This window comes from Hypomesus transpacificus, unplaced genomic scaffold (genome assembly GCF_021917145.1).
Source record: "Hypomesus transpacificus isolate Combined female unplaced genomic scaffold, fHypTra1 scaffold_479, whole genome shotgun sequence".
Classification (NCBI taxonomy): domain Eukaryota; kingdom Metazoa; phylum Chordata; class Actinopteri; order Osmeriformes; family Osmeridae; genus Hypomesus; species Hypomesus transpacificus.
In genome coordinates, this window is record NW_025813995.1 from 1 (window position 1) to 52,198 (window position 52,198).

Consider the following 52,198-nt stretch of genomic DNA (forward strand, 5'->3'; position numbering starts at 1 on the left):
TGAAATCTGGCACGGCTTTGTAGTCTTAAGCCCGGCGCGTCAGCCTGCCCCATCTACCACACAGAGGTCTGTTGTACGTCGAGGAGGGGCTTTTCGTCAACCCTGCGGAGCTACGCTGTCTACCGACGTCGACTGTAGTTCACTTCGAACGCATGAGAGTGCGAGAATACGATTCAACTCGTCCGTTAAACACCAGATATGTGGAGTATGTATATCATGTCGCGAGGTGTATTTGTCTGAGAGGCTTTTTTCCCCTGCTGGAACGTTCTGGAAGGGACGGTGCTCTTGCCCTGACGACGTGCAGGTGTCTGAAACGCAAACCAGAGAAGTGGGCCGGACCCATGCGTCATGGCTTTACCTGATTGGTGGGCGGTACCCTTTTGGCTGATCCCATTGGTGTAGAGGGAGGTGGAGCGGGAGAGGGGGGCGCAGCGGGTGGGGACGGGCACAAAAGTGGGGTCCAGGTCCAGGATCAGCTGGTTCAGCTGCTCGATGGACTCGTCCATGTCGCTCGCTAGCGACGCAAGCTCCTCCTCCTGGCACGGCTCCCCGGGTCCGCCCTCCGCGTGGTCAGGTGACCCTGGGGGCTCCGCCCCCCTTTGCACCGCGTCCCGGCTGCTGTTTCCTCTCTGGGGCGTGTGGGGCGGGGGCGGGGTTTCGATGGCGTTGCCCCGCCCCCCGTCCGCACCCCCCCGTCCCTCTGAAGAAGGGTAAGTGTGAGGGTGGGTGTCGACCATCTGTTGTCGGTGCACCCAAGTGTGGGTGGAGTATTCGCTCTGGACCAATCCCAGGGCGTAGGGCAGGCTCTCTGATGAGAGGGAGCCAATGCTGGCTGAGCTGTGTCTGTCCAGCGCGGGGCTAGCCTCCCCGCGGCGATCGTCGTCACCGTCGTCCAGGATGTCGGTCTCCCTCTCGTTCGCCGGCTGCTCCGCCCCTCCCGCGCCCTCCCCCCTCCCTCCGTCCCCTCCGTCTGAGGTGGGGAGTTCGGTCATGCCCTCCGGAGGAGGAGGAGGCCCAGCCTGCTCCAGACCCACCCCGAAAACCAGCCTCTCGGGCTGGGTGCGCTCGTCCTGAACGGGCCCTCTCCCGGAGCTCGCTGCCGCCGCCGCGCCGTTCGTCCACTGGGAGGCGACGGAGAACCCGGAGTCGCTGCTGGCGGACAGGCCCAGGTCACTGTGAACGGGGCTGGCGGCGGGCGCGGCTAGCGAAGCTACTTCCTCGCCGCTCCTCTTCCTCACTCTAGCGTAGAGGCTGCCATCGACAGAGACCTGGTCGTGAGCTGGGGAGGAAGAAGAGAGGAGGAAGAGCAGTGTTAGACCACAGAGACGAAAGGGTCCACTTCTCATGTCTGTGACTGGTCATACAAACGGACGGATGTTCCGTGTGAACTCTCCGCCTGTTCCGCCGTCTCCCTGACTCAGTTTGACACACACACACACACCTAACCGCTCGCCTTCGCTCCAGACATCTAGATAACACAGAGTCTCTTTGTGTAGGATGTGTGTGTCACGGAAGCAACACGTCTGTCAGCAGCCAGCCCTACCTGGGCACGCTCAGCGCTGATAGCACGGTCTTAGCGTGTCGTCAACAACCAGCCCAGCTTCACATGCAGGCAACACAGAAAGAAGGAACACACTGTCCGCACTCCTCACCTCAGCTATACACACATTCGACAAACAATAGAAAAGCAACCGTCGGGTCTGCTAGAGAATCAATCAACAACCAAAAACTGGAATTCGGAAAAACAGAAAAAAGGAGAAAGAGAGAGAGGGGTGATGATGTGTTCTGAGGGCTGGACAGGAAGACACAAGCTCAAACAAACACACACACACACACAAACACATTGACACACACTGACCTCCAAAGCTTAGCTTAATGTCAGGGGAAACGATTGCTATTGGTTCAGGCAGTGTGTCCCTGACAGTTTGGAACTGAAAAGTTGATAAGAAAAGAAACATGACCACATATTACCTTGAAATACAATAATAAATCTTTCAGAACTTGAGAATACATTTGTGTCGCTAAATGCACTGAAACCAACAGTACAGAGAATATGCTTTAGTCCAATGGATGCCTTACGCAAGTAGCTAGTGCGGTTACAGTTACAGTAACTTTAATGCAACGGTAACAGTGTACATACCTTTGTCGGGGAGCTGTCTAAGAGTAGCCTGTGGTGCCCAGAGACACAATGAAACCCAAATTCCAGACATGCATGGTAAAGTCTCTCAGCTGGTCTAACAGACCCTCACCATCACAGTCTAGCCTTTCCCTACGAGCACACACACTCACTCACACACACACACATATACACACATAGACACACACCCGCTCACACACACACATACACACTCACTCACACTCACACACATACACACACTCTCACACACATACACACACTCTCACACACACACACGAGGCCACAATGACAGTTGTGGTCTAACTTCCACAAGCTCTCCTGTCAACAAGACAACACTCGCCAATTCGAAAGCCTGCTAATGCGCCAGCACAGACACAAACTTCATTCTTTTCGACAACACCATAAACAAATGACCCTAACGCAAATCCTTTTCCGTGTGGATTAATCACAGTTAACCCTAACCCTGACATCAGAGCGCCCCTCAGGAACGAGGGATTGGAAAACAGAAAAAGAGAAAACAGATGGCCAAAAGGGGGAACGAGAGAACGCCTGAGCCAGTGGGGAGACAGGGAGCGAATTGAAAAGGAGATGATAAGAGTCCCGTGAAGGAGGGAGACCCGATTCAAAGAGAGGGATGAAGAGAAGCGGTCCAGACCAGGTTTTTCGCGTGGCGCTGCTCCTTCTCCTCGCGTCTCTCTCTCTCTGCTCTCTCTGGGAAAATCTGGGGTCGGAAAACGGGAGGTTTTCCCCCCTCCGAAGGTGCAAACGGCCTCGCGCGTCCCTCCGCGCGCTCTTCCTATCCCTCTCCCTTCCTCTTCCTGTCACCCCGACACTCTCTCTCTCTCTCTCTCTCTCTCTCTCTCTCTCTCTCTCTCTCTCTGTCTCCTTCCCCCTCACTCCTCCGCTCTCTCTATTTCTCCCCTTTTGCTGCTGCTGCTGCAAATCTCCGCCTTCCCCGTAGTTTCCAAAGACTGTTCTGCTCTCTCTCTCTCTCCCTCCCTCCTCACCTCCTCCTTCTCTCCCCCCTGTTCCTTCCTCTCTCTCTCTTTCCCCGCTCTCGCTCGGCAGCACCTCCGCAGGTACAGTGCCCTCCAAAAGTATTGGAACAGTGAGGCCAATTCCTTTATTTTTGCTGTAGACTGAAAACATTTGGGCTTGACATCAAACGATGAATGTGAAACCAGAGATCAACGTTTCAGCTTTTATTTCCAGGTATTTACATCAGGATCTGATGCACAAATTAGAAAATATCACCTTTTTGTTCGAACCCACCCATTTGTCACGTGAGCAAAAGTGTTGGAACATGTGACTGACAGGTGTGTTTTGTTGCCCAGGTGTGTCCTATTACATACATTATTCAATCAATAAATACCACTGAATGTCTACACTCAGGTTCAGATTGGGTAAGATAGGTTTTGTCTATGCAGACTGTATTCAGAGGTGAAAACAACATGAAAACCAGAGCGCTGTCTTTGGGTGAAAAACAAGCAATTGTGAGTCTTAGAGAAGATGGAAAATCAATCAGAGCCATTGCAGAAACATTGGCCATAGCCAGTACAACCATTTGGAATGTCCTGAAGAAGAAGAAAACTACTGGTGTACTAAGTAACAGACGTCGAACAGGTAGACCAAGGAAAACATCAGCAGTTGATGACAGAAACATTGTGAGAGCTGTAAAGAAATAACCTAAAACAACTGTTAGTGAGATCAGCAACAACCTCCAGATGGCAGGAGTGAAGGTATCACTATCTACTGTTCGCAGAAGACTTCATGAACAAAAGTACAAGGGCTACACCAGAAGATGCAAACCACTCATTAGCAAGAAGAATAGGAAGGCCAGGCTGGAATTTGCCAAAAAGTACAGAGATGAACCTCAAAAATTCTGGGACAAAGTTTTATGGACTGATGAGACAAAGATTAACTTTTACCAAAGTGATGGAAAGGCTAAAGTTTGGAGAAAGAAAGGAACTGCTCATGATCCCAAACACACAAGCTCATCTGTGAAACACGGTGGAGGTAATGTCATGGCTTAGGCTTGCATGGCTTCTTCTGGGACGGGCTCATTAATCTTCATTGAGGATGTAACACATGATGGCAGCAGCAAAATGAACTCGGAAGTCTACAGAAACATTTTGTCTGCCAATTTAAGGAAAGATGCAACCAAACTGATTGGCAGAGCCTTCATCATGCAGCAAGATAACGACCCAAAACACACTGCCAAAACAACAAAGGAGTTCATCAGGGGCAAGAAATGGAAGGTATTAGACTGGCCAAGTCAATCTCCAGACTTAAACCCTATAGAGCATGCATTTTACCTGCTTAAGAGGAGACTGAAGGGAGGAACCCCACAAAACAAACAACAACTGAAAGAGGCTGCAGTGAAAGCCTGGGAAAGCATCAAAAAGGAAGAATGCAAAAGTTTGGTGACGTCAATGGGTCACAGACTTGCTGCAGTTATTGAAAGCAAAGGATTTGCAACTAAATATTAAGTCTTATTCACTTAAATATGTTTTAAGTATATCTGTTCCAATACTTTTGATCACATGACAAATGGGTGGATTCAAACAAAATGTGATATTTTCTTAGTTGTGCATCAGATCCTGATGTAAATACCTGGAAATAAAAGCTGAAACGTTGATCTCTGGTCTCACGTTCATTATTTGATGTCAAGCCCAAATGTTTTCAGTCTACAGCAAAAATAAAGGAATTCGCCTCACTGTTCCAATACTTTTGGAGGGCACTGTATATGCCGTCGAAGCCCTCTCGTGCCGTTTTCCTCAGCCGAGAGGAGGATGGCTCCCTCTCTGTTTACAGCCACCGCGCACACTTTACCTGACGTGCGCACATCAGGCAAAGGAGACTACACACACACACACACGCACACATGTACAAACACACATACACACGGCCAGGGGACCTTGGGCTGCCCAAATAGGGCACGGGGAATGTAAACACGGGGGCGTGTTCCGCGAGAGAGCGGTGTGCGGGGGGAGGGAGATGGGGAGGGGGAGGAAGTGGGGTGGGTTGGGGTGGGGTGGGGGGGATGGTGGAGTTGAGTGGGCAGACAGACGGATGGCAAACTGCAACCTGAACCTGTGGCTGACACCGAGCCAAAGACAGAGAGAAAAAAAAGAAATGAGGGGAGAGACAGAGTGCGAGAGAGATAGCCAGAGAGAGAGAGAGAGGGAGAGAGAGAGAGAGAGAGAGAGAGAGAGAGTGAGAGAGAGAGAGAGAGAACCTGAAAATCCGGATCAAGGGGGGAGAGCTGGGAGGGGTCCAGGGGTTAAAACAGAACCATCTGTGGCTGAAAACAACATTCTTCTAAGAAGTCCTTCTCACCGGCTGGCACCCTTATTATGCTGGTGTTTATGTGTGTGTGTACGTGTGGGGGTGCGAGTGCATGAGTGCGAGTGTGTGTGTGAGTGCGTGGGTGCGTATGCATGTATGTGCGTAGCATGGTTGTTAGCGCAGTGCTTTTCCACATTCTGCTCCCAAAGCGGCCTGTCTAAATTACATGGCTGCCCTGAGCCGATTTAGCCTTGGTATGAAACAGCTGGATCTGGAACCTCAATCGCCAGTTATAGTGATTGTTTCAGCTGCCTGTGTGTGTGTGTGTGTGTGTGGGGGGGGGAGTGTAGTCGGACATTTGAACTGACAAAGAAATCCTTCTGAAAAAGACAAGCCAAACAGACTACTGTCCTGTCTCCGGTTGATGTTTCTGGGAAAGTTCTCTTCACGCCTCGTACCGGGAAAACCCAACCACGCCACGACTCCCATTCCCCCCGGATTCCAAAATCCCCGCTGGACGCGAACCTAATCTCAGATGCGATTTTTTTTTGCGAGGTTTGCCGGTTCAGGAAAGATGTGGGGGGGGGAGGGGAGTTGGGGGTTTGTAGAGGTCACGATATTATTCAAACAAAGGTTTCAAAAGGGTTTACCTAGTTCGGCGTGAGGTCAGCTTCTTTTTCTCCCGTCCGCCTAACCCGACGTTGACCTGTGAAAGCCTGTTCTAATAGAGGAGGCCGCAGGGGGGGGGGGGGTGTGTGGACGCACCCGGGTGAGGGAGGGGAGGAGGGAGAGCCGTCTCTGAACGGGAGCGGCTCAGCTCCGCGGCGACAGGCTCACCTGCTTCCCGGTTGGAGGCGTTCTCGAAGGAATCGCGTCGCACCACGGGGTCCAGGGTGTCGTAGTCGACGGTCACCGTGGGTTCGTTCTGCCATAGAACACTGCCTTCCGAAGACAACGACCGACGACCAGAGAAAGAGAGACACACACACACACAGGCAGAGAGAGAGAGAGAGAGAGACAGGCAGACAGAGAGAGAGAGAGAGAGAGAGAGAGAGAGAGAGAGAGAGAGAGAGAGAGAGAGAGAGAGACTAAGTCATGGGTTGGTTATACAACAGTCCTGCATTGTTGAGGGTAAAAACACACACACATGCGCATGCCTCCACACACGCATGCCTCCACACACGCATGCCTCCACACATCACAGTGACATCAGCTGATTAATTTTATTTTTTTATATGTTTACTGACTTACAACAGAACAACAAACAGGGGAGTGCAACATCGAGATGGATCATGACCTAACAAGTCAATATATCAAGTGTTAAAATCTCTAAAGTCAGTGCCTATGTGTAATTACCCCGGTAGGGTATACCACAAATATGAACCTTTTCGAGAACAAATTAATCGTTCTTTTTGAGGGGTTTTGACAACATGCCCAGCTTTCGTTCTGATCCAAATATGGTGTTACTCTAGTTTACAGTCTTAGACGTCTTCATCTGGATTGATTTGTGTGCCTGTTTGTGCATCCGTGACTATGGGTGTGTTTGTTGGCCAGTTGAATCTGGAACTGTGTTCGTTCCTGCTCTGTTTGTCCCCTCGAAACAGACATCTGCATTCCTGTGTGATGTGTGTTTGTGATAGGATCCTTTATTGTTTCCTGTCGAAAGGAGGGCGTGTTACGGAGGTGTGTGGCGTGGCTGACCGCCCCCTCCCCCTCGTCTCCTCCAACGCCCGGGGGTTCAGGACACTGGGCCTTCTACGCCCCCCTGTGGCCGGACCCAAAACGACTATTCTGAAGCAGCGGTCTAACGGTGTGTCTGGCTCACGTGTGATTCCCTGCTTTGCGGCTCGGGTCGAATGGAAAGACGGGAAATGTTCAAGGGTGTGTGCGTGTGTGTGTGGGGAGAGGGGGGGGGGGGGGGGGGGGGGGGTGGGGCGGTTAAGGTTAGAAAATTCAACCCAGGTGCCAGCCATGTGTACACGCATACATGTATGTGCGCGTGCGTGCGTGGTTGGGGCGGATGCAGTGGACGTTATGATGCGGTGCAACGGCCGGAATACCTGCCATCGTCTCCGGGCTCTCGGAGAACACCAATTCCACCTTGCCGTCCTCCGGAAACCTGGCGTCTGGATGCGTGAGGGGAGTGAAGGAGAGCAACGTGACATCGCCGGGCACAACGACACTACGCTAGGAGTGTCTCGGCACAATCTCTCCCTTGTGTACTTCACACCTGCTTTCACACCTCATTAGGGCGGCCAAGGTTAGTCTGTGACAATATTTACACGCGAGAGATAGGAGAGAGAGAGAGCTAGAGAGAGAGAGAGAGAGACGGAGAGAGAGAGCGCAGTCTAGGCCCGCCGACAACAACAGAGCAAACGATCCGAAGAGGGGAACTTTATGGGGCTCGGAGAACATATAAAAATGACGAGTCAATGACACGTTTCTGAAAAAGAAACGTCAGCTACCTCCACTGGCACAGTCGAGGTTCTCCTTGGGGAGGACGAGGGTGTGTCCGTGGAGAACGCCTGTGTGGAACTGGAGCCGGAAGACGACCTGACGGCTGGCCGTGTGAGAGGTTTTATGATAACAAACCACCTGATGCGAGGATAGATAAAACAGAACACAGTGTTACCTCAAGAAGGGCCCTACTCAATCACCTCGATTGACCCTTCCAAAACAGCCCTTCTCTATGCCGTGATACCAAAAAGAAGACAACATCGTCGTGGCATTGACCTGCACGCGGGTCTGCCGTGCTGTAAGTGCGTTTTTATACACCTTTGGATGGCAGGTTCATAGGTCTCGGGGGAGATCCAACGTGTGACCTGCTTCCACGCTGTCCATCTAGGCGCGTTTATGGCATATTCTGGAAGGGGGGTCGGGAATTCTGGGTAGGCGAGAAGGATGGGAGACGGTACCTACCATGATGTCACCTTTGAGCAGTTGGGCCGGCTGTAGCACAAAAGAGATCCTGTGTGCCTGAGGTCCTTGCACGTGACTGTGACACAGATAAACAGGCGGTCAACCAATGAGATCCCGTTTCACACGCCAGGTCCAAGCGGTCACATGACGTGATGTGGAGAACAGGAGTGAGCGCGATACGAGAGGTAAAGTTTCGTAAGAAAGAATCTCACTAGATTGCCGAGGTGCAAACTGCCTGCAGACTCTGGTACACTCTCAGGAAGAGTCGACATCCTGCAACACACACACACAAACACAGACACACATACTTTATCTTTAACCATGGGTTAAAGGGGGCTGGAGCCCCCCCAAAAGTTTTGTAAGCCCCCCGAATAAAAAAAAAATTACATATATAGAAGGTTGCCGGATCGATTCCCCACCGTGCCAAATGACGTTGTGTCCTTGGGCAAGGCACTTCACCCTACTTGCCTCGGGGGGAATGTCCCTGTACTTACTGTAAGTCGCTCTGGATAAGAGCGTCTGCTACATGACTAAATGTAAAATGTAAATATATTTTATATTTTAAATCTAAATGTGTTAATTTCTCTTACTAAAACCCACTAGAGGACACAATTTAAAAGGATATTTTAAAAAATTTCTTCTGGGGGGGAACAGGCCCCCAGACCCCCCTAGTTTTGCTGGGTCACAGGAAAAATTATAGGTTTTATATAGGGGCTTAGCCCCCCCAAAAGTGGGAACCTAGATTTGCCCCTGTCTTTAACCCCAGTCTCATACAACTGGGATCGATATGTAGCTAAATCTCCAATATCGTGAGGAGGACGATCTGGGTGTCGAGGTGTCTCACCTCCGGCTGGGCTCAGCCTGGGCACCCCATGGAGAACGACACAGAGGAGGAAGAGGGGGGAAGAGTTCATCTTCGTCACGCCCCTCAACAAACCACTCAGCATGCACACGTACCTGAGGGGGGGAGGGGAGAACGAAGGGGAGAGGAGAGGAATGATTCAGCCCGTGGAACAGACCCAATTCATTCTACACCACGAGCCTCCTGGAATTCATCGACGCTTACTTACAGTTAGAATGAGTGGAATGCCGATAACCAATCATATTTCATGCTTACCGTTTCTGGGAGGGAGTCATAAACAAGGATACTTTATTGTTGTAGAACCTCCTCATTGCGAAGTGGTCCAGACCTAGCTCTCCACTGAAACACACACACACACACAAACATAGATATTTAGACATCAAAGTTGTTCTGTAGCACTCTAACATTGTTAGTTTTAGACAGGGTACAAAACGTACTTTCCTTCGAAAACTGCCCCTAAGGATTTCCGTCCATATTTTTTGTAACAGTTTTTCCATTGGACTTGTTTCATATACAAATTGCATGACAGAGCAAGCTGTGGGCAGGTGAAAGTCACGCCAGATGTAGGTAATATGAAGACACCGTGGAGGTATTAAGTCTCTCTCTCTCTTTCAACACAGACACACACCTACTCTTTGCACACACACACACTGGGGTCAAACACAGGAGCTGACACCCGTGTCGGAAAGAACAGAACAATGTTATCAGCGTTTATCAATCGACAATTTCTCAACGCGGAGGGCACGACACACAGTCAGGAGGTAACCACGAGACAACGCACGTTTCTCTACACTCCAGCTCCATATCTTGACCCTTCCCATGATCCCTCACTGACAGGAGCCCCTTCGGATCTGTGGAGGACACATGATCAACTCTCCCCGGAGTCAATAGCAACAACACTGTCTGCTAGAGAAGACCGATAAGTAAAGATAAGATACATGCAGATCATCTGAACAACTACGGGCCCACATGCTATGGGCATAGCGTTGAGAAACCTCCCGTAGGTATTGAACTACAGTTTAAGGGGTCCTGTCCGAATGCTACTGCAGTTCAGCTCTAATTAGTTTCTTTGAGACTCAAGGTGTTAACCATTGAGTGAAGTTTTCAATGCAACCTGGTCCTAGCCTCAAAACTAAACACAAGTCCAGTTCAAAGTCTCCTTAGTCAACAGCCCTGCCCTTTGCAAAGCAGCAGTGATATCATATCACATTAAGGAGTCATATCAGATTCAATTCAATATGTGTATCTTCTGACAATGTTTTCTTGTAGAGCATTTCCAGTAAATTGATAACAGCTTCCCAATTCACATTCTTGAACGAAAAAGTCGATGTGAACCAGGAAAGCTAGCAATTGAACAGAAATGACTGCAAACGGTTCAGTGGGAAGGCTAACGTTAGCCTAGCTGGGCTAGGTCAGTTGTTTAGGTGTTCGATGTACATGTCTACATTAGTATAAACTGGGTTATGAACAGCATACGTCTCCATTAGCATCAACCGGGTTATGTACAGTAAAAGTTTACATTCGCGTGGACTGAGTCGGGTACTGTATTGTAATGACAATGTCAAGTACCTGGCAGATATATTGGTGAAATGGATATAAGACGCCACCACGACTCCAATCCTGTCTCTGCCTCCCTGTTGGTGGATTCAGACGGTTCAACCAGCAGACAAACAACACAGACCAGTTCCAACAATGAGTGGGAATGAGGACAGAGAAAAACGGAGGGATGAAAAGAATAAGGACAGAAAGAAAGAAAGAGGGAGAGAGAGAGAGAGAGAGAGAGAGAGAGAGAGAGAGAGAGAGAGAGAGAGAGAGAGAAAGAGAACAATACGAGGTGAGGTCCGTGAAAAGAAACGGCACCACCAAGGGATGGGCTCATAGAGGTGTGTAGAAAGAGGGAGGGGGGACGTTTGTTTTACCCTACAGTGTAGCACCAGCACGTGCTGAGGGTGTGTTTGGAGCCAGGTCTCCACGGTGGAGCACACGCTGCACATTTGATCCAGAGAAGGAGCCAGCAGATGGGGCCATCCCAGATTCAGTACCTGATGAAAACACACACGATGACCCAACTGACGCGGTCAATCACCTCGTCTCTCTTCCTCCGGCGGTGTCCTTTCCCGGCGCTCTGTCGCGACCAAAATGGAACCGCCGGCGCCGACGACTCAATCCGTCTGTTTGACCTCTTTTTTTTTTTTCAAAAGACATCCCTCGAGAGTCCTACAACGAGTGGCCACAACGACAGACCTACTGGCCTCGTCCCATACCACAGCGACGACACATCTACTTCTCGCAGAGTGTGTATGAGGATTACCTTGGGGTTCATTTGAGTGAGATGCTCATTCTTCTCGGAGAGGTTGATGACCTGAAGAATGGAGAACAACGTCAATATATAGGCTCCTTTCAGGCAGGGCCAGAAGGCAATGAGGAGGGAGTGGGGTGGTAGACTGGGGGGGAGCAGAATGGCCTTTCCCTCACCATGTAATTGTGTCCATGTTTAGACTTGAGCATGACAGTTATGTCACACAGGTTCTGTAGGTAGGTCTCCTCTGGACAGGCTTGGGGGAAGGATATAGCGATGATGCGCTCCGTGATGTAGGTCAGGTCGATTCCGTATCCCTCCGCCATGGCTGTCGGTCACATGGGTGTCTGCTGTGAGTGCGTGTGGGGATAAAGGGAGATAGAATATTGACTGAGAGGTCTGATAAAGAATGAGGAACTGTGTTTTTGTTTCCTACTGCTTATTCAGCAAAAGTAAGCTGTGACTGTATGGCTATAATTGTGACAGAAGAGGAATTTATTTTGTCCAGTCAGAGATATATTTTGGTTTGTGGGGACCAGGGTCATAGGTTTGTTTTCTAATGTGGGTGGGACAACTCTCAATAAAGTCTCAATAAATAGTGTGTGTGTGTGGGGGGGATTTTCAATCGTTTTCAAAAAGTAACGTTTCAAAAGTGTGTGGGGCATGCCTGTATAATGCATAACGTCTAATGTGACCTACAGTATGATCCTGATGGGGACATAAGATCTAGTTCCTCCTTAAGGTAGGTGAGTCATCAGGACATATTGCCTATGCCTAGAAAGTCCTCCCTCCCTCCCTCGCTCGCTCGCTCGCTCCCTCTCCCTCCTTCCCCACACCCAGCAACCTCTCTTATCTGCACAACACTGCAACTCTTCCTCACAACCTTCAGAAAGCAATTCGGTGTTTGTTCACGTACCACTTTTACGAGCCTACCTCTCTCTCTTCGTGTAACGTGGTCTCACTCGCGGACACCCAAGCTCGTGCAATGTGATTTCCTACAGTGGCTTTAGTTAATTTCTCATACCGCGCGTTTGTGAACAGACACGTGATCACATGTTACACGCGCAAGCAAACGTCTATGGGAGAGATGGTTCTAGAAGCCAACCCTGACCTTCACCCTCACCATGTGACCAGAGCAGAGTAAACACTGGCCACAATACAATTGGCCTAGACGTGAGGTGTAGCCGGAGCCAGCCAAAGAGCTCCACAGACCCACTCTTAAACATCCTGAACTGTCTGTAGCAAAGAGAGTGGGGTGGTGGGAAGTGGGCTGGAAGACAGGCGAGCAAGATGAACAGGCTGGTAGGCATTTTGAGGTCAAGGTTCTGGTGTTGGAGTGAGTCTGTAGAGGCCTTGGTTGGCTGGCTGGATGGGTGTTCCTCGTGCTAAGGTCAAATGGAAAACAGCCAGTTTGGGACGCCAGCTGTAAGATAAATAGCTTTTACGCACACAGCTACAAACGTGAGAGTGGCAGTTAGAAACAGCACACAGAATCAACAGCTACACCTGTCTTATCTCAAGCCATGCTTCACTAGACAGTCTGACAAATCATGGCAAACTTCAATACTGTAACCTTTTCGGAATTCTTTGAATGTTTTTTAGTTTTTTCTTTATCAATAATACCATACGTACTGCATGGGATCTTTGTGTGTAATGACTATAGATATGGCTGTTTCTGTCAATCCCACCGTTTTTATGGCGAAGACATTCGCTCATGTGCATGTCATGTGCATGTGCAATGTCATGTCAATGTAAAATGTCATTACAATGTTGTCTCTGCTTCTCTGAGCATCACACTGACTCTGCTGACCCTGTTCTCCTCTCACACATTTCAGTTACACATACATTAACGACAGCCCTGATTCACACAACGACTGGGTTACAAATGTCGCTGCAATCTGAATGGGTTGGTGGTCTTCTGATCTCTCTCTCTGTCTCTTAAACGCTGCCTTGCACTCTCTCTCTTTCATACACACACCAACATGATATAAGTGGTGCTTAGTGTACAGAAAAGGAAGTCCTTGAAGCGTACTAGCGAGCCACATCTAATTATGGGCTTTTACCTCACATTTAAAAGGAATGCATCCTAAAATGGATTAGACACCATTTCGCCTCATTCCTCCTTTTTAACTAATAGAGCTGTCGACTGTTTCCCCCATAGGAGTTGAGACAGAGCCAACAGAGAATTAGTGCCACGATAATCCCAAATGACCATGATGGACCCAATACCTATTTGCCTCAATAGCAAACCCACATGTCTGAACATCGAGATGCACAATCCACTGTGCCTGTCTCATTTCCAGGCAAAACAATCACCATCACGCTTTCCAGCATCTACTCCTTGTTTTCACCACTGCATAAGGGTCCAAAATCCATTTTCATTGCCATGATTTTCTTTCCACCAATTCTTTGCCTCCTTCCATTCACAGATTCCTCTCGAACACTTCTTTCTCACGTTTGTCAACTATGCCTGAAAGCTTCCCTTTAGGCCATACAAATGCATTCTGCGCACCTTTTCTTATTGGCCACAATGGGACTGGCTATGCACTCTATTGAACCTGACACAAAGTGGTAGTGAGTTGGCCAGCCAACACAACTGAGACGTCTGTCTAAAAAAACACTCAACCCTTTTATCCTGGAGTTCATTAACATTACTACCACTTCATTGGATGGGAATTAACACAAAAGAAGGATAGCACAACAGGCACAAGAGCACAAAAAACGCATGAGAACAAAAAAGGCTTACCTACAACTGAGCTTCAATGAACTGGGAACCTAACAGGCACTGTTTAGCGCAATGTAGCCTAGTTAAAGCAAGTAGGAATATGGTGTTGGGGGTGGAGACAACACAGAGAGAGAGAGGGAGACAGAGAGAGAGAGAGAGAGAGAGAGAGAGAGAGAGAGAGAGAGTGTAAGAGAGGGTGAAAGAGAGAGTGAAAGAGAGAGTGAAAGAGAGAGTGAAAGAGAGAGTGAAAGAGAGAGTGAAAGAGAGGGGTTGTCACTACTAGATCCATGCACTTTGTCCTTGTTGTAGTGTTATAGCCTTCCCTCTTTGGGAATAAGTGAGTGACTGAAGGATCTAGAATAGAGGGGTCGCTTCATAATTAACATTGGCCACCTTTGATGCACTTGTCATAAGGCACTGTAGTAGCAAACCGAAGTTCGGTATTTATATTAGGTTAACGAAAGCACATACCTTGTGGTCTTGCATTTGGCAAAAAATGTTATTTTATATTTCTTCCACTAGATGGCCCTAGGCGACCATTTTCTATGTGAGCAGAGTCCATGGAGCCAAAACACAGACTTTTCTAGCAGGAAGTAACTAAACATAACAAGATACACAAAGCTTCTTTTTTTTGGACTGGTTAATATTCCTGATCCTAGGATATATTCATAATACGCATTTGTCTCCGCGCGTAATAGGGAATGTGTGCTCTGCCTCATCTAAATATGCAATGAGATCGCCAACTCCACCTTTCTATTTGACTTAGTGATGATCACCACACCAGGCAGTCGCATTTCAATGGCAGTCAGTTGCGGCTACTGTAGCTTCCATAATGGCGCGCTGGTATCGATAGCATCCGCACAACTGACCGGCAAAAAGTCCCTATAACATATTGCCACGTCGGGCTGGCTAGCTTACCACGGTTAGCTGGCAACAAGAATTGGAAGAATGTAACACTAACTGGCTGAGGATTCGGCGTTAACTTTGTATCTGTACTTTGTATCTGTGGACTTATTAAGTGTGCGTGAACGTAGCTAGCCAGCTACTAGCCTGCGAAGCTATACCGGGTTTCACCTGCCTCCGGGCTACAGTAGCTAGCTCTCCGGTAGTGGTGGGACGGAAAGTGCGCGGTCGATGGCAGTTGCTGGAAACAGGATGGAAGAGATGGATGCGCTTTCAACAACATCTCTAGGAGTATCTGACTCCGATCTTTGCGGTGAATGCGTTAAGCCGAGTGGAACACCACCGTTTCAATTCGCCGCTGCTAAAACAAGAACTACGACGGCGGGGGAAGATAATGGCGTGGGCGGAGAGTCGAAACTCTTGGGGAAAGGATTTGCCGCCACCTCCCTACTTCACATTGCGATAAGAAACGGGATATACCTAAACCAAGTCGCTAACGCCACTGGAAGTTCCGCTCATATCAACATGATCACAGGGAAATCACCCAATATTTACAACCTCGTTTCTGACAGTACCAACAGCAGCGTGAACTCTTTATTGGCAAGAAGACGACGACACAAGAGGAATCTTTCGGTTGGATCATCAAAAGTTTCCTCAGCTGGAGTGGCGAATCCCACTCATTCGGCCTCACCTCTAAACACTCTCAGTTTGGACAGAAAGACTTTACTACGGCAGAAGCACCAACTTTATTCTTCCGACAAGGCATGGATGCGAGCGGACCACCAACGGGGGTGTATTCACGTCCACGACAGTCTCAACCCCTCCCATCCGAGGCCGGTGCTTTGCACGCTGGACACCACTGCTGAGGAGATGGTCTGTCGGCTAGGGCAGATAGCAGGGGGTAAAAGCGGAACAGTCTTGCGTATGACTCATAAAGCAAGTGCTTGTGTTGATTTGAATGGAAACCGTGACGAAATGTTTGTTGATAATCAACAATGTGTTCCTGAAGGTAACAGTGTCAAGTCATTACTCCCTGTGTCAGACCTCTACCCGTTGGAGGACAACCGATCAGTTCGTTCTAATGACATACTACCTACCAACAACAACCACAACCAGTATTATCAGGACTCAAATAGGATTTCTGATAGTTTATTGTATGATGATAAGATACCAAGCAACTCGTCTTCTGAAGCCTGTCTGAATGATAATGAGGTCGCTGACTTGGGGCTGAGCGGAGTGGACAGTTATGGATTATATTCAGGCTCGGACATGGAGAGCAGCACCTACGACGATTTGAGTCCCGGAGGCCCAAAGTCCAGCGAGCAACCGGACTCCCTGAGCCACGGTTTGCCCTTGACGGCGGACGCGTTGGCGCCGAGCCCCGACTTTGACGGTGCCACCCGAGAACCAGACCCGTTCGAGAGCTCCTCGGACGAAGTGGACCTCGACGGCGCCGCCACCCGAACCCCTGCCTTCACACAGCGACTGGACATAGCATTCACAGCGTGCCCCGGTGGGACCGGAATGGAGGAAACCCCGGACGACGACGGGACCGCGAGCGCCGGGGACGCCCCCTGCCCGACCGCGGCCCCCGGCGACCGCGGCGCCTCGCCCCTGTCTGCTAAGCCCTTATTGGGCATGGCGGCTGCTCACGGGGACCCAGGGGAGCTGGGAGGGTGGCCCGACCCCCTGACGGAGGCTCCCTCCCCGGGCCTCTACGTCCAGCTACACGGTGGGGCAGTGCGGAGGCTGGAAGACGACGAGAGGCCCCTGCAGATCCAGAACGACTACCTCTCCAACCTGGGCTTTGAGGACCCATGGAGGGTGCTGGAGGAGGGGATGAACCCGGAGCTAGGCTGTCTGATTCGCTTCTATGCAGGTAAGTAACACTGCATGCACTAGCGGTGGTTGTGTATTTTTTTTCCTCTCCATCGGAACAGGTGGGAGGGTAACCCAGGCTAATGGAATGCTGTTAGGGAGCTGGGTGCTTTTCGAGACGGATCAGATGACGGATGTCTCTCGTTGACCCGCCCCCATGTAGGCCCCAAGGGGCGGGGGAAGAAAAAAAACGGGTTACTGATGCGGTGGAAGTTTAGCCACAGGTGCTTCTGTTTAGCCACGGCTAGCCAGGCTTGGCGCGTCGGACCGGATTGTTTCCCAAATCTTCGAGCGCGTTCCCCCGGCGTAGCCGCGCCCCGCGTCACCCGTCGGGTGGGCTCCGTTCGGTTCACCTCCACCCTTTGTCTGCTTCGGCGCTGCTCCACTCACCCCCCCCCCCCCACCCCCCTCCCACTCCACTCCACCGTTGAGTGCACCGTGATTGCCCCCCCATTGTGCGCGCGTGCGGTCAGTCCAACTGCGGGAACGAAAAATAATATTCAATGGTCAGCTGCCGAGACAAAGACCGGTGTTGTGCCTTCACCCCCCCCCCACACCCCCACACCCCCACACACTGAGTGTGAATAGGGAGACCCATCGAGAGGCTACAGGTGTGTGCACTCTCTCGCCACGAGTCAGCTATTGTGAATGCAGTGTGTTGAGGGGGGTGGTGGTGGTGGTGGTGGTGTTGTTGTTGTTTTGAGGGGGACGGCGGGTTGTCGTGTTTTTTCATGAGGAGATGACGTACGATGTCAACAAAGCCCAAGAGGCCGGAGAGCCGGCCTCGATCTGTTATGGGATTAACCCGACGGGAGATTTGGTTTTGACCTTGTTTCCACAGCCTCAACACACATGTGGGTGATGGAGAAACGAGTCGACGTCACGTAGTCGAGCGTGGCACATGGGGTGGCCCGCGGTTTATTTACGATTTCAATCCTGCGAGGGACTCACGCCACGTCCGTGGCTTGTGAGAGGGTGCGCACGGGCTTGTGCGTTCCGATTTCGAATAGTCAACCATAAAGGAATGCCCATCCTCATTATTGCGCTCTAAGAATTGGAAGCGACGAAGCCAGTTCCCAGACCTCCCTCACTCTCCCAACATTCCCTCCCTCAATCCCCTATCCCCTCCCTCCCTCCCAGCTCCCCCACCCTCCCCTCATCCTTCGCTCCCACATATGAGCATGACAGGGCTACAAAGCCTGGTGTGGAGTTGTGCTGCTGTGAGCTTGGGGGGGCCCCTGTTCCGGCCAGCACGCCCCATCAACCAGGGAGAAAGCCCAGGGAAAGACAAGCCTGGGGGGGGGGGGGGGGGGGGGGGGGGGGGGGAGTGCAGGGGGGGGATGGAATCCATGGCATGAGAGACGGCACCAGAGACCACGCGTGTTGCGTCAGAGGGACAGGGCCGAGCGAGAAGGAGAAGCGATCATGTGATTAGAGGAAGAGGGCAGGCAGTGAGGAACACAAAGGACCAGGGGGGGCCTCTCATCGAGCCTGCTTCCCATTTCACAGGCTCAGCCTCACTCACAGCAGCCTCCCACCCCGGACTTCCTATTCCCACGTCGAAAGGTTCCGCAAGCCGGCTGTCATCGGCGTATGCTTTAGGCCCGTGTTGGTTTGTGTGTGTGTGTATTTGGGATGTTACTGAGCATTTGTTGTAATGACCAGCTGCTGATAGTTGCCAGTCAGAGGAATTTGAGTCAGCAGATTAACACCCCCCCCCCCCCCCCCCCTCCGCAAAAGTGCAGTTTGGCATCTCTATGGGGATGGCACAGACACACACACTCATGCACACATACACACACACTTTCAGAATGCTGACTTGGAGAGAAAAGTGACCTCTGTAGAACTCCGATTTCACCTCCTCAGGCTTTCCGATCCACCCGAGACAAGGACAGACACAGCCTCCCCTTCGGCCAGGAACTGCAATACCCAGAGGTCATTGCTGCACCCTCAAGGTGAAAGGCCCTACTCATCGTGCTTATCCGTCAGGGCCCAAAAAGCATAACATGCTCTCCTTCCAGATAGGACAGTTTGTTGAGGAGTTGTTGAAGGTCAGCGAAAAGGCCTGGTTGGAGACCCAGACACATAGAGTTTCTGACCTCCACCAACATGAACCCCGGGTGAATACGTGGGAACGAAAATCCCAAGAGAGGCCTGGAATAGGTAAAAACGGAGGAATTGACATTTGAAAAGGCCGGAGGGGGGGTGGTGGTGGTGGGGGTCAAGGGTACGTTCTCAGACATGGTGGAGTGAGACTTGGGCGAGGACACTGGAATGCGTTCCCCATCCCAGACAGGAAACGTTCACAGAGAACTTCAGCTGGGACAGGATATCCCCCCCCCCCCCCACACACGCCAAGGAATAGGTGGAAGGGAAGGACAAGGCATGTATGTATGTATGAATGTATGTACATACCGCCCATGCCTAGGTCTCCACCCTGTGAGAGGATATGGAGTTTTCGCAGGATGCATACCGCGCTGTCTAAACATAGGCCACAGTCGAGCGCAGCGCTACCAATACAATAGCTACGACGCGGATCGACCATTGGTCTTGATGGCTCAATCCTGGTCCCCTGAACCATGTATGCTGATGAGGATCGTGACAAGGATTACACAACACTGTCAAGAAGCTACAAGCTTGACCGGTCTTTGCTGTGTCAACAGAGTCGCAAACAAAAGGGGAAGAATGCGTTGAATCCAACGCTAGTTTCCTCAAGGTTCACAATGACTCTTGCTTAGACTGTTGCTCTTGTTGGTTAGTGGTAGCTGATTTAAACTGTTGTATTCTTCTTTTTTAGTTAATCCTATTTTTATTGCTTTCCTACAGGTACACCTGCACTTAGAGATCAATGTTGTGTAATTTTAACTTGTTTAACTACATGCTCTTATGGTCTCTTCCCTTTAGCACTATTTTTTGGTTGTTCACAATATGTACTTCTTGTCTTTGACTACCCGCAATGCTGTGGGGCTATCTTGTTGTTATTATCAGTGACCTATGCACTTAGTGAAGCTCTCTCTTGGAAGTCGCTTTGGACAAAAGCGTCTGCTAAATGAATAAATGTAAATGTAAGAATCCTGGAAAATGGCCAGAGATTTCAGTTGCAATAGCGGTAGCATTTCTTTCAAAAAATGTTATATATATATATATATATATATATATATTCTTTTTTTATAAAACGTTTTCATTGAGTAATCAAACAAAGTGAATTCATGTCAAATGTCCCCAAATTCCCACGGAAATATTTATATAGTTTGATCGAGTGACAGCTTGTACCATGTGACGATGGACTGCCTTGAAGGGAGTTTGTGTTTGTTTGCCCGGAGCAATCCCAGTGTTCTACACTCATAGGGGACCGGGACATGCTAATAAGGAGCCGCCAATCTAAGGGGTATTGTTTGCCATGACCTCATGCTCCCAGGAACAGGGGAAAGGGGAGGGGGTGGGGGGGGGGGGTGTCAGATGGCAGTTGGTTGGCAGGGAGGCGGTGGCGACGTTTTTGTTTGAATTTGCGGGGAGCTCCAATGCGCTCAGCTTACTAATTGGTTCAGGCCCCCCCTCGTCTAAAAGCCCGTCGGAATTTGGTGGCTAGCGGCCCCCGCCAGCCGAATGAGAGTCCGGCTCTTTCTGCGTGGACACTGGGAAGACGCAGCGATGCCGGTGGCGTAACTGTCACGTATCGTGAAGCGAATCTGATTTGAAACGTCTCACTAGTGACCGAGAGGGTGCAGAGAGCACTTATCAACACCTGAGAGAAAATTGTCACCACTTCCCGTAACACCAATCCCTTTCGTCGTCGTCCCTCCCGAAAAAAAACGCTCACAAGAACTTTGCTCTTGGCTCAGATATCCTGAAACGCAACCCAAGACGGTTATCTCTGCTGGAATGGATCGTTACTCAAGACCATCCCCACATTCCACAGATTCTACCACAGACAACACGTGTTGTCTCCACTCGCACGGAACCCCGACACACTCTCTCTCTCTCTTTCCTGTCATCTTTCGTCCAGCCTCCATTATTGATGGAGGACCCAAAGGTCCTTCCCTCTGCTCACCTTTCACTCTTAAAGGGATGGCCGTTGCCAAACAGACCCCTGTTGGTTACGGTCTCGACCTGACCGGGCACTGTTGCTGCGTTGTCAGATAGACAGATCACCACAGCGGGTGTCATTCTGCCTGTCCTCCTCCAGCCGTGGTCTTTCTCGTGCTCGACGAGGTTGTTGTTTTGCTGGTCGTGTCTGTGGAGCCCAGGGCGCCTCGGGGGCCACTGAGGGGTTAATGTGGACAAATCACGCTGGAGCGAAGGACCACGCTCTCTCTCTCTCTCTCTCTCTCTCTCTCTCTCTCTCTCTCTCTCTCTGTGTCTCTCTCTCTCTCTCTCTCTGTGTCTCTCTCTGTGTCTCTCTCTCAAGCCCCCAGGCTCATGTAATTCGCTTACGTAACGGTAGTTCCCTTTACTCTCACTCTCTGAAAAGGGTCATTTGTGTGAAGGTTTTCCTTTTGATTTTTTTTCTTCTTCAAAAGAAAAGTCCACTCCTTTCCTAAGTACCGACATGAACACTGACTTTTTTTGCTGTCTGTTGTGTTAAGCTAATACAGAACGCTCATGGCTGTGCCATCTTTAGTTTGGTAGTTCTCAGGTGCACTGTCCAATTTGCGTTGTTATTTATGGTATGATTTTGTCTGGGGGATTTTGTACTAATACAAAGTTTGCCAACTATGTTATGTGCATGTTAGAATATATATTACATTACAGAATTATAAATGCTACATCCCATAGCAAAGGAACACTTGGTAATGACAGGTTCAGCTAAGTTAGTTCGACCTCGAATGCCTGTACCTCACCCTTCCTCTGGGTCGAGGAATCTGTCACTCACCTTGGTCTCTAGCTCAGGGTCAGGATGTAATCTAAACCTCTGTCACTAAAGCCTACCTCTCCCTCCCTCTCTCTCGCACCCACACTTTCTCGACCTCTCTTTCCGTCTCGCTCTCTCCTTCTTTCCTCTCTTTCTTTCTTCCCTCCCTCGCTCTCCCTTCCTCCCCTCCGTCCCTCTCTCTCTCCCCCCCCCCCCCCCCTCCCCCCCAGGTAAGCCCCGCAGCGCGGGCAGCTCGGAGCGCGTGCAGCTGTCGGGCGTGTTCAACGTGCGCAAGGGCAAGCTGGCCCTCCCGGTGAGCCGCTGGTCGCGGCGCCAGGTCACCCTCAGTGGCACCTGCCTGTTCGTGTCCTCCGTCAAGCACGCCCACACGGGCAAGATGCACATCCTGCCCCTCGTCGGGGGAAAGGTAGGCCCGACCAGGGAGCCCCCCGGGCGGGAGAGGGGGCGGAGGAAGGGTGGGCGTGGTGCTGGTGGTGGTGGTAGGCACACCCGCGGTTAAGCTGCCCTCTGACGTGTGCCTCGTCGGTTCCAGGTGGAGGAGGTGAGGAGGCACAGCCACTGCTTGGCCTTCAGCTCGGCCGGAGCCCAGAGTCAGACGTACTACGTCAGCTACGGCTCCTACACCGAGCACCTGCGCTGGCACCGACACGCGGCCAAGGTGGGTGGGTGTGCGTGTGAGAGCCCCGACCGATATATCGGCGGGCGATATGGTTTGTATCGCCGTTTGTATCGGTATCGGTTGTTTGTAATCTTTTATCGGTCGGGCTCTAGTGTGTGTGTCTGTGTGTGTGGAGCTTGGGGTTAGGCTGGAACATGTCCTTGTCAGTCTCAGCAAAGTTCCCACGGGGAATCGATGTGCAATTCCTATGGCACATTTCGAAAGAGAGATATGTCATCGAGTTGGAACGAAACGTTGGCGCGTTTTGCGTCAAGCAAGCGCGCATCTGTGTTTATCCTGCGTGTGTGTGTGGTCAGCGTCTAACCCCCCCTGCCCCCCCTTCAGATGGCGTCCCAGCGGGTAAGCTCCGTGGACCTGTCCTGCTGCAGCCTGGAGGAGTTGCCCTCCAAGCTGTTCTACAGCCACGACCTGACCCACCTCAACCTCAAGCACAACTTCCTGTCGCCTCACAGGGGCCTCGCGCACCTCACCAGGTTCGGGGCCCTCTCTCCGTCCGCCTCTCTGTCTCTCTCTCGCTGTCCCTCTCTCTCTCGCTGTCCCTCTCTCTCTCGCTGTCCCTCTCTCTCGCTGTCTCTCTCTCGCTGTCTCTCTCTCGCTGTCTCTCTCTCGCTGTCTCTCTCTCGCTGTCTGTCTCTGTCTGTTTCTCTCTCGCTGTCTCTCTCGCTGTCTCTCTCTCGCTGTCTCTCTCTTGCTGTCTCTCTCTTGCTGTCTGTATCTCTCTCGCTGTCTCTCTCTTGCTGTCTCTCTCTCGCTGTCTCTCTCTCGCTGTCTGTCTCTGTCTGTTTCTCTCTCGCTGTCTCTCTCGCTGTCTCTCTCTCGCTGTCTGTCTCTGTCTGTTTCTCTCTCGCTGTCTCTCTCGCTGTCTCTCTCTCGCTGTCTGTCTCTGTCTGTTTCTCTCTCACTGTCTCTCTCGCTGTCTCTCTCTCGCTGTCTGTCTCTGTCTGTTTCTCTCTCGCTGTCTCTCTCTCGCTGTCTGTCTCTGTCTGTTTCTCTCTCGCTGTCTCTCTCGCTGTCTCTCTCTCGCTGTCTGTCTCTGTCTCTCGCTGTCTCTCTCTCGCTGTCTGTCTCTCGCTGTCTGTCTCTCGCTGTCTGTCTCTCGCTGTCTGTCTCTGTCTGTCTCTCGCTCTATCTCTCACTCCATTTGTCCATCTCAGTCAAGCAGTAAGATAATGCAAATGGTTGCTGTGTGTGTCGAGGGAGGGAGGGAGGGTCATGTCCATCGACAGCCTCTCTCTGTTGAGAAGCAACCATATGGTCTGTGACGGAGCATTGGATTCAGGGGGCCGAGAAGGGAAGAGAAGATAAACAAAGGGGAAAAAAGCTAGAGAAAGAAGCCCGACGAAAGGGCGAGACCGCCTCCGGGAACAACTCCAGAGGAGAAGGATGACAGCTCGATCCAGCCCTGACCCCTGACCCCCCTGGCTTGGCAGACCAGTCAAGTTTCAGACTCGGACCGGCGTCTATCAGCGGAACAACAAACTCCAGCTAGCCGCCGACTGGGGCGGGGCTAGCTCTCCCAGGGAGCTACGATGCCGCAGAGACCGAAAGAAGCCGATCATTCCCCCCCCCCCCCCCCCCCCCGGTGTGTCTTTCCACCGGAATGTTCTCCCCGCAGATCTCACCATGCTATCTCGGTGTACACGTCATTCCCCTGGCTCGTCACAATCCGTCGGGGCACCCCCCCCGTTATCTCTCTTTTTCCTCCCCTTCCTCCCTCCCTCACCCCTCCCTCCCCTCTTTTCCTCCCAACCCAACCCTTCCCCTACCCCCCCCCCCCCTCTCTCTTTCTCCCTCTCTCCCTGGCTCACGTTTCGTTGGATCTCATGCCTGCGATGGGAACAGCTCTGTGCTTCCATTGTTCCTCCACAAACACCAGCTTCCCCCGGGGGGCGGGGGGGGGGGGGGGGGGGGGGGTTGGAGGATTGGAGAGGGAGGGGTCGGGGGGCTTAGGAATGTTTGGCTTTCTCTCAGAAAAGACGCGGGTCCGGGCACGGCCTATCACGCTGTCCCCTCAGTGACCCGGCTCGGTCAGCCCTGGGAAGAACCAGGAATCCCCCCCCCCCCCCCCCCCCCCCCCCCCCGCTCACACGAAAACAGCACACACACACGCGTTTCAAAATTATAGCAACAGGACAAAAGGCGTGGCCGCATCCACGCCACAATCTCCCGAATGCCGGCGCGCTTGTTTACAGGTTTCCCTAACTCGGTGTCCGTGTGTTTTTGCATTCTTCCGGCAGGTTCTGCAAGCTACGCAGTCTCAACCTCTCCAACAACCGCCTGCGGGAGTTCCCCGCGGCGCTGTGCGACATCACCTCGCTGACGGAGCTCAACCTGTCCGGCAACCGTCTGTCCTGCCTACCCTCGGCCCTGGGAGTCATGCACAAGTGAGGGGGGGGGGGGGGTCACGTGGAGGGGGGGGGGGTTCAGAGGTGGAAAATGCGAAGCGCTCCTGTCCTGAGAGGAACAGAACTGACCGCAGCCCGCGGTAGACGGTTTTGAAAGGAGGTGTCAGTCTTCCCCCAGTCTGTTTATTTTCACATATTCAAGCTGTCAGCGCTCGGGGGGGGGAATCGACTTTCACCGGCGCGCTCGTACGAGGGGGCCAAACACGCCGCCCCCTCCTGGCGGCAGCGGGTATAGCAGCCGCCGCACTCCGGCCGGCCGGGGAGACGGGCGTTGTTTATTTAGATACTGAAAAATAAACGTCCCAGGACCCATAACATGGGGATAACGCACGCATGTGGGGGAAGTGTGTATTTATGGATTTGGTGTTGTTGTGTAGCCATGTCGCTTACAGAGCGAGCTTAATCTGATGTAAACCCACCGACGGGGGAAACAAAGCTGATCTCAGACATGTTGTAATAGGATTTAGAAGATTACGCGCTTAAAAAAAATATATATATATATATATTAATATTTTTGAATTTGATCGTGGTTTTTCAGAAGTTCCATGTTTGAAACGGGATAAGGCGTACAAAGAGAGCCCAATAGTAACCCTGTGTGTGTGTGTGTCGCGTGTCGTTTCCCTTCCAGCCTCCAGACCCTCCTTCTGGACGGCAACGCCCTGAGCTCGCTGCCCGCGGCGCTGGGCTCCCTGGAGGCCCTCACCTACCTGGGCCTGTCCTTCAACCGCCTGGCCCGCGTGCCCCCGGCCCTGGAGAACCTGCGGGGGGTGGAGAGACTCTGCCTGGCCGGCAACCGGCTCTCCGTCCTGGACATGAGCGGCCTGCAGTGGCTGCCCGCACGACATATCGACCTCAGGTGCGCTGGACGAGATTTGGCGTGCCTGTGGGGGGGTTCGGGGGGGGGGGGGGGGGGGGGGGGGGTGGGTGAACTCTTGGCCCTCTGGGGGGGGGGGGGGGGGGACATTAGACATTTAAAAGTTGAATGAATCCATTTCAGTGCACTTTTTGAGGGGCGGGATTGAGAGCCTGTGAAAGACTTTGCTCTTGTAAAACGACGTTGTGCTTGAGTAGAAAATCGCATCCAACACATTGGCCGTACATGTACTGAACGGCGATGACCGACGATTCCCCCCCAATACCGAACGCCGGAAATCCTCTTGGGCGCAGAAGCAGAACGCCGACATTTCATTCAGACGATCCCCCGCTCTGTTGGAGATCCTCAGCGCTCGCATTTGTCGTCTCGTCTCTGTTCTGCTAATAACACTAGCGTTTTGTGTCCCCTTCGCGTCCCGCGGCAGGCTAAACGGCCTCCGGAGCGTGGTGGCGGGCGAGGCCGCCCTCCTGAGTCACGTGGCCCAGCTGGACCTGCGTGACGCCGGCCTCCGGGAGCTGGATGTGCGCTCCCTCACCGGACTGGAGGTGCTGCGCTGCGACAGGAACGCGCTGGGTCGCCTTCGGGTGGCCGGCCGCGCGCTCAAGAGTCTGCACGCGGCGCACAACGGTGGGTTCGCACCGCACACACACTCACTGAACATTTTGAATGGGAGGGGAAAACCACAGGCATGCATGCACCTCAAAAAACGGAAAGAGCAACTTTAGAAGTACCGTTTTGTGCCTACGACGTTGTCGTCGTTGTTGGAGTGTGTCCCGTAAACACGGGCTTAACGGTGCCTGTGCTGCGACACCGCGACGACCGTTCGCTTCTAGCCGCGGATTCTCCGACCGACTTTGTGCTCGGGGCGCCCCGCTCCAAAATCGTCACGAACGTCACCGTGGCTTTGAGTGACGGTACGTGTCCCGTTTCAGAGCTGACCCAGCTGGAGGTGGACCCCATCCCGGAGAACCTCACCCACCTGGACGCGTCCAGGTGAGAACCCGCCGTCGTCCTCCTCCTTCACAGACCCCCGCGCCGACCCCCGCGGGTCTGAAACGCCCCGCCCCCCTCCACCGACCTCCCGGTTTGACCGTGAACCGTCTCGCTGTTGCAGGAACAAGCTGGCGTCCGTCCCCGCCTGGGTGTGCGACAGCGGCAAGCTGGAGGTGCTGGACGTCAGTCGCAACGCCATCTCGGAGCTGCCCGCAGGGTAAGCAACACACACACACACAGACAGACAGACACACACACACACACACACACACAGACAGAAACACACACACAGACACACACACACACAACGTCCCTGTCACGCTGTGTGAGTGCCGGAGGAGGACTAGAATCCAGGGAAGAGGCAGGATTTCCCAAACCACCCCCTCCCTCCCCCAAATATGCCCCTCCCTCCCTGCCCGTCCCTGTTCCCCCATCATGCTGACCTGACTGGGTCTCCGTGTCCTCCCCCCCCCCCCCTCCAGGTTGCTGAGCGGAGGCAGCCTGAGGAAGGTGCTGCTGGGCTGGAACGGCCTCCGCCGGCTCCCGGAGCGTGTGGAGCGCTCCCACCTGGAGGTGCTGGACGTCCAGCACAACCAGCTCACGGAGCTGCCCCACAACCTCTTCATCAAAGCCCAGAGGTGACGACGCCTTCCAGCTTTGTCGCCCCCACCCTACCCTACCCCACACGCGGCCGGCCTCATTGGCCGGAATGTTGACGTTTCTGGGGGAGGAACTCGGTCTCACGTGTCCCCCGCGTCTTTTTGTCCCCCCCCCCCTTTTTTCTTTTGTTTTTTTGTGGGTCAGCTTGCGCTACCTCAACGCTTCGGCCAATAAGCTGGAGAGCATCCCCCCGGCCAGCCAATCGGAGGAGAGCTTCAGCAGCCTGCAGGAGCTGTATCTGACCAACAACGGCCTGACGGACAAGAGCGTGCCGCTGCTGAGCGGACACGCCCACCTGCGCGTGCTGCACCTGGCGTACAACCAGCTGCTGGTCTTCCCGGCCAGGTAAACATCTCTGTCTGACTGTCTGTCTGTCTCTCTCTGTCTCTCTCACTCTGTTTCTCTGTCTTGTTGTCTCTCTCTGTCTGTCTTGCTCCATCTCTCTCTCTCTCTTTTTCTCTGTCTTTTTCTCTCTCTCTCTTTCTGTCTCTTTTTTCTGTCTCTTTTTCTCTGTCTTTTTCTCTGTTTTTTTTTCTCTCTCTCTCTCTCTCTCTCTCTCTCTCTCTCTCTCTCTCTCTCTCTCTCTCTCTCTCTCTCTCTCTCTCTCTCTCTCTCTCTCGTCGTCTTCCTCACTCACATCCTCTCACCCTGACCACCCCGTCCCCCCCCCCCTCCCCGTCCCCCTGTCGTTGGCCGCGCAGTAAGATGGCCCGCCTGGAGCAGCTGGAGGAGCTGGACCTGAGCGGGAACCGCCTGCGCTCCGTGCCCACCACCATCCTCAGCTGCGCCCGCATGCACACGCTGGCCGCCCACCTCCAACTGCATCAGCACCTTCCCCGAGGCCCTGCAGCTGGCCCACATCAAGGTCTGCCCTCAGCCACGCGGGAGTCGCGACGGGGGGGGGGGGGGGGGGGGGGGGGGGGGGGTCAGTTGATGGGATGAAGGAGAAAGGGGGGGGGGGGGTCGAGTCCTGTGCGTGGTCAACGGTTAAGCCTTGTGCTCGCTCTCTCTCTCTCTCTCCGTCCCTCTCTCCAGGTCAGAAGATCCCCTCTGATCTCATAACAGATATCCTCTAATCCCTGCCTCTGTTCTTAGATGAGTCACCCCAGTCTAGCCTCAGTCTGCCAGGCGTGGACTCTCACTGGCTTTCTGTGTTGACCTCTCGCCCTCTCTCTGCCCCTCTCTCTGCCCCTCTCTCTCTCTCTGCCCCTCTCTCTCTCTCTGCCCCTCTCTCTCTCTCTGCCCCTCTATCTCTCTCTCTCTCTGCCCCTCTCTCTCTCTCTCTCTCTGCCCCTCTCTCTCTCTCTCTCTCTCTGCCCCTCTCTCTCTACCTCTCTCTCTGCCCCGCTCTTTATCTCTCTCGCTCTGCCCTCTTTCTCTCTCTCTCTCTCTCTCTCTCCAGTGTGTGGACCTGAGCTGTAATGAGCTGACGGAGGTCTCTCTTCCTGAGACCCTGCCCCCCAAGCTGCAGGAGCTGGACCTGACGGGCAACCCTCGCCTCAGCCTGGACCACAAGAGCCTGGAGCTGCTCAAGTACGGACGGCGACACACCCACACACGCACTGTCCAAAACACTACCCCACACACTGACATTGCATCCTCCCTCCATGTCGACTCTCTCCGTCCGTCCCTCTCTTAACCCCTCCCCTCCCCCCCCCCCCCCCCCCCCCCCCCTGCAGTAATATCCGCTGTTTCCGCGTGGACCCCTCTCCATCCTCCCTGGGGGCCAGCGAGGGGCCCGGGGCCCCCGCCGTCTGGAGCCACGGCTACACCGAGGCCTCGGGGGTCAAGAACAAGTACGCCCGCCTCAGCTCTCCCTGGCTGACTCTCGTTCTCCCTGCACGCGTGCGAGCCTCTTTAGCTGACTGTGTATCTGTGTGTGTGTGTGTGTGTGTGTGTGTGTCCCAGGCTGTGCGTGGCGGCCCTGACGCTGGAGGGGTTCGGCGGCGGGCGCGAGGCCGCGTACGGGGTCTTCGACGGCGACCGCAACGGCGAGGTGCCCGGCCTGCTGCAGTGCACCATGGGAGACGTGCTGGCCGAGGAGCTGCACCGGAGCAGGGGGGAGGAGGACTACCTGACCAACACCTTCCTCACCATGCACAGGTACGGGCACTCACTCACTCACTCGCTTACACAGCCGACTTGCTCTCACGCACGCTCACTCACTCGCTTACTCTCACGCCAAATCACACACTCAATCACACTCACTCACTCACTCACTCGCTTACACAGCCGACTTGCTCTCACGCACGCTCACTCACTCGCTTACTCTCACGCCAAATCACACACTCAATCACACTCACTCACTCACTCACTCACTCGCTTACACAGCCGACTTGCTCTCACGCACGCTCACTCACTCGCTTACTCTCACGCCAAATCACACACTCAATCACACTCACTCACTCACTCGCTTACACAGCCGACTTGCTCTCACGCACGCTCACTCACTCGCTTACTCTCACGCCAAATCACACACTCAATCACACTCACTCACTCACTCACTCACTCGCTTACACAGCCGACTTGCTCTCACGCACGCTCACTCACTCGCTTACTCTCACGCCAAATCACACACTCAATCACACTCACTCACTCACTCACTCACTCGCTTACACAGCCGACTTGCTCTCACGCACGCTCACTCACTCGCTTACTCTCACGCCAAATCACACACTCAATCACACTCACTCACTCACTCACTCACTCACTCGCTTACACAGCCGACTTGCTCTCACGCACGCTCACTCACTCGCTTACTCTCACGCCAAATCACACACTCAATCACACTCACTCACTCACTCACTCACTCGCTTACACAGCCGACTTGCTCTCACGCACGCTCACTCACTCGCTTACTCTCACGCCAAATCACACACTCAATCACACTCACTCACTCACTCACTCGCTTACACAGCCGACTTGCTCTCACGCACGCTCACTCACTCGCTTACTCTCACGCCAAATCACACACTCAATCACACTCACTCACTCACTCACTCACTCGCTTACACAGCCGACTTGCTCTCACGCACGCTCACTCACTCGCTTACTCTCACGCCAAATCACACACTCAATCACACTCACTCACTCACTCACTCGCTTACACAGCCGACTTGCTCTCACGCACGCTCACTCACTCGCTTACTCTCACGCCAAATCACACACTCAATCACACTCACTCACTCACTCACTCGCTTACACAGCCGACTTGCTCTCACGCACGCTCACTCACTCGCTTACTCTCACGCCAAATCACACACTCAATCACACTCACTCACTCACTCACTCGCTTACACAGCCGACTTGCTCTCACGCACGCTCACTCACTCGCTTACTCTCACGCCAAATCACACACTCAATCACACTCACTCACTCACTCACTCGCTTACACAGCCTACTTGCTCTCTCACACTCACTCACTCGCTTACTCTCACACCAAATCACTCGCTCTCTCACACACACACAGTAATGGGGTGTCGGATGGCTGAGCGGTTAGGGAATCGGGCTATTCATCAGAAGGTTGCCGGTTCAATTCCCGGCGGTGCCCTTGTGGCCTTGGGCACGACACTTCACCCTACTTGCCTCGGGGGGGGGGGGGGGGGGGAAATGTCCCTGTACTTGCTGTAAGTCGCTCGGGATGAGAGCGTCCGCTAAATGACTAGATGCAAATGTGATGTCCACGTGCCGTCCTCACCCCAGGAAACTGGGCACGGCAGGCCAGAGGCTGGGCGGTTCGGCGGCCCTCTGCCACATCCGCCACGACCCGGTGACCCCGGCCGGCCCCGGCCCCGCCCCCCCCGGCCACGCCGGCTGCTTCACCCTGGCCGCGGCCAACGTGGGCAAGTGCCAGGCGGTGCTGTGCCGCGACGGCCGGGCCCTCCCGCTCTCCAGCGCGCACACCGTCCGGCAGGAGGACGAGTACCGGAGGATACGCCAGCACAACGCCATCGTCACAGAGGTGTGGGGGGGAGGGGGAAGGGGCGGCGTCCTGCTGAGCGGAAAGAAGTACTTAGGAAGTGTGCGTGTCTCTCTGTGTGTGTGTGTGTGTGTAGTTGTGTCATAGTTGTGTCCATCCAAGGGTTTTCTGGAAGTACTTAAGAGGTGTGTGTGCTGTAGGGCGGGGCGATATATCGAATATTAACGATAATATCGCAATCATTTTGAAGACGATATAAAATGTGAAAATATCGTGAATGTTTTTATTTGTATTTATTTTAATTCAAAGAGCATGGGCACAAACTGGAAATTGCACTCTCTTCTGCTTTCTTTTGGTCCTGTCACACAAGAACCTCTGCATGAATTGTTCCATGTGAAGTCCATTTTGTCAAGTTGCACGTACCACGTTAAGGCAACCTCTTAAATTTGCAGGTGAAGTTAATAGCCGCTCCTCCTCTTTCTTCAGGACAACAAGGTCAACGGCGTGACCGACTCCACCCGGATCATGGGCTACTCCTTCCTGTGCCCCGCCGTGACCCCGCGGCCCCACGTCTCCACGGTAACCCTCACCCCCCAGGACGAGTTCTTCCTGCTGGGCAGCCGGGGCCTGTGGGACGCCCTGTCCCCCGGCGAGGCGGTGGAGGCCGTGCGCAACGTCCCGGACGCCCTGGCGGCCGCCAAGAAGCTGGTGACGCTGGCGCAGAGCTACGGCTGCGCCGACAGCCTGGGCGCCGTGGTGGTGCAGCTGAGCGTCACCCAGGACTGCTGCTCCTACTGCGAGCCCCCGCCGCCGCCCCCCAGCCCGGGGCCGGCCCCGCACGGCGGCCCCCACGGCCCCTCGCACCCCTCCTACCCGCCCTCCGACGGCCTCCTGCCCCACCCCCCCGCCGTCGCCGCCGGCTCCTCTTCGGGGCTGGGCAGCGAACTGAGCAGCGAGGTGAGCGCGTCGGAGATGAGCAGCGAGGTGGGCTCCACCGCCTCGTCGGACGAGCCGGCGGCCCACGGCGAGCACGCGCACCCCGGCCCGGCGGGGACGCGGGGCGGGGCGGCGCCGCCGGGGGGCGGCGGCGGCGGCGGAGGGGCGCCGTTCCAGAGGCAGTTCTCGGGGGCGCTGTCCGACAACGGGCTGGACAGCGAGGACGAGGAGCCCATCGCCGGCGTGTTCTCCAACGGCAGCCGCGTGGAGGTGGAGGCCGACGTGCACTGCCGGCGTGCCCGCGACCCCCCGGACCCGACCCCCAGCGACCCGGCGTCCCCGCCCCGGGCCCCCTCCGCCGCCGCCGCACCCCCGGGGAGGAGCCCCACCCTCTCTCCGGCCCGCCTCCCTCCCGGACGTCGCCCCCCGGCCAGCCCGGCCCCGCCTCCACCCCGACGCGACCCGGCGCTCGTCGAGCCGCGGCCGCCCGGCGGGGAGGCGTGGCCAGGGGCGGCGGGCTCGGCCGCCAAGACCTCCACCCTGGGCCGGAAGGGGCGGGCCAACGGCTCGGTGGCGTGCCAGGGGCGGAGCCAGGACCGGATCGAGGAGGCGGCCGACGCCCCCGTCAGGAAGCAGGGCGGCTACTTCAACGCCCCCGCCCAGCCCGACCCCGACGACCAGCTGGTCATCCCACCGGAGCTGGAGGATGAGGTGCGGCAGATCATGAAGCAGCAGCAGCAGCAGCAGGAAGCGAAGGAGCACGCGCAGCCGCTCCAGCAGCAGGCCGACTGCTTCGTCACGCCCCTATGACCCGGCCGGAACGCGACACACACACCCCGACGGCCACCGACGACCAGGGTGGGACAGGCCGGGATCGGCGCTGCTGGCCCGTCGTACGTCTTTGAACTGTGGCGCGCGTGTGTGTACATCACCCTACACAAACTCATGCCTTCCGAGTATTCTGAACAAGTGTTAACTGTTGTGGACGGGCAGGACTGTTTTAATTCCCTTTTATTTTACACTTCTAATGTTACGGCCCGAGAACACTTGTTCCACGCATTACTGCTTCGCACAAATGTAATTTAAATAGATTTTGACTATATCCTTATATGTGATGAACGAAGCACTTAACGTTTCCTTTTCGTTTGGAACGAGTCGTACGATGGGTGAGCGGACACGTTCGGCCCAAGGGGCTGAACCTCTCCCGGCGACGAAGGGGACACCTTCCCCAGGTCGCCGCGGCGTCCGTCGCCACCCGGGAGCCGTAGGAGCGGAGCGACGGGCGTTTTTAGACTAACTCCTAGGAGTTGCACATGCTCATAAGTGACGTAGTCACTGAAAGTGTACTAATCTTCTCTGAGAGAAAAGACCATTGTTTCACGAGGCTGTTTATCCAGAGGTATTTGTCTGAGGGAGGTGGGGGGGGGGGGGGAGAGGGGGGGTTGCTATTGATTACCTGGGAGGAGAGAGACCACTGGAAAGAGATATTTACTGTCTGTAAACGAGCCACACCAGCTCAACGAATGTTCCGGCACAAGTGATTTACTCCGACTTCTTGACAATTGCAAGTCATACAAATGCTACTTTCGCAATAATAAACCCGTTTTCAAATAACCCCAAGGATTGTGCTGGTCTTCACGTGTGTGGTATTTTCAGTTGTGGCACGTTTGCAGTGGCTTCTACACATCGTCTCCAACCAAGTGACATGAGACATACATATCAAACTGAACAGGCACCAGCCATGTCCTGCTGCTAAGAAGCGACACCATTATTGTGACCCCGTTGTTGTTGTTGTTCACTCCGGAAGGTTCTTTGAACCCAATGACGTCACAAAGATTCACAAAGCTATGACCCGACAATGGAGGGCCATTGTGTAAGCCACCGTGACATCAGCAAAGAGGAGATGCAGTGATGTCATGGCTGGCTGTTTGCCCGAGTGATGGCGAGACAGGACAGCTGAACCGAACCGAGTTAAGTAGGGTGCAGGGGGTTGTGGGTACTACTGCTGTAAATCTGCTGCCCCCAGCGGGTCGTCCAGTGTAACAGCACCCCCATAAAAAATATCTCAGCATAGCAAACTGTCAATCATTTACAAAGATCAAATTGTTCAAAGGTTTTATTGACATCACGCCACATCAAAACACACAAACACACGCATGGGCGACGCCTTCCTGCGCTGAACAGTCACATTGTTACGGCATAAAAATGTTTAAAAAGCGAGCATTAAAAGAGAGCTTTGTGCTGGATCTGTCGAGACACTGATCCATTCAGGCCGAGGATCCCAATCGAGACGCTTGGGTCGTAAATCTCATCGAGTCCTCCGCCCACGAGCGGGACGGCTCCAAAGACGAACGCCACTCCTGAGCTCGGAACGCGAGGGCATTCCTCCTCCGTCGCCGTCACACGGCCGTCGCCTCCGTCCGCAGCGGCGCCCCCTGGGGGTAAGCCGGGGCGGCGCGCCGCCTCGCCTCCTCGTGCCGCCGCCCGTCGCGGTGATAGGCCCACACGGCCCGCACCACGCTGAAGCTGAGGACGGCCCCCACGCCGTACAGGATGGCGGTGATGAGGCCGAACAGCGCCACGGCGGCGTCGGCCCCGCCCACGTCGCAGTTCATCCACGTGTAGCCGCGGCCGGCGTACAGACGCTCCCGCCGCTGGCACACGTCCGTGGCGTTGACCCCGATGACAAAGTGCAGGTACAACCCCACCGCCACCACGTACGCCACCGCCCCCAGCGCCTGGAACGCCAGCCCTCCAATCAGGAGCTTGCGGCTCAGCTCGTACGCCGGCTTGTTGCCGGAAACCACGAAGAGGAGGGAGGTGATGCCGAAGACCAAGCTGAAGGCCACTCCGCCGTAGATGCCCGGCGCTCGCATCTGGCTGAACTGCATGTCCAGGTCTCGGACCTTCTGCAGCTCGGTGCCCTCGAAGGGGCTGTAGGCCGAGTTGATGTTGAAGGTGGTCATCCCCCCCATGGCCGACATACCTGACATGACCATCTGGGCAGCCACGACGCACACCAGGACCAGGGCGTTGGTGAGGACGGTGACGATGAGCACGATGCCTGTCGGGGGTTCCCACACACACACACACACACACACACGTACATACAATAGACACAGTGAAACCTCTCACAAAGGTTACTACATTCCTATCTCCTATAGTTCCTATGAACACACCCACAACAACAACTATCTTATACCAGATTCAGTGTTGAGAGATTAGAGCCTGGCATATGATACCCTTATCAACCAAGGGAATTCTCAGAAGCTAAACTCCGAATGGCATATGAGAATCAGACAATCACTTCTACACAGAGGAGAACCAGTTGGACCAGTATATGGGTGGGTGGGTGGGGGGGGGGTGGGGGGGGGGGGGGGGGTTTCACTGGGCGTTGCTGAGGGGAAGAGAAGGAAATAAAAGCATAGCCGACTATTGATGGCGTGTTTAAACATTCCTTTCCTGCATGTTGTTAACGTTTAAACGATTAATGTAAACAATCTCTAGGGACTACGGGACCCCCCTCTACCTGTCTGGCTGTCTCGCGCTCACCTCTTCGGGAGCAGATATTGTTGCATTTTGAATCCTCGTGTTCTTGCGGAGCACGGTGTTGACGATGATGTTTGGAAGGGGGTGTGGAGGGTTGTGATGAAGGTCTGAGGAAGACGGCAAGTGAAAGAGTGAGCATTAGTGAGATACGGCGTAGAGGACTCGTGTATTGATGCCAAACCATCACACCTGCCGCTTGACGGTGGTCGGTCATTGCGCGGTTCCCTCCTCGGTCTGTCTTCGCGATGATCACGGTGCCCCCCACCGTTTCTCTCCCTTTCCCTTTGGCCCCGGTGGGTTTGCAGAGACTGGCTCATACCTGGCACGGAAAAAAAGCTACAACTGTCATAAATGCAAGATGTGAAATTTGAGCAATAGTCGTTAAGTGACTAACTAAAATATCATCGAATAGGACAATGTGAGTCACTATTTTCGACGTTATGTATAAGTAAATTGTCAAAGAAAAGTTTTAAAAGCACTACATTAGTCAAGACTACTGTCAGAACTCTGATATTTTCGTCCACAATTTCTATTTTGTGGACAAAAAAAAACACGACGTCTGCGCCCACGTATCAAAACATCCATTAATTAGATCAAACTTACCTAAAGTACGCTTGATAGCTTAAGTGTAGAGACTGGGCTATACTGAAACTTGAACCATTTTAGGAGGTTTGTGATTACATTTCGTGAAAGTATTTTACCTTTTCCAGGTAGCTGGCTCCGCCTACAGAAAAGAACGAAATGCAGGTATTCTAGTCTTCTGGCAGGTGAAGAGAAAGTCCAAATAAATCTGGTACTTTTCCAAGATTTTCTTTATTCGAAAACACAAACTTTCTTCATGATGATCTTGGAAGGAGCATTGTCTTTCTCGACAATGTCCAACTGAACTTTGCTCGGGAAGACGAAGAGGATCTGCTTTGAGTGGGAAGTTGTCTAGAATAAAATTGACTACTTTGTTTTTCTGCATACCTGGTTTCACCACAAGGTGGCAGTACAAAACAGGGAACATTGTTGGTGGAGACTGTCTTCCGGTCAGCGACGATGAAGTTAGAATAAAGCAAAAGAAGAAGACGGAGGCATCTGCACTAATCGATGAAGTATAGTACGTAGGGCAATCATGTCATATTTTTTTCATTGAATTTGTGTATTGACGACATACAGTGCAATATTACACCAGGACTACTGAGCACACAATATCTAGCTGATCGCCATGCTGTGGCCGGCTGTGACTGTCATACGGCTAAAAGCGTTACGATGCCTGTCGTGGTTGGGTCAGAGTGGGCAACGAAACGTCACTTATGTTCAAGGCCAGAGCCCCGAACCTCGCATTCGGGAGTACTTCTATTACATTGACCATCAAGGACAGGTGCAAGTATATTGAAATAAGTTACGCAACAGTAATCCTAGCATAGCTAACTGTGTCTAAACAGCGTGTCCTTATTTACAGCTGTTCCTTGATGACACTAAGATAAAGAACTTCGTCACTTGCTTCAAAGGTAAAGCCCGTCAACACACTATGTACACACCCACCCACACACTAGATAGATGTACACCAGGGGCGATTCTAGGATCAGATCTTTAGGGGTGCTCAGCCCCCAATGAGAATGTGCCATGAATACAGTGCCTTGCAAAAGTGCTGAACCCCCTTGCTAATATAATCCATAATTTCACTGGATAAAAATTAATACATACATTTATGTATTTTTCTGCAAAATATTGAATGAATGAAAAAACTAAGGATGTCCCTTTCTTCATGAACTACCAGCATCAAATTATAATAAACAATAACATAAAAAAATATATATATATTATTATTTTTAGGGGTGCCACTGATGTACACACATACCAGTGTAGATACACAGAGCCAGTGTGTTCATACACTGTGCACTGTATGTGCATGATTCTTAAATGAAAGTCGAAATTGCAACTTTTTCTTTAATAAAGTGAATTGAATATAACTCCACTTAACATGTACAGCATTTCAATCCCATTGACTTCAACAAAGTCTTTTTTTTCTTGTCAAGCCTTTTTACGATCACAAGCAGAAAGTAATGACTGCAGTACAGCGTATCTCTATGATTGTTCTGCTATGGACCAGACTTTGCACTTATTCAGGAACAGTCTAGTATACCTTGACTAATGTTGAGGCTGGTTTTCAGCTTTAGACCCTAAGGTCAAATTCCATGTCCTGCAATTTCAAGACAACACCCAAATGACAGATTAGCCTACGTCCGATTTCGCCAGCGTTAGACATTCTGTTTCATGCCAAAACTTGAGCCCACTGATGGTGTCGACGAGTAAAGCAGCATCCGTGTCTTTATTGACAGATCAAAAGTTCCTCGTCTTCTTCTTCAGTCGTCTACGGCGGAATGAGATGGGCCGCTACCAGGATCACTTCCCTTTCCTGTCTCTGTGTGGGCGAGAGAGGAACTTCCTGCGCTGTGACGACCGCCCTCTGGTCTTCACCCACCTGTTGCAGGGCTCGACAGGGGTCGAGGGGTCAGAGAGTTCCCCTGAGTTGCTTTCGTTCTGTGGGGGAGAGGACAAACTGTCTGCGCCCTTTCAGCCAGCGTCAATCTACATGCATCCAGGAAGTGGGCGGGTCTATCACCCGTGCCCGGAGCGTCTAGGAGGCGTCGGCCTCATACGGTCAGCCCTCGCCATAGAGCTCAGCCCCTTCTTCATATACCCACCAGGAGAGAGCCAATCAGGACAGCCGACGCACTTCCTATGGGCGGGACAACAGCACGTGCTGACCAATGAGTTGGCTGGATGCTTCCCTCGTGAGGAGGAAGATGGGTCTGGGGATTGAGAAGTGGGCTGATGAACTGATGAGCATTTAGGTTCAATTCTCAGTGTTTATTATCCCAGTGTTACAAGCTTTCACTATGTTGAGATGTACACAAAAGCACTGGCTTCGATCTTTGTTCATTCAGGCCTGCTGAAATCAATATGGACAGAGCTCTGTTTGCAGCTTGCCATCATATGGTGTAGTTTTTGAAATGCGAATGATTATTCTGATGATCGTTTCGTTGAATAAAGATGTTATATTGAGAATGGTTTGTAAAATAGTGGACACGTTTTGATGTTCCTAATGGGCAGACATAATGGGCAGCAGACAAAACTGCATGCAGTGGTAGAGTTTTCCAAAACTCTTAAGTAATCCACAATCTAAAAGCCACTTGGAGGCCTGGATATGCAATGCATCCATTTATCATCGGGTATTGTAATCCATTCAGTGCATGTTGTTGTACAGCTTCCATCAAACTTTAAATTATTTGCCATTAGACAATTATATTTTGAAGTAGTCTGATCATTTACAGTTAAACGTCTTGCTTGTATTGGTAGGCTGCTCTGGAATCAAAACATTTCTTTCTCTTGCTTGATGCTGTTTAGTTTTATGTGTTCTTGTTTTTGTCTGTCTTGCATTCTTTATGCCTTTGTGTTTACGAAATCAAAGCAAATAGGCCTACACAGCTTCCAGGACAAATACTACAATGCAGCAAGTTAATTACAATTAAAAGTAAATACTTGAGGTTGAGATGAAAACTTTTAATTGTAAAGTTGGCGATACAATATCTCCATAACAATTTTTTTTCATATACTTGGTAAGATTTATAAGATAAAACAATATACGATTTTGTTTTAGTAGGCCTATATGTGAGGGGACGGTGAAGCACTTAGAAAGGTTTTGTTTTTCTACTCATTTTGCTTGACGAGATAGTAGCTAGACTACTGTTGGGGATAAAAACTTCATGTCCCAGGGATCTCGGCTCCAGACTCAATTTATGAACAAGGAGAAGATGGCAGCGCCTCCGAGCCATGCATGTTCCGCTTTGGAGCGGTCTATACGCCAGCGCGTTCCTCCACTGCTCACAGACCTTTATCAGTTTACCATGGCATATGCCTACTGGCGGGTTGGCAGACACAATGAACCCGCCGTCTTTGAGTTATTCTTTCGGGACAACCCGTTTAGCGGTGGCTTCTCGCTCTTCTCCGGTCTCCACGACTGCCTGCTGTTCCTCCGAAGTTTTCGGTTCACAGAAGAAGGTGAGTTTTGTATATGTCTTCTTGTTCCTGGTTTATGTTTGTCAAATAATTCAGCATTTGAGATCATAGAGTATTTTCCTGAAGTCGCTTTTAAAGTTGTATATATTTTACTTGCTCAGTAGCCTACCGAATGAAATTCTTATTTTCACTGTGATTGCGCAATCGGCCACCTTCAGCACGACCCCGAGTTTCTATGAATAACAGAGCGCTGTCGTGGATAATGTCACTGCGGTATGTAACCAACCCGGTGAACTTTGCAACTGCTCCAATGAACTTCAACCGACACCGGTGGCAATTTTTTCGCGGGGCCAAGGGCTTCCCGTTAACTTACACGATTATAATTAATACAGTACTGCAGTAAATTCGCGTATTTCCCGATAAACCCAACTAAGGGAACCGGTTACTCACGTTAAAGCACCCATGGACTCTGGATACTTAGTTTGGGTCCCACTCACGTGAGTGTATGAGATTATCTGAATTAGATGTGTTTGAATGGTCACTGCAGTTTGACCCCAAATAAATGGATGTTTGAAAGGATACCTTGTTCATAGAATGGGAACTTGCCTGGCGTTGTGCCAGCATTTCTCAGCTGCACACAACGTTGAATGACCAGCATCGCACACATTCTTGTACTCTCTGACGCTGGCTTTGTACTCATGGCGTGTACTCCCGTCCCACAGACGTAGCGTACATGCAGTCGGTTCTCCCCCCTGCCACGGACCCGGCCTTCTTCCACTTCCTGCATGGCTTGGACTGCTCCGAGGTCACTCTCCGCTCCGTCCCCGAGGGAACCGTGGTCTTTGCCAGAGTGAGTGACCGTGAGGGGGTCATTATAGGTCACAGAGGGGTGTGTGTGTGTCAAGGATTTTAACCTGAACTGGAATCTCTCTCTCTCTCCTCACAGGTGCCACTGATTGAGATATCTGGGCCTCTAGCCGTGGTTCAGCTCCTGGAGACCAGCCTTCTGTGTCTAGTCAACTTTGCCAGGTAGAAGGGATCATGTATGGTCTCTCTCTCTCACACACACGCACGCACACACACACACACACGTCCAGAGCCCCTGAATCTCTGTCTGGCCCCCAGCCTGGTGTGCAGTAACGCGGCTCGTTTCCGTCTAGCGGCGGGCCCCAAGAAGAAGCTGCTGGAAATGGGTCTGAGGAGGGCACAGGGGCCCGACGGAGGCCTCACTGCCTCCCGCTACGCTCACATCGGAGGTAGGGAACCTCCATCACCACAAACGCACACACATACAGACACACACACACACACACACACGCATATACAGACATACACACACACATATATTCAAACTGGTGTCCGACTGTGTCTCCCTAGGTTTTGATATGACCAGTAATGTCCAGGCTGGCTTCCTGTTTGGTGTCCCCATGGCAGGCACCATGGCACACTCCTATGTCACTTCCTTTTCCTCCCTGGAAGAGGTGTGGCCTCAGGTGAGGCCCCTCCACAATTTCACTTCTGACCTTTTTGTTGTTGTTGTTGCTTTCCCATATCCGTGACTGGTCCCCGATTCTGATTGGCGAGGATTGATTGATTGAGCTGTGATTCCCCTGTCCAATCAGACGCTGGTGGCGGCTAACGGAGACCCAGACCCCGTCGACCTCATCTCGCTGACCAAGGGTTGGCTGGGGCGCCTCTGTGAGCTGCTGGGGGCGGAGCCTGGGAAGGTCAGGGAGGGGGAGCTGGCTGCCTTCGTGTCGTACGCCATCGCCTACCCCCACAACTTCCTGCCTGTGATTGACAGCTACAGCGTAAGCTGGTAAATCCAGCCCCATCCTGCCCCGTGTTAGCTTAGCGCCCCCCCACCTCTGTTGTTGTTTTCCCATGGGGGGCCCCCCCCTCTCAGTGGAATGCTAACGCTAATCGTTCTCGGCCCGCAGCAGTGGCCTGTTGAACTTCTGTTCCGTGGCCCTGTCTCTGTGCGAGCTGGGCTACCAGCCTCTGGGCACCAGGCTGGACAGCGGCGACCTCTGCAGGCAGTCGGTGGAAGTGCGCCGCATCTTCCGGCTCTGCGCCGAGCAGTGAGTTAAAGGGCGGGTGTGTTTTCGGGGGGGGGTTTTGTCCGTCGCCTCTGAAAAACGCACCGTCGTAGCCTGGCTCTTCTCTCCCCCAGTTTCTCCCTACCCGCCTTCCATTCCCTCATCATCGTCGGCACCAACAACATCTCGGAGCTCAGCATGACGGAGCTGAATAAGAAGGTGAGAGGGGGGGGGCTCTAAGGAAAGCCGCTCCCGGGAGAGCAAGACTTCTGGCGAGCCGCTGCTTTGTCTCTCGCTAACCGGACTCCTGGATCTGAGTCTTTCTCTCTGCCTTTCGTTTCTTTGGGTTTCAGGAGAACGAGATTGACGTGGTCGGTGTCGGAACGCATCTAGTCACCTGCACGCGACAGCCGTCACTGGGATGCGTGTACAAGGTAGTGGACATGGATCAAACGCGCGCGCGCACACACACACTCCCAATACTACCTGCCCCTGCTATTAATTATTCTCTCGATTTTGGTTCTGGATTTCTGTCTTTCATGTGTCTCTCTGTGTTTCTCTCTCTGTCTGCCTGTCTCTCTCTCTCTATCTGCCTGTCTCTCTCTCTGTCTTCCTGTCTCTCTCTCTCTCTGTCTTCCTGTTTCTCTCTCTCTGTCTGCCTCTCTCTCTCTGTGTGTCTGCCTGTCTCTCTCTCTGTGTTTGCCTCTCTCTCTCTCTCTCTCTCTCTCTCTCTCTCTCTCTCTCTCTCTCTGCCTCTCTCTCTCTCTGTGTGTCTGCCTGTCTCTCTCTCTGTGTCTGCCTCTCTCTCTCTCTCTCTCTCTGCCTGTCTCTCTCTCTCTCTCTGCCTGTCTCTCTCTCTCTGTGTCTGCCTGTCTCTCACCGTGTCTGTTAGCTGGTGGAGGTGAAGGGGAGCCCCAAGATGAAGTTCAGCGAGGACCCAGAGAAGAGCACCCTCCCTGGGAGGAAAGCCGTCTACAGGCTGCTGGACGACGATGGTGAGGTGCTCTCGCCCCACCCGTCACGGCACCCAAAAGTGAACATTTTCATCTGGGGATCGATACAATGCCACTCGACAACTCACGTTCCTATTTCTCTACCTCCCACCCCCCCTCCGTCCTCCCTTTTATACGCCATCTCGGCATGTTACCGTTCTCGAACCCGCAGGTCACCCTTTCCTCGACATGCTGTGCCTGGCCGAGGAGCCCGCCCCCAAAGCGGGCGTGGCCGTGAGGTGTCACCCTCTGGGGCGAGACAAGACCTGTCAGTCTGTCACGGCGGCCCGGGTGACCCAACTGCGCCTGGACGTGTTCGTCGGCGGACAGGTGAGCCTCGCCCTTTGACACACACACACACAATGAGGCACAAAGATCCCCCGAGATCTTGCAGGACTGTCATGCCTCTGGGATGAGTTTCACTGCAGGGGATGAGTCTTGTCGGGGGATGAGATTTGCTAAGTGGAAAGTGTTTCTGTCTCTCTCTGTCTCTCCCTCCCTCCCCCCTCCTCCTCTAGATAACAGAGCCCATGTGCAGTATCGCGGAGACGAGGGAGAAAGTGCAGGGCTCCATCCGAACCCTGCACCCCCGTCACAAGAGACTGCAGGAGCCAGACCTGTACACTGTGAGTTTGCGCGCGCACGCATACACGGTGCACATATACACGCGTGCATTCCGCCTCTCCCTGCTCGTGTGTCGTGGGGTTGTCGTCATCATCAAGGTTGTTTCCTTTTTTTCCCGCAACCACCCTCACCACCGCACCCTTCCCTCCACCAGGTGGCGGTGTCCGAGAAGCTCCACAACTTGATGGCTGTGATCCGAAAAGGCAGCGTCAACGATAGCAACTTCCTGCTGGCTAACTGAGATTGGGAAAGGGGGGTGGAACCGGGGGAGGGGGGGGGGAATGGGGGTGATGGTGGAGGGAGGGGGGGGGTAGGTAGTGGTGGTGGAGGCCTTGAACCCTCCCTCTTTCCCCGTGTGCGCCGACAAACTCTGGACAGGATGGCCTTTATCACAGGGAGAGTCTTATCGCTCGCGTGCGGAGGTCATAGCCTTCGGGGGTGAAGGCTACGAAGGTCTCCAGAGATATATATATATACGGCTTGCCTAGGCCCAGACCAACCTTTTAACCTAAAGGGGTTCTATTATAGGCAACTGGAAATACCGAAAGGCTGTTGACTGACAATGGGGAGACAAGTGCGATCGCGCAGATCACGTATAAATATCAGTTTCACCATTCTAAAAGAAAGTGTACCGTTGGAACATCATCGTGTAATGCAGAGCTGTACGATGCATGAGATGTTGATGCAGTTGCCTTTCGGTAGTGCCTATATGCACGAGACAGTTTTGCACACACGGGCAGTTATGTCAGTTTGAAAAGGCCTTTATCGTTCTGGAAGTGCTGTCGACGAAGCGAAGGAAATGTCAGCGATACCTATTTTGCTGACGCGCAGAGAACGAGTCGGTCAGCTGGATCTTATGGGGTCTCATAACATGTTGCCTATTGTTTTTAGAGTTTGTTTTTAAATCACGCCTATTATGTACGGACTTGTGTTGTAGACATGTTTTACGTGTGAATGGGCACACCCCCTCCAACCAGTAGAGATGCTAACACGATGAAGCCATTGTGCGATATTGCACCGTTTGTTTGTGATGTTCCGTTTTTGCAAATGTGCTTTTAAATAAAGTACACAGTACTGTCGGACTGTTATATTAGTGGATTAAAGCGGTAACAGGCTCCACTGTGCACACTGCCAACTAAGGAACAAAAGCTATGTGACGTATGTTAGTCAAGTGGAGACAGTTGTGTGGTGTTTCTGAATGTTAACATGCACATGAAAGAAATAAGGAAGGATTTTCAAGTTCATCACTTGTCACAGCCAGAGGTCCCTCCTGCCACAATTCAACTTCTATTTCCCTCTCAGTAAACGACTTGCCACACAACTGTTTTGTGTTTACGATCATATCCGTTTTATAGATCCTGCTTCCCACAGCCTAGTAAGTATCTTCTAACGTGCAATGTACAGTGCTTGGTTGTAGTACCTGAAAAGCCAAGCCTGGACCTTCCCGTTGTGAATAGCTAGTGAAAAACATCGAATAAATGATGACATTTTGATGTCGTTACATCCAATTTATTTTTTACAAAAAACTATAATGATATATTTAAGAAAAGGTAGAAGAAGAAAAAAGAAATAGTGATCATTTAAATAAGAGTTTGAGGCTTGATCATGAAAACAGGTCAGGCCTGTTAACGGCAGGCAGAACAGACATATTCCTGTCTGTTGGATTTGAGCACAACACTGATGGAACCATCGGAGGTAGTTGTCACAGCCGACCTGAGATTTTGGATAAACATTAAGACAAATTGATGGAATGATAACGAATGATCAAACATTAGGATTGGCAAAAACTGTCACTGTCACCTATAACAATATGACTTCTTATAAAAAGAAATACCAATGCTTCATTATAAATGTGTCTCGTGAAAAAGTATTGTATTCAATGCCAGTTTACAAGCTATTACCCAGTTAGTGTGACCATCCAGATTGTCCACTTCCCCGTATAGTTGGGGGGGGATCTCTGCAGGTGTGAAAACGTTTTTTGTTGTTGCAACTAGTATCAAAAGCTTGTTATGGCACACTTTACAGGGCATGAGGAGCCACCAAAATTAGCCTATTTGGGGGGGTGTCAGATCCCCAAAAAATTACGACTTCCAAAAGAGAGCTTTACAAAAAGTGCACAGGTCAATGATCGTAAACAACGAGATAGCCCCAAAAACATTGTGGGGAGCCAAAACGTGAAGCATACATTGTGAAAAGCAAATAAGTGCCGATGGGAAGAAACACAAGAGCATGTAGTTAAACAAGTTACAATTAAACAACATGAACCTCAAAAGTGCAAGAGTGTAGGGCTACCCGTAGGAAAGCAAGCAACAATAATATAATTCAGATATCTATATCTATATCTATACATACACACACTAAGCCCTGATAGTGTAACTGAGACGGCACAGTAAATAATTCCTCTTTCAAGTAATAAGCTCCTGTTCAAGTGTTAGGGGGGAGCCCTGCCCCCGCACCCTGCTGACATGACAGGAATGCTTGTATTTCTATATTTGATATGTCTTTACTTGGCTATGCATAGTACTTCTCCCCGGCTGCAATCAGCTTCCTGTACTTTATCCACACTGCTAGACCTGCTAGGACAACACCAACGCATAGGAAGAGCACTGCTGCTCCAACTACGGTGACAGGACAATCTTTGGGTCTCACAGGAAATATTTCAACTGCATCAGAAAGGATATAGAATTCCGCACTGCATTAATCCAATGGGTCATCACTAGAGACCTGGGAAGTTGTCCTCAATTCTAGCTTCTGTGACATAAAACACATTTTCAAATCACCAGGAAAGACACATGTTACATGTCTGATTAGAATCTCAGGCCTGAAGGACTAAAACACTTTTTTTTAACAATTATAATAACGTGCTTTTAATGTATGTGTCTTCACTGATAATTTGTCAGGAGAAAACTCAGTCACCCAAACTCTTACCAGGAACACGTCTATCTTTGCTTCTCATGTGTCCCTGCAGCTGAACCCTGCAGGTGAACATGTTGGAGTCTGTCTTCTGTACAGTCACGTTGCTTCTCGCAGTGTAGCGTCGGTGAGGGCTGGGCTCAGGGTGCCTGTCTGTGTGACATCAGCAGGGAGGAAGCGCCCCTCACCGTCCCACCACTCCAGCTCAGGTTCTGCAGGCCAGCCTCCAGACACACACTGGAGAAGCACCCCAACACCTCCTCTGCCGTGGCCCTCGATGGAGACCTCGAGAGGGGACAGCTGGGCTGTAGGAGGAGCAGGAACGAGAGGACCGGAGCAAGATGTTATGGATCCAGCCAGAGAAGTCAAACACTGAAGGTTTCGGTCGGGATTCTTTATGGATGAATATGAATTTGTGGCATTTCACTGACTGTTTATAGGCAAAGCCCTATCTTTGGCATGTAGCTACAAGCTACATACTTTATGAATTTACCAAGTCAAATTTGTCCGTATAAAAGGGGGTGCGAATGTTCACTACATAACAGGGCTAATAGAAAATGGTCAAGAAGACTCACCAAAGTGTTCATCAGCCAGTGGGGTGGAGTGATTGGTTGGCACTAAATACAGAGAAAAGACAGAGAACAGAGTTTGTCACTGGAAGCCACAGTCTACAGGTAGGATATGGTAACCAACAGCCAGCGAGTGCGTCACATGACGATGAGAAACCTGATCATTGACAGCTACTTGTAGACGGGCTTCCAGTGACTTAACTGTTAGGCCTTTTCTCTGCATTTAGTTCCTACCAATCACTCCTCCCAGCTGACCGATGACTTTGGCGAGTGTTGTTTTAAAATTCAATATATGATTACAGACAGGGGAGCCGCTACGGTTTCTGGGACCCCTGACTAATTTGTCCTCCAGACCCAAAAATCGAAATCCTAGAGGAAAGTCTGGTGTTTGTCTGGGACACGTCTGACCAGGGTCCTTAAAATCATCCTAACCTTCCCCCCTATTACAGCGCCCCTGATTACAGACACACACATCAGATGACGTGTTACGATCATCACTGGCAGCATGAAAAAGAACACTTCGATTGCATGTTTTTGGAGAACACTGCTCGTGTTTTATCAACCTAACGTGAAGAATGTCGCTAACATGCTCCCGTTACAAGCATCCGAACTACATCCAGCCATACTGTCTTCACTCACCCACGAGCAGCTGAACTTCGGATGCTCTGTGTTTGCCAGGATGAACGTAAAAGATGTAGCTCCCCTCATCCGACTTCCTCGCGTCACGCAGCACCAGCGACATGTTGCCGCCCTTCATCTGTTCCACATCCAGGGAGGTTCTGCCCTTGAAGGCCGGGTACTGCTTCAACAGGTGGTCGTGACCGTCGCCCTTGACGTGCACCACCGTCTCCCCCTGGCTGGTCTGCAGCATCCACTCCACGTCCACGTCCCGCCGCCTGCTCCAGCAAGGGAGCAGACAGCTAACCCCCTCGTAGCGGGCATGCCGGACCACTGCTGAAACTAAACCTAAAATGTAACATTTCGTCGTTTTTAGCAGACACTCTTATCCAGAGCGACCTACATGAAGTACAGGGACATTCCCCCCGAGGCAAGTAGGGTGAAGTGCCTTCCCCGAGGACACAACATCATTTGGCACGGCCGGGAATCGAACCAGCAACCTCCTGATTAATAGCCCGATTCCCTAACCGCTCAGCCATTATGATGTACAACTCAGAATTGACAACGTCCAGACGTCACGTTGTCGCACCGGATCAAACCCGGGTAGCTTTGAAGAATGAAGGTGTGCTTGTTAGTGTGGTCGGGGTTATCATGTTCGTGAGCATTACTGAAACCCTACAAATCACCTCCAAGCACGGATCAATTGGTAAAAAAGGTCACATCAGATAGAGAACGCTATTATAAAATCATCGGGCGTTTACCGAATCTTTGTTTGTGTGATTTGATGTCAAAAGTCACAAACTTTGGCAAGTCAAGGCAAGACTTGTTTAGCGAAGTACAAGACTACCATGTTGTATTGTTTAGGTTCAGGTAAGTAGGATGCAATGACGAAAGTGTCTCTGTTGCTCCCTCAAACAAGCTAGCAACAATTAGCAGCCTACTTGTGCTCTTGAATCAGGCCCATCTAGTTGTGACAGCTGTTACCAAGACTGGTCCTGTTTAAAAATCATCAAACTCCAGTCTGCTGTTTTAATGCCTTGGTTCGATGAGAAGCCTTTCAAAAAACCTGTAAGTCACATTCAATGTTGACCATTCTCCTTAGAAGTTGAGGCAAACTGACCATCCACATCCTCAAACACCTGAATAGTATCTATGGGCTCATAACTGCTCATATGTAAATGGAACTGTGTTTTTTCTGTGTACATGTAAACACCACTGTGATTTCCCAAACTGACAATAACACTTAACATAAATCTTACAATAACTTTGATCAGTGCATTAAGACAAGCATTTTATAGACCGTGTGGGGAATCTACACAGTATTGTTTACACGTAGCCTACACAGGGTGTTGTGTTATAACATGTATATGATGTAGTTAATTAGTATGTGGATACAAGAAAGTATGTATGTGAGATAAGATGTCTCAATAAAAAAATCAAGTTCTGTGACCATCCTTGTCGTCTGGCTCATGGAAACAACTAGAAGAAACGGAGCTTTCAGGTCTGAAGACGAGCTTTCGGGTCTGTGAAAACTTGACCAGCTTGTTCAGTGAGTCACATACTAGCTATGTAGTTAGACTAGCTGTATAGTTAGCATCTTGCTAGCTGTGTAGCTAGAATCTTGCTAGCTGTGTACTGAAATGTCCTATGTTAACGATTTTATTGTTGCTTACCTGCTATACTGAGAAAGGAAAGAGTCGTAATGCCCAACATCGTGCAGCAATGATCAACTACGAACAAGTTCGTTCATAGTTTTCAGTCACGCCCATGCGCGGTGACGTAGAACGCTGCTGGAAATGTCACTCCCCCTGCTGCACCTCTCTATTAAGCCCGTGGATGTCGGCGTTTCTCTATCAAGTCTCCCCTCGTTCCCTTCTCCGGTTCCAGCCGTTTCTCCACTCCCCGGTCTCCACATCTTCGCTCTGATACACTATAGCACAAGTGGAAAAAAATCTGCTGCTTTTCCGGTCTACTAGCCTCAATTTCCTCTCAAGGCTTCTGGCGATAGCGCAAGGGGCGCGCACACAGACCAAAGATTTGCAAGCAGCTGGAGACATAGTCTAGTCTTTTCCCCAGCGGTCGCTGCAACAACCGGACACATTTACTGTCGTATTATTATCGAGTGGCAGGGTATTGACTGACAAGGCATGTACCGTTCTGTGGCGCTTATCGGCTACTCCTGCCAGAGGACTTAACCCCCTGAAGCGTGAGGGAGAGCGGAATGGTCCAACCGACAGATGGGAACGCACTGGCCTCTCCACGGCCGTACCGAGTTCCTACATGCAAGCGCAGCGGACAGTCCGAGCGTCTCTCCGCACCTTTCGTCTCACAACCACACAGCTCCTCAGTCGCTACTATCGTCAGTCCTTCCATAACCGAATGTGTTTTTCTCTCGTTTTGACTGGATGTTCAAACCGAAAGGCTTGCAAAGAGTGTTCCTTCTCGGCTCCAACGTGTTAACTATGTGTGGGGTTTGACTGCAGGGCAGTGGCTATGCAGTGGCTGAGCTAAGCTCTAGGCAGTTTAGGCGTTAAGCTAGGCTGACCACGGGCCACCGGGACTTGAGGGTGGAAACCGAATCCACCGGTGATGAGGAGACCAGCTCCCTTTCCAAGCGGATTGTGTTGGTGCGCTGCCAGAAGCATCTGGAAAGGATAACACGGGGATACACTCCCCCAGAAGAACTCGCGTCCGAGACAATCTTAACTTTTAAGACCTTATGGCTGTGGGCCACTTTGTATTTGTGCAATTGAAAAAAATTGGCATAGGGCCTACCACAGTGGATTTTTCTCATTGTGCAATTTGATAAGCTATCAAAAGGCCTATTCACCACAGGAACCTGGCATGTTATTCGAGTGTGTTTCTTTCCAAAAAGCACAAGGTAGTCGAGTCAATCTTCTTTTTTCGATTAAACCGCCACATCCTTGGCGCCCTGACATGCTGTGAAGATGTGCGCGGCGAGGTTTAGCGGGAGTATCAATGGGTGCGCGGACGAGGCCCCCAACGGCACCGGGGTTGGCCCAGCCACCACCTCCCGTCTGCTGGACTGGGCCGAGGCCGGGCCTCGCATCCTCCATAGTCTGGAGATCGGTACCGTCATGACGGTGTTCTACCCGAAGAAATCCCAACGTCCTGAGAGGAGAACGTTCCAGATAAGGCAGGACACGCGCCAAATCGTGTGGAGTCGTAACCCCGACAAAATAGAGGGCGAGGGTAAGTATTTCTCAGGTCAATGGAAGACAACACGGTCTTGATTTGAAGTCATGTGTCTCAACCATGTGTAGAGCACAGTCCACTCAACAGGTCGTTTCTGTGTCCAGCTCAGTCAATAAGCCACAGTGAGCACAATACACATTCATGTGGGAAACCTTGTGTGTGCGTGTGTGTGTGGGTGTGTGTTTGTGAAAGCTCACAACCCTGTGATTCCTAGCAGTAGCTGCAGACTGTTCCTGTCAGTCAGTAGCTTCTCATACCCAAGAGGAGACAGACTATACATGCTACTGCCACATGGAGTCTCTCACACACACACACACATACACACACACACACACACACACACACAGGCATAGCCCAGGCTTGGATTTCCTGTCTCCTCTCCATGGAGACTGGGGGCTGAGCAGAGCAGTCCAGGGGCATATTAGTAGACTGTAACATTGTGTTGGTTGGGAAGCATGTGTTGTGCTGGCTGTGCAGCCTACTGTATTGGTTCCACTGTGCTGTGTGGGTTGTAAGACTATCTGTTGCCATGTCTGTTTGGACAGTACAAGTCTTTTTGGACCAAAAACAGCATGGATGAGTCAGAAGAGAGAAAGAAAACGACAAAACACGCATGGCACACACACACACACTCGTGAACCAACACTCTCACGGAGGCCTCTCATTTACCGACTGGCAACCTGAACGAGCCAACATACTGAAGAGTCCGTCTATTCAGTGTTAACATGATACATTTCTATGTAAACATTTGATAAAGGAACTTGGGAGTGTTCCGGCTGGAGATTAATATTTAGGCCCCGGAGCCTGGCCAAAAACAAACTGGTTCCTGTACCCTAATTCACACTGGGACACTGGTTTTCTGCTCTCATTGTTCTTTCCGCTTTCTCCCTCTTTTGTTTCTCTCTCCATTTCACTCTCTCTCTCTCTCTCTCTCTCTCTCTCTCTCTCTCTCTCTCTCTCTCTCTCTCTCTCTCTCTCTCTCTCTCTCTCTCTCTATGTGTGTGTGTGTGTGTGTGAGTGTTTGCACATTAAACCTGTGTTCACTACTTGAGAGCCTCGTTAATTATTTAGGATCAAAACCATGATGCATGTAAGCTACAATACTGTACAGTATACAATGTGTGTGTTTTGCTGTTTTGTTCACCCCCCCACGCCCCACCCTCCCTTTCCATCACCACACACACACCCACACACAGCCACACACCCACACACACACATAAATGCCTGGGGCTCTATCTCGCACACACACTTTCTCAAATATACTCATAAATCTAACCCTTTACAAATACACCCCCCATCCCTCATCCTCCTTCTCAACAG

At 51.9% G+C, this 52,198-nt stretch overlaps 6 protein-coding genes across 14 annotated transcripts; 3 read left to right on the forward strand and 3 right to left on the reverse strand.

Annotated features, from left to right (window-relative positions):
* Positions 1 to 184: 184 nt before the first annotated feature.
* LOC124465341 (tensin-3-like) lies at positions 185 to 25,762 on the reverse strand. Of its 4 annotated transcripts, none has more exons than XM_047017065.1 (13): positions 25,676 to 25,762; positions 11,682 to 11,855; positions 11,518 to 11,568; positions 11,126 to 11,248; positions 10,776 to 10,840; positions 9,462 to 9,545; positions 9,189 to 9,301; positions 8,557 to 8,617; positions 8,345 to 8,420; positions 7,891 to 8,020; positions 7,486 to 7,551; positions 6,263 to 6,367; positions 185 to 1,279 (listed from the first exon to the last, which is right to left on the reverse strand). In XM_047017065.1, exons 2-13 carry the CDS (start codon positions 11,829 to 11,831, stop codon positions 186 to 188), a joined length of 2,118 nt encoding a protein of 705 aa, XP_046873021.1. In that variant the 5' UTR covers positions 11,832 to 11,855; positions 25,676 to 25,762; the 3' UTR covers position 185. The 4 variants fall into 4 exon arrangements, with proteins under 4 accessions (XP_046873021.1, XP_046873023.1, XP_046873022.1 ...); XM_047017067.1 differs by lacking the exon at positions 25,676 to 25,762 and adding an exon at positions 14,980 to 15,062; XM_047017066.1 differs by lacking the exon at positions 25,676 to 25,762 and adding an exon at positions 14,252 to 14,316.
* On the forward strand, positions 15,364 to 33,431 carry LOC124465340 (PH domain leucine-rich repeat-containing protein phosphatase 1-like). Its single transcript, XM_047017064.1, is given in 18 exon segments — positions 15,364 to 17,012; positions 22,094 to 22,290; positions 22,417 to 22,542; positions 22,888 to 23,036; positions 24,801 to 24,947; positions 25,597 to 25,824; positions 26,267 to 26,469; positions 26,775 to 26,835; positions 26,957 to 27,052; positions 27,318 to 27,473; positions 27,640 to 27,840; positions 28,197 to 28,308; positions 28,310 to 28,360; positions 28,898 to 29,028; positions 29,175 to 29,291; positions 29,404 to 29,598; positions 31,198 to 31,456; positions 31,901 to 33,431. Coding segments are annotated over 18 exon segments (5,337 nt in total). The 5' UTR covers position 15,364; the 3' UTR covers positions 33,161 to 33,431.
* A 1,017-nt stretch (positions 33,432 to 34,448) lies between these two features.
* Positions 34,449 to 36,685, reverse strand: si:ch211-191a24.4 (uncharacterized protein LOC100150331 homolog). 3 transcript variants are annotated; one of them, XM_047017072.1, is made up of 4 exons: positions 36,601 to 36,685; positions 36,089 to 36,218; positions 35,903 to 36,006; positions 34,667 to 35,414 (listed from the first exon to the last, which is right to left on the reverse strand). In XM_047017072.1, exons 2-4 carry the CDS (start codon positions 36,214 to 36,216, stop codon positions 34,750 to 34,752), a joined length of 897 nt encoding a protein of 298 aa, XP_046873028.1. In that variant the 5' UTR covers positions 36,217 to 36,218; positions 36,601 to 36,685; the 3' UTR covers positions 34,667 to 34,749. The 3 variants fall into 3 exon arrangements, with proteins under 3 accessions (XP_046873026.1, XP_046873027.1, XP_046873028.1); XM_047017070.1 differs by having other exon boundaries at positions 34,449 to 35,414; positions 35,903 to 36,218; XM_047017071.1 differs by lacking the exon at positions 36,601 to 36,685 and adding an exon at positions 36,503 to 36,594 and having other exon boundaries at positions 34,449 to 35,414; positions 35,903 to 36,218.
* Positions 36,655 to 38,953, forward strand: cunh8orf82 (chromosome unknown C8orf82 homolog). Of its 2 annotated transcripts, XM_047017075.1 has the most exons (4): positions 36,655 to 37,265; positions 37,347 to 37,395; positions 38,227 to 38,713; positions 38,752 to 38,953. In XM_047017075.1, the coding sequence occupies exons 1-3, from the start codon at positions 37,110 to 37,112 to the stop codon at positions 38,709 to 38,711; spliced, it is 690 nt and encodes a 229-aa protein (XP_046873031.1). In that variant the 5' UTR covers positions 36,655 to 37,109; the 3' UTR covers positions 38,712 to 38,713; positions 38,752 to 38,953. The 2 variants fall into 2 exon arrangements, with proteins under 2 accessions (XP_046873031.1, XP_046873030.1); XM_047017074.1 differs by having other exon boundaries at positions 38,227 to 38,953.
* A 612-nt stretch (positions 38,954 to 39,565) lies between these two features.
* On the forward strand, positions 39,566 to 45,722 carry naprt (nicotinate phosphoribosyltransferase). The gene is made up of 13 exons (XM_047017069.1): positions 39,566 to 39,949; positions 40,630 to 40,757; positions 40,854 to 40,936; positions 41,033 to 41,163; positions 41,285 to 41,400; positions 41,530 to 41,726; positions 41,848 to 41,988; positions 42,081 to 42,165; positions 42,300 to 42,380; positions 42,839 to 42,941; positions 43,111 to 43,268; positions 43,457 to 43,564; positions 43,717 to 45,722. Exons 1-13 carry the CDS (start codon positions 39,655 to 39,657, stop codon positions 43,801 to 43,803), a joined length of 1,713 nt encoding a protein of 570 aa, XP_046873025.1. The 5' UTR covers positions 39,566 to 39,654; the 3' UTR covers positions 43,804 to 45,722.
* Positions 45,723 to 45,903: 181 nt separating this feature from the next.
* Positions 45,904 to 49,460, reverse strand: LOC124465346 (butyrophilin subfamily 3 member A2-like). Of its 3 annotated transcripts, XR_006955784.1 has the most exons (5): positions 49,336 to 49,460; positions 47,684 to 48,010; positions 47,051 to 47,092; positions 46,491 to 46,780; positions 45,904 to 46,313 (listed from the first exon to the last, which is right to left on the reverse strand). XR_006955784.1 is itself a non-coding variant. In XM_047017076.1 (4 exons), exons 1-4 carry the CDS (start codon positions 49,373 to 49,375, stop codon positions 46,575 to 46,577), a joined length of 615 nt encoding a protein of 204 aa, XP_046873032.1. In that variant the 5' UTR covers positions 49,376 to 49,460; the 3' UTR covers positions 45,904 to 46,574. The 3 variants fall into 3 exon arrangements, 2 of the variants coding, with proteins under 2 accessions (XP_046873032.1, XP_046873033.1); XM_047017076.1 differs by having other exon boundaries at positions 45,904 to 46,780; XM_047017077.1 differs by lacking the exon at positions 47,051 to 47,092 and having other exon boundaries at positions 45,904 to 46,780.
* Positions 49,461 to 52,198: the final 2,738 nt, after the last annotated feature.

Bases quoted from the DNA above. Each gene is read 5' to 3' on its own strand.
- LOC124465341 (XM_047017065.1), bottom strand. From the start codon at position 11,831: ATGGCGGAGGGATACGGAATCGACCTGACCTACATCACGGAGCGCATC. The intron at 9,546-10,775 runs GTACTTGACATT...TGTGTGTTTCAG, and splicing joins TTCACCAATATATCTGCCAG to TGGAGAGCTAGGTCTGGACC. The intron at 9,302-9,461 runs GTAAGCATGAAA...TCCCCCCCTCAG, and splicing joins ATGACTCCCTCCCAGAAACG to GTACGTGTGCATGCTGAGTG.
- si:ch211-191a24.4 (XM_047017070.1), bottom strand. From the start codon at position 36,216: ATGAGCCAGTCTCTGCAAACCCACCGGGGCCAAAGGGAAAGGGAGAGA. The intron at 35,415-35,902 runs GTGAGCGCGAGA...AACCCCCGACAG, and splicing joins CAATATCTGCTCCCGAAGAG to GCATCGTGCTCATCGTCACC.
- cunh8orf82 (XM_047017074.1), top strand. From the start codon at position 37,110: ATGCTGTGGCCGGCTGTGACTGTCATACGGCTAAAAGCGTTACGATGC. The intron at 37,266-37,346 runs GTGCAAGTATAT...CCTTATTTACAG, and splicing joins ACATTGACCATCAAGGACAG to CTGTTCCTTGATGACACTAA. The intron at 37,396-38,226 runs GTAAAGCCCGTC...CTTTATTGACAG, and splicing joins CTTCGTCACTTGCTTCAAAG to ATCAAAAGTTCCTCGTCTTC.
- naprt (XM_047017069.1), top strand. From the start codon at position 39,655: ATGTCCCAGGGATCTCGGCTCCAGACTCAATTTATGAACAAGGAGAAG. The intron at 39,950-40,629 runs GTGAGTTTTGTA...CCCGTCCCACAG, and splicing joins TTTTCGGTTCACAGAAGAAG to ACGTAGCGTACATGCAGTCG. The intron at 42,166-42,299 runs GTGAGAGGGGGG...TTTGGGTTTCAG, and splicing joins TGACGGAGCTGAATAAGAAG to GAGAACGAGATTGACGTGGT.
- LOC124465346 (XM_047017076.1), bottom strand. From the start codon at position 49,375: ATGTTGGGCATTACGACTCTTTCCTTTCTCAGTATAGCAG. The intron at 47,093-47,683 runs GTGAGTGAAGAC...CTCTGTATTTAG, and splicing joins CGAAGTTCAGCTGCTCGTGG to TGCCAACCAATCACTCCACC. The intron at 46,781-47,050 runs GTGAGTCTTCTT...CTCCTCCTACAG, and splicing joins ACTGGCTGATGAACACTTTG to CCCAGCTGTCCCCTCTCGAG.